This window comes from Fomitopsis serialis, assembly GCF_022376445.1.
Source record: "Fomitopsis serialis strain Sig1Antser10 chromosome Unknown B0H18scaffold_244, whole genome shotgun sequence".
NCBI classification, from domain to species: Eukaryota; Fungi; Basidiomycota; class Agaricomycetes; order Polyporales; family Fomitopsidaceae; genus Fomitopsis; species Fomitopsis serialis.
This window is the reverse complement of record NW_025955204.1, coordinates 1-58466: the sequence shown is the minus strand read 5'-3', so window position 1 is coordinate 58466 and position 58466 is coordinate 1. Positions and strand designations below refer to the sequence as shown.

The 58466-nt window shown below is 55.3% G+C and overlaps 7 protein-coding genes and 1 non-coding gene across 8 annotated transcripts; 6 read left to right on the top strand and 2 right to left on the bottom strand.

Moving 5' to 3' along the window:
* Positions 1 to 14636: 14636 nt before the first annotated feature.
* Positions 14637 to 15004, top strand: B0H18DRAFT_1127294 (uncharacterized protein; the record flags this gene model as incomplete). Its single annotated transcript, XM_048035273.1, has 2 exons — positions 14637 to 14903; positions 14954 to 15004. The coding sequence occupies 2 exons, from the start codon at positions 14637 to 14639 to the stop codon at positions 15002 to 15004; spliced, it is 318 nt and encodes a 105-aa protein (XP_047885399.1).
* A 481-nt stretch (positions 15005 to 15485) lies between these two features.
* B0H18DRAFT_1054488 (uncharacterized protein) lies at positions 15486 to 16193 on the top strand. The gene is made up of 3 exons (XM_048031030.1): positions 15486 to 15533; positions 15597 to 16121; positions 16171 to 16193. Exon 2 carries the CDS (start codon positions 15823 to 15825, stop codon positions 16102 to 16104), a length of 282 nt encoding a protein of 93 aa, XP_047885398.1. The 5' UTR covers positions 15486 to 15533; positions 15597 to 15822; the 3' UTR covers positions 16105 to 16121; positions 16171 to 16193.
* An 8863-nt stretch (positions 16194 to 25056) lies between these two features.
* B0H18DRAFT_t158 lies at positions 25057 to 25137 on the top strand. Its single transcript has one exon. It is a non-coding gene; the product is annotated as a tRNA-Arg (tRNA).
* A 6759-nt stretch (positions 25138 to 31896) lies between these two features.
* B0H18DRAFT_1127286 (uncharacterized protein) lies at positions 31897 to 34324 on the bottom strand (the record flags this gene model as incomplete). Its single annotated transcript, XM_048035272.1, has 9 exons — positions 31897 to 32499; positions 32564 to 32663; positions 32719 to 32933; positions 33662 to 33693; positions 33744 to 33800; positions 33852 to 33921; positions 33980 to 34021; positions 34090 to 34167; positions 34235 to 34324. The coding sequence occupies 9 exons, from the start codon at positions 34322 to 34324 to the stop codon at positions 31897 to 31899; spliced, it is 1287 nt and encodes a 428-aa protein (XP_047885397.1).
* Positions 34325 to 35210: 886 nt separating this feature from the next.
* B0H18DRAFT_1217107 (uncharacterized protein) lies at positions 35211 to 35621 on the top strand (the record flags this gene model as incomplete). The annotated part of the gene is made up of 3 exons (XM_048036686.1): positions 35211 to 35255; positions 35308 to 35442; positions 35517 to 35621. The coding sequence occupies exons 1-3, from the start codon at positions 35247 to 35249 to the stop codon at positions 35619 to 35621; spliced, it is 249 nt and encodes an 82-aa protein (XP_047885396.1). The 5' UTR covers positions 35211 to 35246.
* A 740-nt stretch (positions 35622 to 36361) lies between these two features.
* On the top strand, positions 36362 to 36743 carry B0H18DRAFT_1054430 (uncharacterized protein). Its single transcript, XM_048031029.1, has one exon. The coding sequence runs from the start codon at positions 36390 to 36392 to the stop codon at positions 36654 to 36656; it is 267 nt and encodes an 88-aa protein (XP_047885395.1). The 5' UTR covers positions 36362 to 36389; the 3' UTR covers positions 36657 to 36743.
* A 730-nt stretch (positions 36744 to 37473) lies between these two features.
* Positions 37474 to 39767, bottom strand: B0H18DRAFT_961143 (uncharacterized protein; the record flags this gene model as incomplete). The annotated part of the gene is made up of 3 exons (XM_048043035.1): positions 37474 to 38627; positions 38691 to 39015; positions 39072 to 39767. 3 exons carry the CDS (start codon positions 39765 to 39767, stop codon positions 37474 to 37476), a joined length of 2175 nt encoding a protein of 724 aa, XP_047885394.1.
* Positions 39768 to 40291: 524 nt separating this feature from the next.
* Positions 40292 to 42547, top strand: B0H18DRAFT_890215 (P-loop containing nucleoside triphosphate hydrolase protein; the record flags this gene model as incomplete). The annotated part of the gene is made up of 5 exons (XM_048041298.1): positions 40292 to 40609; positions 40666 to 40749; positions 40809 to 41465; positions 41524 to 42004; positions 42072 to 42547. The coding sequence occupies 5 exons, from the start codon at positions 40292 to 40294 to the stop codon at positions 42545 to 42547; spliced, it is 2016 nt and encodes a 671-aa protein (XP_047885393.1).
* Between the last annotated feature and the right edge of the window lie 15919 nt (positions 42548 to 58466).

The following is a 58466-nucleotide window of genomic DNA, read 5'->3' as shown; positions in this document are numbered from 1 at the left end:
GTCGCGGTGCAGGTGACCGTGTCTCCAGTGTAACTTGCCGATGTCGCCGTCTCTGCTAAATAAACTGAGCGCGTTCCATCCATACAGCTTTACACTCTCGCATGGGTCACTGCAAATTACGCCGGCACGGAAGTTGAAGTACAAGGGAATGTGAAATGAGGACCGTCGAGGCCCAAAGCCTGAGTCCAATGTTGGGCTCGGCAGTTGCCGCACCCGGTCGTATACCGTTTTCTACTGGACCACCGTCACGACCGGACGTTGAGTGCTGCTACTAGTCCCATCCCTCCGCGCAACGCATAGACCTCATATTCTTGCCGCAATCCTTATCGTATAGCCTCTAGGCAGCAGTTCAGTCTACATGCCTGCTGGAACAGTTGACATCCAACTTCTGAGCGATCTACACCTCGAGATTGAACGCGGTTCTCAACCTCTCTATCAGTACGACTTCCCTGCAAGCGCAGAGAATCTAGCACTCCTCGGCGACATTGGGTGGACGAGAGATGAACGATTGTTTCTGTGGTTGGAAGTCCAGCTGTTGCGGTTCAAACACGTCTTCTTCGTGTCTGGGAATCATGAGTCGTACATAAGTACGCTGGTGCGTCGCTCTCTCTCTTCTTCGTGACATATAGAGGTTTACAGGTATCTGGAATAACATAGGAGGAAAGCGCAGGGACCATCGAGGCATTCGCGAAACGCATGACAGACGCGCGCTCTGCAGACCCAAGTAAAGGCGAATTCATCTTTCTGAACCGGACGCGATACGACCTATCGCCTACTCTCACCATTCTGGGCTGCACGCTTTGGTCGCGCTGGATCCGGAGAACATCGACATCCTCGTCTGGGGGCTCACGGATTTCAAGCGCATCGACGACTTCAACCCCGACACGTACTCGGAATGCCACATAGTGGACCTCGCATGGCTACGACAGTCAATCACCGACATTCGTACGAATGAACCCGAGCGACGAATAGTTGTCTTTACCCACCACGCGCCGACCATCGAGGGTACCGGTGACCCCAAGTATATCGGCGGACCGACCAATAGCGCGTTCGCCACCGAACTATCCACGGATGATATATGGACCCCGCCATTGGCTGTGTGGGCGTTCGGGCATACGCACTGGAGCTGTGACTTGAGCGACGCGGTGTCAGGGTTGTAGCAATCAGCGAGGCTATAAGGAGGGAGATCCAGGTTCGACGCTGCGACAGTTCTCCGGCTGTGACAACTGTCGAGTCCACGATGAAGGGTTCAGGGTCAGGAAGCGAAAGCAGTGATCTGGGAGCATTGTATTGTACCAATGAGCGTTATTCCGCAACAGGGGTAAAACTGGTATGTCCACCTACAGTGACCTCCTCCGGCGGGCCGATGGAGAGGGCGACTTACAAGATGATGCTTGACAGATCTGACTTAACATAACTAGACTACGACCAGCTTCACTGCACTACCGAGCCTGCAGTAACCCACCCACACCGGACCTTGATATAGTACGGTGTGGTGTCTCAGGCCGGCCGGCGCTGGCGTCTCATCAATGTCATGCTGTACTCTCATGTTGTTTCAGGGAAATGCTGGAGAGATGTGCAGCAGTGCAATAGGATGTGCTGTTTCATGAATCTCTCCGTTTGGACCACATTCAGTATAAGTATTGCTGTCCCATACTCTGCCGCTGTACGTCGTATTCGTTAACATCCCTGTAGCCGAGGTTGAGCCGAATCTGTTGCACCGAGTCGGTCCGCAATCAGTGGAACTGTCAAGAAGCAGTTGACATAACACACATCGCAGCAACCACTCTTCCCAGGAAGTGGCAACCTGCCAATACGATAAGTCACCATGACTGTGATGATGATATGCAGTGCACACTGACTATGTCAACTTGTATGTAGACGTCCGAGCGTCACCTTCGTCATTATATCCTCCATGACCATCCGTGCCCCCTACGCATGCACGAAAATGTTCTCAATTCTTCCCCGTAACCACTTACGAGTGCAAGGGACCTTATTCATCGGTCTGCTCCTCTCTGGTTTCGTCTCTGCTGGACAGACCAACAGGACGATCGATGATTTCTATGGAGACTTCGTGACCGGTGTGCAAGTCGCTTACACTGGTGCCTGGAATACTGGCCAGAATTGCTCGTCGTGTGCCCTCCGTCCGAATGCGAACGACACATATGCGGGCACATGGCACGACACGACTTCCAACTTTCCGAACGCTTCTATTCTTCACTATCTGACCTTGCGGTTCAACGGTGATTGGTTTGCATCGCAACTTCAGGAGAGATAGACTGACACTATGTCTAGGAACCGCGGTTTGGCTCTATTGTATCGTTGTCAATTCCCAGCCGGTCGTCGAGACTCCAATCTTGACCAACATCAGCATCCACTTGGACGGACACTTAGCGGACGTACCAGCATGCCCCAGATCCGAGTCAAGAGCAATACAGTACAACAGGACCGTCTTCAGTATGACGACCTCAGCAATACGGAACATACCTTGGTGATGACAGCAGTGCAAGGTTCTCAGCCGTCAGTTCTACTGTTGACCGGGCTGTGTACACGTGAGTCCAGCATGCATAGTTACATGATCGTTGGCTTGATGAGGTGGCCCGAATTTCCACGAAGTTTTGATGATGGCGAGCCAAGTTCGTCCAGCAGTGCTACATCCACATCGCAGACCTCAACGACTTCCAGCAGCGAACCACCCAGTAATTCAACTCACCATGGTAGGTTGCCACTGCCCTCTCTTGCCAACGTTTCTCACTCTGAATAAGGTTCTCCCATGGTGCGATTGTTGGCGGTGTACTCGGTAGTGTTGCCTTCGTTGCGCTTTGCCTCTGCTTCGTGATCTATTGGCGGAGGCGGCAAACGGTGCACTACGCACAGACGACATGGATCACACGGCAATCGATCCATTCGTTCCTCTCGTCCGTTGAATTACCAGGTGCGGCTGTCTTTTCCGTGAACAGCACTGTGCGAGTCGTTCATTCAAGACTCCATGCCAGTAGACGATATGACGGTGCTCACTATGGCGCTATCTCGAGACCCTCCTCTTCCGGCACAAGCGACGCCCGCGTGTTTGACGAAAGCGCATCGAAGCGACCTCCACTTACATGGAGACAACCTGACGGCGAGGCTCATGACTTCAGACAGCAGTCACAATCGTACCCGCCGAACGGTCAGTGCTGACACCAGAAAACGTTCGACGCTGTTGGGCAGTGCGTCTACGCCGGCCAGCACGGTTCTGCACCTGCGCATTCCAGCGGTCGAACTCAGACAACGCTGATCTGAGGAGGGAAATGGCATCGCTACGATGGAAATGGCACAGTTGAGGGCGGAAGGAATGCAAGATGTCGTCACCACCTGCATATTAGCTTGAGGTTAGTAATCACTTAGCGTAGGCAACCTCTCGTACGTACGACATTCTTGACGGGAGGGACGCTCGTGTCTGGCCAGTCACTCTAATCTGACCAATGCAGTTCATACGACGAGGTGCCAGTTTAGTCTCGATGCTAGTAGTGGGTAGTAGCGATGCTCCGTGGAGGAATCGAGGACCTGCGCTTATCCTCGTTAACGCTGATACGACCAATGTGAGGAGAATGGTAGTCAGTACAATCCATCAGACTACAGCAAAAAAAAAGACTGAGTCCTTTGCAAGTCCTTCGACTCCGAGCTCAGGCGCAGTTCATCCAGACGCGCTGTGGCGTAGGGCCGCGGTGCAGGTGACCGTGTGTCTCACAATCCGACCGTCACCGTGCTCAAGTCGAGCGCGACGCTGCACACAACCATGTCTCTCGCGAACTCTTTGCCGCGTACCGCACGGCGTTCGATAACATGGCTTCCTAGAGTATCACCAGTCCTAGCCAGCCCAAGCTGAGGGTCTTACATGAACAGACGCGTCCGAAGAGTACGCAACCGGCATACGAGGGACATATCCCGCTGAACACTTTCGAGGCTGGCTTCCTGGCTGTTGGTTCCGCGCTCATGTCGCTAGCGAACCCTAGGAGAGGTGGTGCGTCAATCATGCCGTTGCAATTGACAAGAGTTTCATAACCCCGCACAGACATGGTGGCTGCGTTGGGAGACGTGACCTCCGGACCTGTGCTGCCTCGTCTTCGGGATGCCATGCTGGAGAGCCAGAGGGCAGGAGGATTCTAAAAGAGCGGCCCCGCGTAAACTCGGCGACCGTCGACATGAACAAGCTGGCGTTGCTCCCAGAGGGGTCGTTTGGTCGTGCGTACGTAACTTGGCTCGAGCGGTGCGGTGTGACCCCCGATACGCGTGAGCCGGTACGTATCTGCTCACTTCTTTGGAGACATACGTGCTCACAATTACTACAGGTGCACTACGTCGACGACCCCGAGCTGGCGTACGTCTTGCTGCGCTACCGCGAATGCCACGACTTCTACCACTGCATCTGCAACCTGCCCGTCAACGTCGAGTCCGAGCTCGCGCTCAAGTTCTTCGAGTTCGCCAACCTCGGCCTCCCCATGGCCGGCTTCGCCGCAGCCTTTGGCCACCTCCGCCTCACCTCAGCCAAGCGCCAACGGCTCTTCAGCGAGTTCGTTCCTTGGGCAGTCAAGTGTGGGGGCAGCGCGAAGAGCTTGATTAGTGTGTACTGGGAAGAGCGGTGGAGCCAGAACGTGGATGAGATGAAGAGGGAACTGGGTATCTGGGACCCCCGGAAGCGCGCTGGAGCAGACCTCTCAGCGAGGCGAAGGCTGCAGCGGAGAAGAGGGGGAAGGCTGCTGAAGCGCAACTGACTGGGCAGCCATGACGGCATTGATATATGGCTTTCCTGTGCATGTACATACACTGCTCTCCGAATTCTGACCCTCACCTTGCATTCCGATGCCCTGTGGTTTTCAGCTTACCGATAATGGCCTCAAGAGATCGCAGTCCGTGAACGGCTACATATGTTCCATTCCGTGGGAATACATGCATAGTAAGCCTCAATGACCCTTCCGTTCTAGGATAACCAGTTTCTCGCTCAGGATCATCTCCAACGGGTGGACGAACACATCCAGGTTCTCCATCAACCCCTTGCCTCTACCTTTCACTAACTCTCGCAGCCGAGGGTTGATCTTCCACCCGTCAAAGCCCGGGATACTTGCAACGGGTGTCCAATAGCTCGAAGAGAATCCTGTGGGTAAAGGCGAGCCAGTGCCGTCGCTCTCGGCGATGACATGCGTGACCTCCTTCGACCCACTGAGCATCTGCGGCGTGAGGTTTTCCGTCTTGTCGTACACCCAGTGTTGAGTCGGAGGTGCGAGGTTTATGCTTGTGAGGAAGGGCGGTGCGTAGGCATGGAGGAAGAGGGAGGCCCCGGTCTGTGCAGCTAGGTTGGATATGTGGACGTGTACTGGGATATTCGTAAGCAGCATGAAACGTGGAGATACATAGTAAGGCGACACACCATGAGTCTCGTTGGCATAGTGAGCGTTAAAAGTCGACAATGCTTCGCCCCCTGGGTAGTTGTTCATCGACGCCAGAGTGGAGAGGCTTGTCACGACGAAATTACATGCAATCAGACCGAGAGTAACGAGGATAGACAGGCGAACGAGGAATTTGCTCTTCGGTTTCCTCACGCTACGAGCGCGATCGAGAGTATCAGTAATTGAACCATTCGTTCGTGCGAGATCGACGAATACTCACATCCATGTGACGCCTCTTGCGGCTGCGATATTGAATACTGGAACGACATAGATGATGAACCGCCACTCTTTGTGTCCTAAGCAGCTGAGGAGAGCTATGAAGCCAAGATAAGGCAAGAGGAGTGCGCGGACGCGTGAATCGGCGTGAAAGCCGAGCACGGACAGTGGGAAGCTCCACATGAGGAGCTTGGACAAAGACGACGTGAAGTATGTGTGCCATGGGGAGACCTGATAAGCAGGACAAAAATCAGAGGTGCCACTGCATAAACACAGTTCACGCGTACACCCCATTCTGCACTCTTCCCTTCGATGACGTTGAAGAAGACACCGTGCAACTCTGGCCACAAAGGCCATTGTTGCCAGAAGTAGGAGTCAACTAGGGTTGTCAGGGCTGCGGGCCGTCGTTAGTTCGTACTAGAGCTGGGCATCCGTCTCCCAAGCACGCACCCGCGAAACAAGTGCCACTAATCACTCCAACTCGAAGTAGCGAAGAGAACGTGGTAGAGCCTGCTAGCAGACCTTGCAGAGCAAGCGGAGCGAGGAGTAGGGCAACCTCAGAGCGGAAGATAGCAGCTGTGCATGTCAGGAGTGCCACCATGCGATGAAACGCAGATGACGAAAGGCGACTCGAGTTGGGCGAACGGTTCACCAATTGGTACAGAGCGATATTCACTGAATCTGCCTTCAGCTCAGTGCAGACTCATGAGCGAACTTGCGCACCGGGGAAGAGGGCGAACATATTCGGCAGCGTCCTGCCCATCCAGAATGGCAGATGGAACTGACTGATGGTGAGCGCCACGAATGCCCAGCTCACAAGACGGCCGAACCGACGCGACACGGCGCGCCGCAGGAGGCAAAGTGCGATGGCATTCACGGTCGCGAGAACCAAACGGACTGGTAGGATGTTATATCTGTACGATTCCAAACGCTGCAGAGTTGCACGAACCTAGCACTTGCACATCGGCCTTCTGTGTAAACATTCCCTGAGGGCTAGCCAGGTACGCTACTGCGCTAGTCATCCACGCCAGGAGAGCATTTCCTATGAACGTCCGTGGCACTGCCCCAGGGAAGACACGGTGGTCATACTTCAAACATCAAGCTGTTACCCGCTATTGCTCATGGAGAAAATCGCGTACATTCTGAAGGGCATGTGGCTGCACGCCGTACATGAGCACATCGTGCGTCGCATGGAGGCTGAAGCTCTCTTCGACCTTGGTATAGGGCGCGAGCAGTGCGTGCAGCCACGCTACACCGACAAGGTACAAGTCCAGTATGAAGCTCATAGTGTTGCTGCCTGCTGTCGCAGTTGCATGTAGGACTCGAAGATATAGTGAAGGCCGAGTCTCGTCACAGTTTGTAGTAAGTATCATAGTATGTACGCGCAAGCGATCCTACTGATCGGAGACTGAATGGCTCTATGAATCCCTATAGAATGTTGTTACCTGGTCATTAGAACCCCATACTGGATTATAACGGCCGTCAATGCTTCTGACTCACTCATTCGATCCGAAAGCATTCCACAGTATAATTGCAGAGCGGAGAGTAATCATGCCCAACAGTAGGCAGCTCTAAGATATCGCAACAGAAACACATTATACATCGATGCCGACCTCGTCCTCAAGCACAGGCCTGCCTCATTGTGGCTGGCACTCCGGCTCATGTCCATGCGGGCCCCAATCACCCTCATCGTCCTCGTCCTCGTCTTCATCCTCATCTTCGTCCTCCCACCCATCTTCATCTTCGCCAAACTGCCGGGCAAATCCAGAGCGGTCAAAGAAGGCGGACCCAGAGAAATGCTGGGCACGCACTTCTACGATGTCACTCTCCTCGAATGGCACTTGTTCCACGACCTCCGGACGCGGTTCCATCTCGGGCTTTTTGGGTGGTAAGAGACCCTCAAGTGCCTAGAATAGAGTAGGTGGATGAGCATCAACAGCAAGGTCTCACTGATGGGATAGGGCTCACCGTGCGGTCAACTGTTGAAAGCCATTCCTCGTCCGGCATGTCGATCTCAAGCATGATGTACAGATTGCCCTTGTGATCTGGGCTCTTGTGCACGGGCATGCCCTCGTCGCGCAGAATGATGCTGTCCCCAGGTTTTATGATCTTTCCCCGTGGACTTGTGACTTGAATTCCGCGGCCGTCCAGATGTGTGATGAGGATACGCGAGAAGCCCAATAGCGCCTCTGAGAGGGTGATGTGCACGGTCGTGAGCAAGTCATTTCCCGATCGCTCAATGGATTCGTGCTTCTTCGTTTTGAGTAGGAAGATGACATCTCCCGGCGGCACATCTGGCTACAGAGGAAACGTCAATAAGACGTCGAATCAAGGGGAAGCCACGTACCTCTTCATCGCCAGCTCCAGCTAGCACTATTCGATGTCGATCAGGCATTCCAGGTTCGATGAAGATCTCCCGCCGGTTCTTCTCTTTGACCGTCTTCTTGCCTTTGCACTTCTTACATCTGCCAGGATGCGTTAGACATCACCGTGATGCACAGAAGTTGGTGGTCGTACTGATCCTTCTCTCTTAGCTTTTCTCCATGGCCACTACATTCTGAACATGTCGCTCGGGTTGTCCCAATACGACCAGCAGCAAGCTGTAGCATGACATGAGTGAAGAACAAGGCGGAGTGGCAATCAGCTCACTTACTTGAGTATGGATCATTGTCCAACCCTTACCCTCGCACTTCACACACGGTTTCGGCTTTGCAGACCCCTTAGCTCCTGTCCTGTTCGATGGGTCGTACGAATGTCATGGAGCGGTGGGTAGAGAAACGCACCCCTTGCATGTTCCGCAGATTGCCTCCTTCTCCATGTTCATTTTCACGCTCTTCCCATTATACAGGTCCTCCAACGTGACTTCGTACGGCACCGTCGTATCCCGCCCTCGTGTTCGCCTCCGCATGCCTGGGCCGAAGTCGAAACCGAACATGCCACCAAACATGTCCGCGAACACATCATCTGGGGACATGCCGGGCCCTCTTGCACCTCCTTTGGATAGGCCGTCCATGCCATATTCATCGTAGACCTCCCGAGTCTCTTGCACACTCAAGATCTCATATCTGAGGATCCCGTGTTAAAGAGTAGTGTCAGAAATTAGCCAGCAACGTACGCCGCGGCCATCTCCTGGAACTTCTCCCCAGCTGTCGGGTCATCTGGATTCTATTAAATGGACGTCAGTCTCTCAGGATGCTGGAGAGAGCAGCGAACGTACTTTGTCCTGCATTCGCAGCAGCATCCCCATTTAGTCTCCAGCCCAGACATACTCGACATGCATGACGTACCGGATGGTGTTCTCTAGCCTAACAGACGGGTCAATGTCGATTAGCACGGACTTGACATTGAGTGGACATGACTTACCTTCTTGCGGTATGCTTTCTTGATCTCATCTGCGCATTCAAACAGCCCATGAATCATCAGCGAGGCCGCGGCCACAGTGTGTGCTCACCATCGGAGGCCCCTGGATGTACTCCAAGTAGATCGTATAATCCCGTCTCCACAGGCACTAAGGGGATCTCTGCACTTCACAATTGGACTAAGCAGAGCAGATACTCACTAGTTGAACTGTCTCAGGACGACGGAGGAGGGTATAGTGTGCCTGCTGAACGACACGACCTCGGTGGCGTCTTGCCGTCGACTTCGTGTGATCGCAAATGCTGGATCACCAAACGGTGGCGACTTCAAGTCCAATTGCGCGTCAAGATGTATAACTTAGAAAAAGTAGCGGTGAGCAGATGAAAGTGAACAGCAGAGAGAAGGCAAGAGGTGAGCCAGGTAGCAAGCCGAAATTTGTGGTCGCCCCAGCCAAGCGGCGTATGTCGCGTACTTGACTTACACGCTTCGCGTCCGGGCACGTGCCCCGAGAATGCTCTCTGCTATATCCAGTCAAGTCCAATTATGTGAATCGGGTCGTCAATCTCATGTTCACCGGAGACGGCGAGACAGACGAGCTGAGAGGAAGATGCGAGATGCCAATGATATTACAATGATACAGCCATTACAGTCACTATGCATAGGACAGCTCGTATTCGAGTCTCAACAATCGCATCCGCTATGCCACACAACATGACGCGAACGTTGTTTTTCTACCGCTTCTCCTTGACGTAGAAGTGAAGGATCAGGTAGCTGATGATGGTGAACGAGCCAAAGAAAATGCCGAGAAGGGCAATATCCGGCCACCAGAAGGACTGAAATAATCCGATTAGCACGCCTTGAGAGGAGGAAGCCTGGCTACGAGGACTAACCTGTGATTGCAGTCCGAAGGTCGAGAGAATTGCCGCAGCTGGCACATCGATGTCAACACCGTACTGTGTAGATGATGTCATGAATCAGCGTATGCATGATCGATGTCGCTTTGCATACCTTGGTCTCTCTCAGTTGCAAGTACCTTAGCTCGTTCACGGCCAAAGCTTCGTAAGCTGCATGGAAGAACGACATGACATTGAGCCATTCCCACTTCTTTCCAAGGGTCTGTCGGTTGATAAGCAATCCAGCAAACAGCAGGCTGGCAATTTTGTCAGCATACGGGCGAGCGTTCATAGTACTGAACATACTTGAAGAGCATGATCAAGGTCCCAACAAGGCTCGCCACGCTGGTGCTTGCGAACGCGATCGACAACAGGAGGATCACGCTAGCCGTAGTCAAGTTGAAGAGCACAAGCACCAGGATGAACTTCCAGAATATTGCGACTTCAGGCACAAGACCTATGAGACCGTAGACAATGCCACCGTACACGAGCGGCGGGACAATACGCAATGGTAGGATGTCGAACAGAACCTAGCAAGAGACCTGGTGAGCTGGGCTCCGGCATTAACGCCAACTAAAGACTTGCCTTGGATGCGAAGTAGGTCAGAGGCGAATAGTAACCATTCGCACTGAGTAATGTGTGTATTAGCAACCTGTTGTTCAAAAGCCTTCATACGACGTACCGTTCCCGCATGAACAGAATCCTCTCATTCGCGAACAGACTCAAGCTCGACAAGCAAGAGAAGCCGAAGAGCGCGAGAGTGAAGAAGAAAAATCCAAGTCGGTTTTGGAAGCCTGCAATGTCGTTCCTGAAGTAGAGTCAGTAACCATCCAGCCACGCGAACAGAAAACATCGCTTACGAGAGATTGTGGAAGAAGAATCCACCCATGACTACAAAAACATCAGTGGTTACCGTCGATTCGTCAAAAGCCACACTTACGTGCGACCAGAACAGCGGCAATGTAGTGGGCAGCAAGGAGAGCAGGGTCTCGGTACAAGTTCTTGAATGCCCTCCCGCTCAGGATGCGGAACTGCGTGCCCCAACTTGCCCGCTTACGTCCCCTGGTAATCATCGTCTCGAACGCCGCATCAGGCAATTGGCTCGAGCCACTCTGAGGCGCATTCGTGTTCGCCGATACCTCAGCAATCTCTTCCTTCAGCGATGCCGCGATGTCGCTATTTGCAAACGCATCCACCAATGCCTGCAAACGAGGGGCCAACGGTCCTTCGCCGGGCAACGAGTTGGGCGTGATCGCTTGCAATAGCTGCGACGTCTTCTTTCGCACGTAGCCGGAGGCTGAACCTGCGACGGAGCTCGCGCGGGGCTGCAGCTCTGTCTCTTCCGTTGAACTTGATGTCTTGGAATGTCCCGAGGAGGAGCCACCGTTGAACCCCCTTTCTTCGTCATTGACGTTGGTTGCCTCCGAAGTGGACAGCTCTGTCGGTGGACTTTCCAAGGAGCGAGGCTCAATACCCGCATGCATTGTCAAATCGACTACAGCTCATCGTCAAAACATGCCCAACGACGAAACACTGAGGAAAGACGTACTCAAGAAGTCGGCAATGTTAAAACCTGGTGGGCATGGGTGTCCGATAGCAGCCAGGTACTCCCCGCATTTGTCCGCATCGCCAGAGTAGATCAGCTTGCCTTGCGCGAGAACAAGCAACTGATCGAAGAGGGAGACGATGTTACTGCGCGGTTGATGGATCGTGAACAGCACGGTGCGGTTGTAGTCCTTCGCGAGTGTGACCAAGCTGGAGATGACGCTCAGTGCATTGAAGGCATCCAGACCTGGAAATACATGAGTATAACCCGCCTCCGAAGTGTAAATGACCTACCGCTCGTCGGCTCGTCCAGGAATAGAATCGAAGGGCTGGTGACGAGTTCGCAAGCTATTGAAACGCGGCGCTTCTCACCTCCGGAGATGGATCTGCGGCCTATTATGCGCCAATTTAGCCTCGTGTCCGCGCCACTGGTCAGGACCCAGCTCACCAGAGTCGCCAATGCGTGCATCCTTTATGCCGAGGATTCCCAATTCATGCATCGTTTCCAGCGTCCTGAACTTCTTCGCCTCTAGACTCATCTCGCGCGGCAGCCTCAGCAGCGCAGAGTACAGCACGGTCTCATACACAGTCAGCGTGCTCATCAGCGTGTCCTCCTGGTCCACGAAGCCCATCATCTTCTTGAAATCCTCGTCTGCAACTTCCCGTCCGTTGACGAGCGTTCGCCCATTCACGACGCCACGCTTGTTCTTCCGTGCAAGAATGTCGAGGAACGTCGACTTGCCCGCACCCGAGGCGCCCATGATTGCCATGAGCTGACCAGGCTTGACCGAGCCAGAGACGGAGTCGAGGATTGTGCGGTTTCCGAGCGAGTAGGAGATGTCAGAGAAGTGCAAGGACGTGGCAACATGCTCGGACATGAGCCTCGCGGTCTCGCTCTCGGGCAACCGAATGCGACCAAAGTCACCTGAACGTGTCCTCCCTGCGTACCAGAAGACTGTAAAATGGTGTGAGCTAACATACTTGGATTTTCATAGAGGCTACTCACTTGCTGTTGCAATGATAACAAACAAGCCTGCTCCTGCTGCGCTCAACGCGATGAAGCGACTGCTATCCGGTTTGAGCGGGGGCTTCAAGTGAATCATTAGAATCGGCGAATGTCTATCGACCAATGATGCTCCCTTACCACGTAGCCGGGCACCTGGGAATAGTGCAAGCACTCTCCGCCGTCACACTGCAATGTGATGTAACGATCACCGAACATAGTATCAATCAGTTCGTTCATGGCAGGCTCCTCGAATTTGCAGTCTTGGCCCGTCTTGCAGCTGAAAGAAACAGGGCCCCTGATTTCGTCCTTCAAGAAGTCCGAGATGTCTTCAATGACACGAGCTCAGTGGGCGTACATTCCGGAAGAAGAGATGACATAGCACTCACCGACACTGCCGTTCTCACCGCATATGAATCGACCAGGGACACACTTGCACTTCATGTTTTCACACGCGTAGCGAGTGGTGTTGCTGTCATAGTCCGCCTCCATCCCAAACGAGCACGTGTCCAGTGCGCAGTAGAACGATTCCTCCTGCGCAGTCCAGAACTGGAACTGACAAGTAGCTGCCGGCTTGTCGCAACTGAACGTCACCTCGGGAGGACGATCCGGAAGCATATCGATGATCTTGCGGTCTGTTGGAGGCGCATAAGCGATACGGAGGAGTCCCCGACGCGAGACACGCACTCGTCACTGCGCATATTTGGTGGTTCTCGAAGACAGTTACACCGCCCTTGTAGCATGTCATATTGTTGACCTCCTCTCCGTCCTCCACTGGCTTCCCAGCGAGAGGAAACCCGACACACGCGCTATCCGTCTTGCACACTAGGAGCTATGAGCGCGAGGCGGAACCCAAGGAGGATTTCAAACGTACCGTTACAGTTCGCACCACCCCAACCATCCTTGCAGTCGCATTTTTGACCCGGTTCTCGTTGTCTTCTCCATTCTCCGTCCGCCAGAGAGTCGCATTCTGCCTGAACGGTGAACTCCGGCAATGTTCCATGGAACGACGGGACGTACGTGGTGTCAAGCAGTCAATCCCTGCCCATCCTGGCGGACATTTGCACTGTCCATCATATGTTGAACACTCTCCGAACTGTCCACAATCGAATGCGTCCAATTGACAATTGAAGCACGGTGGGCACTTCTCTGCTAGGAGCTCAGTAGAACGTCCCGAGACACAGCGAGTAGTACATACCTGGCCTCGTATTAGCCACAGCCAATGGCTGGTGTATATCCTGAATGTCAGGACTGATGTTAATTCCACGATATTTAATCACGCACCGACAAGTCGTATTGATATGGAGAGAAGCTACCACGCAATGTCGATCGGTTCTGAGCTGCGTATGCAGGTGAGGTTAGTGAGACCAGCGCAAGCAGAACGGACAGTGCCATCCCGCCACGAGCAAGTGAGACCGTCATAGAGGATGTCGTTCACACCCCTTGGGTGTCGGCGACGCTGCTGTGGAACACGAAGTCGAGGTTGGCGGAGCACCTGGCAAGCACGGTCGTCGCTGCGGTTAAGCCAACCGTGACGCCACCGTAGAAGCTTGACTCCGCTCGTAGGCAAATAGTGACGTAGCCCATTCTGTTTTCATTCTCCGAAAACGGTACGTAACTGTACCCTAAGTTGTATTGTTACTCCGCTGAGACATGGTCGCTCTATTGAATAGAGTCGACGGACCAGCGACGGACTTTGCTAAACTTGGGCTGCTTTGCGGTAGCTCTGACCCCGCACCGCGTCGCGAGCGCGTATGTACCGCTATATTACCTTGCGACTAGCAAGGTCTCTTCGGGGGTCTGAATTCGTCGTGGGAAATTTCCGGTTTTTTTGGCCTTGTTTGTTCCACCTCCAAATCCGGACAGACAGCGCTTAGCCATGCTACCGCCCTCAGGCTGAGGCTCCCCATACCGAACTGTCGACGAAAAAAGGTGTACATGAGCTCTTTACTGCCCTATGAAGACGTAGACCATCGCGTAGACCATCGCGGGAGCCATTGGTCTAGTACCAGAGGAATAAGGTCTGCGTGAGCAGTGAGTAACCTTACATGAGTGTGACTCTCGCGATGGCCTAATATTAGCAACATAATACACTATTTTCATGCACAACGAACGCTGAACGCTACGCGAACAGATGTCCGCAACCACTGCAACACCGCCGCAGGCCCCTATCCCAGTAGAGCAAGAGACACGACCATGGCCCTACGACACGGCGCGCTCAACTGTCGGACCTCATGCACGCCGCTTCTCGCCGCCATCCTCGCCACAGGCACGCTCACCACGGTTGCCAGCGGGCCCGGCTCGAACCTCCGCGGCGTCGAGGAGCACATCCGCGGCGTCGAGAGGTGGCTGGACGCGGAGGACCGCACGCTCAAGAGCCTCGTGTTCTGGGTGTACCCTGAAGGCCTATCGGGGCCATACCACGAGATGGAGGATGGACAGGTGAAGGAGCACAGGCTGTTGGTGACTATTGAGCGGGGGTGAAGGTGGCGGATATGCTGAAGGCAGTGAAGGGCGCGTTTGTGGAGGAGGGCACGGTGCATGTGCACGTCCCTGCTGTTTGAAGAGTTGATGGTACACCGAATCAATACTCTGGGAACCCGATTTTCGAGTGCTGACATGTGCCTCGCTATTCTACAGATATTCAGTATCTTCAGTGCAATGACACCTCACCTAGCAGCTCTCTCTTCATCCTGACAGTGACGGCGAATGGACCTGCACTCATGGTTCGAGCGGAGGGCATGTAGATTGTGCTTGACAATGGAATAGAAGGTGAGCTCGTTAGTGTATGCGTATCCGAGGCCCATCTCAGTCCGTCTTTCATGTCACTTTCGCTGCCATCCTCCATCAATCCGGCGATGTACACAAGACACGAACTTGAGTGTATGCTCCGGTGCAGGCTGCCGTATTCCCTCTTCTCCCTCTCGATGCATTCCTCCACCTTTTGATGATTGACTACTCTCACTTCTCGCGCACCTGATGTTCTCCATACATAATTTGTCATAGCTACTACTCTACTCTATGTGTTGTACACCACGAACATTTGCCCATGCATTTTTTGTCTTGCCTCCTCCTCTCCAACTGTTCGTCCTCCTGTAGTAGGTTACGGTACTCGTCATGAGCGCCTTGGAATACAGCGAGCACGGGAAGACATTCCTTAGTCGCAAGGTACACGACCGGCGCCGGCGCCGGCGCCTATCAGTGACCTTCGGGAAATCTTGCTGTGCACTTCCCTCTGCTGTTGTCTCGTCATCGGTATGTCACTGGGCATCTACTAGCTGGAACCCCATTACCGGTGAGGTCAGGTCGCACATCAAGTTGAGGTCAATTTTGGGCCGAGAATAGTACCAGACAGATACTCCCAATACGTACAATCGTAACAATGCACCTGCGAGTGGGGTGTGAAATCAGGCTGCTACTGTTTTCGAGCGGACTGCAACTTACATTCGCTGCATGCAACCTTGGTTTCCTGTCATTGACTCGACACACCTGGAATTATTGTTGGCGATGTACCACCAATGTACGAGCCTCAAGAACCGTTTCACGCTGCGGTCTCTGTACAGACGGTCTTCTGGAGTCTCGCTGGAGTCTCACGACGACGACGTCGGTCGCGAAACAACGCCAAGGCGCCTATCCTATGCAGGATCGCTGGTCACCACCATGAACCTGGAACCACTCATGCTTAGCGTTGTCGACCGTCGCAGTCAACAGAGGAAGCAGCACAACGTACCCCTCAACTGGCAGAAAGCATTGCATTAATTACGACGCTCTGGTGATACGCGCGGCACCCAATCGCTCAAGCTTCTCTAAGTGAGTAGAAACAATCGCTTGTGGCGCCTGCAGTGGTTTATCTGCCTGAAGCTGCTTCGACTCGTCGCGTTTACCGGGCTACAGAACACGAAAAAGCATCATTACTCTGTTCCAACGCTGTTCCGGTGGCACCGGACTTGTACTTCCGTGGGCAGCGCTGGGGGCCTTTGTTACGCGCGCCGTCCTTGGTAGGTCCCGGTCAATTCCCATGCATATGCGGCCGCGGAGCGCCGCTCTTAAGGCATGTCCTCGACTATCATATTTCTTGACATCGGCAAAGGTGAGTGAGATGAGGTGTTCACGCTGACCCCTCGGCAGCCGGTACGAGCACGTACATGGTCGTTGGAGAGTGGCACGAAAAGGCTGTAAAGGAGACCAGCGTGTGCACCGGGCCCAGCCATTTCAGATACAGTCTTGCCACCATTCCACGATGCGATGCATATGATAGCATGTCCACAATGGAGCCTGTGAATGGTTTATATCTGGATGCGAATGCAGACGTTGGTTGGACATTCTTTGGGAAAAGGTCCGCACGGCGTCGACTGCTCATTGGCTACCGACTGACCACGGTTGCATTCAACAAGAAATGCCAGACGAGTGACCAGTGGCGCACGCTGACGAAGCCGACAAACAGTGAGCACGTTTCGGAAGGGCGAGTAGGGGAAGTGCAGAAGGTTTGTGCGCACCGACGCCTCATAGGTAGTCTGCTATGCCTGACCTCTTCGTAGCTACAGGACACTGCGTCGTACGACGACTGCGGAAACTCCCCATGAAATGGCCTGCCGGGAGCCTAGGTAAAGAGGAGGCTGGGCGAGGCGAGCTGGAGACGGTGGCTTTGACGCCTGCGGATGCACCGACATCGGCCGGCGCCTGAGTAAGCGCCTCTCACGTGCGTGAGTGGAGGAGAAAGTGGTCTGACATTTCCTGCCAATCGCCGCATAAAAGACTTGGACGGGTCGCCGCCGTTTCTACGTCGCCGTCCTCGTCGTCCCTGTCGCCGTCCCCGCCATATACCACCCAAAAGCGACGCGCAGCCATGGATCTCGTGCTCAGCATCTGTGACGACTATGCCCTCGACAAGTTCTGGGCAGCCGTGCTACCTGCATCCGCCTTTGCCTCATCACCCAGTGCGGCGTTCCTCCAGGCATCGCTGAACGGCTCATCACTGCCTGTCATTACCTCGCAACCGGGCAAGTGGTCCCAGCTTCTATCCTACATTCCCCATCCACCACTACCCTCCGCTCACGAGCTCGCACCGATCGCGCCTTCTCTCGCGTCTGCATGGCCACGCGACTACATCCTCCGCCAGTTCACCTCCCTCTTCGTGCTCACCCTGCTCGGAATCCACTTCCTCTACTTCAGTTTCGCGTGGCTGTCGTACAGGTACATCTTCAATCATGAGATGATGAAGCACCCGCGCTTCCTGAAGAACCAGGTCAAGCTCGAGATTCAGCACAGCCTGAAGGCGTTCCCTGGCATGACGCTCCTCACTCTTCCGTGGTTCATAGCGGAGGTCAGGGGCCACTCGAAGTTGTATGACAACGTGGATGAATACGGCTGGGGCTACCTCGCGTTCTCCACCCTGTGGTACGTCCTCGCAGAACCCCTATTCCTGCGCGGCGCTGACGGTCTCGCAGGTTCCTCGTCTTCACCGACTTCGGCATCTACTGGATCCACCGGTGGGAGCACCACCGCCTGTGGTACAAATGGCTGCACAAGCCGCACCACAAGTGGATCGTGCCGACGCCCTTCGCCTCGCACGCATTCCACCCGCTCGACGGCTACCTCCAGTCCATCCCGTACCACGCCTTCATCTACCTCTTCCCGCTCCACCGCCTCCTCTACCTCAGCCTCTTCGTCTTCGTCAACATGTGGTCCATCCTCATCCACGACTCCGACATGATCACCGGGCACCCGCTCGAGACCATCATCAACGGGCCCGCCCACCATACGCTCCACCACCTCTACTTCACCGTCAACTACGGTCAGTACTTCACGTGGGCGGACCGCATGGGCGACTCGTACAGGCAGCCCGTGAGCGAGCTCGACCCGATGAAGGAGGTGCAGGCGCACTTGGCCAAGCAGGAGAAGCAGGCCCTGGGCAAGCAGCAGTGAGCTGAGAGCGAGAGTTGTGTGCTTGTTGTGTGTTTGCTGTATCTATTGCTACTTAGTTGACGTGCCTACTACTGGTTGGCGGGAGGGATAGGGATTTAGATTCGATGTAATGGTCAAGAAGACAAGTTAATGACAGTGCTGTGCCGAGACCGCACCATGACCAAATGACGCCCCTTTTACTTTACTCCGCATGCACGTTTATATACGCTGTTATACCACTGCTCCGGCCTACGATACGTCTCATACAGACAACAGACAGTACATCCGGAGAAGCAAGAAAGATGCAATTGCAGACGTCAAATACTACATACGAGAACACGATGGATGACGCTAATGTGCGTATCACTGATTGCCTTCCTCCGCCCATCACCGACGCCCCTATCGTTCTACCGCTTCGTGGGCTTTCTCTTCACCTCGTCGTCTTTACATGCGTGCAGCATGATCTTGTTCGGATGTCCCTGCGTCATACCGGAGTGTCCCTTCGACCAGTCGTACGAAACCGCATAGGCGAATATAGAGCCCGTCCGGTTAAAGCCAGTCGCAGGCACCGGGCCCGGAGCAGGGTCGAAGGCTAAGGGGGGTCATATTAGATCGTATTCAGAGAACAAAAGTTAAAGCCTACTCTTGAGACGAGTTCGCGCATCCTTGTCCCAGAAGTTGATTGTGCCGTCAGATCCTGCAAGGGTGATGAGTATGCCAGCTCCGAAGGGATATTGAAAATGCTCGGGACGCACCGCATGTAGAGAACGTTCCGTGGACAGGATGGAAGGTGATGTCGTTCACAGCATAGACAAGCGACTGGTCCTTGTTTGCTGGGTTTGCGTCCTTGCGATGACATTTGAACGAGAAGTTGTTCCTGATAAGGACGCCAGAGTAAGCAAGGGAACGCGACCGAGGTTTGATAGCCGACATACGAGGCGTCTTTGTCTTCGACATATCTACCCGCGCGGAATGGGTGAGCTTAGAGGTGTATAAGCTGCATGGAAAGGTATACGCACTGGATCGCCACACGGCCCTCTACACTACCAACAGCAAATCCGTTGGCCGCCGGGAAGCATGATACCACCCTGGTTTGCCACTTCAGTGGCGAGAGCATAGTCTATGACCAGAGCGTCAGCGCTACCCGAGCGGAACAGTTACACACACAACCGAACCTTAAACGGTGTTGTCGGGTTCGTGAGGTTGAAGATTTGGATGTGGCGCTCCGCCGTGCCGACGACCATGAGGGGGTAAGAGACATCAAGCGTGTAGCATCTCTCAGCTAGCTGCACTGTGGTGACAGGGTTCTGGGTCCGAAGGTCCCAGTACTGCATATGCTCGGCATGAGACGCAGGAACTTAAACGGGACTCAGTACTCACCTTCACCGTCTTATCCCAACTGCCAGTGACGAGGACGCCACCTTGTGGCGACTCGATCCAGCGTACACACTTGACGGGCGCGTCGTGTTGCGCCACTTGGGATGACTGGCCCGTCGTAACGTCGAACATGCGCCCTGCATTGTCTGCGCCCCCCGAGAGAATTTTGGTGCCATCCTAGGATGCCGAGCTCACGTCACGATGGTGCACAAAGGGTGCCACAACAGCAACAGCGCACCTTGTTCCAGCAGACACTCAGCACGGGCCCTTGATGCGTGTACATAGCTTTACCCTGCGTTTGTCCACTCGGACCGACTTCGTATATCCGAACCTAGCATCACGAGCGCGGTACGCGTTCAGCGCGCGCAGACATCAATGCCAGTGGCGAGACAACTAACCTCATTGTTCCAGCTTCCAACCGCGAGGTAATCAGCCTGGCTGGAGAAAGAAAGGCAAGAGATCGAGTCCGTGGGCGGGTCGGCGACTTCGATGTCCTTCTCGCCACCCGTCGCGGCGGCGGCGGTCGACGAGCTAGGCGCGCCAAAGAAAGACATGATTTGCGGTTCTCGCTGCGAGAGACGGGAGAGGGAGTAGAGGAGAAGGTGGATGAGGACCAAGCAGTGTGCGCCTTGTTCATAAGACGTTCGAATCTTGTGCCACCGACCCCGATGCGCTTCCTGTTTCGGCAAGTGCGATCATTGCTGCTTCGGCCAAGCGCCCTCGGTGGCTGCTCGATATGCAATAATGAGCTCCTGAGAGTCGAAGTACCGCTCACTTCAAAATCGTAATGTCATTCATGAGGTCTTCAGTTCAGGAGAGGAAGCCAGCTAAAGCAGGCTTTATTCACATTGTGAGGATAGTAGAGTAAGAATGATCTACAGACTATAATAGGACTTATTATTAACTTACAGACAGTCCGAAGGCTGGCGGCTAGTGTTCGGTCCTGTAGACTATCCTCCAGGTCCGCGCCGACTGCGATGAAAACTAGGAAGGTACGACTCCGCACACTCGTCGCCACTCGAATCATTGTCCGATAACTCGGTCAAATCACCTCGTTCGTCCCAGTCGTAGTCATCGTATGCATGCGTTAAACGCGGCTTGGGAGTCGGGCTGAGGATGGGCGAAAGGGGGATAACGTACTCCTATGACGGTGCACAGACGAAGGAATAGGAGTCAGTGGCGACGAAGGCGGAGTGGGCGTAGGAGTAGCCAGTGCAGGCTTCTTGGGCTTCGGGACGGGGGTTGTGATGAGCACGATGGGTCGGGGCGGAATCCGTATCTTCAACCCGCTCGTAGGCTTCGACGACTGCCGCTTCTCTTCCATGGGGACGGGTAAAACGCCCCCACCAACACTCTTCGGTTTCTTCGCCTTGCCAGCAGGCTTCTTCATCGACACCGGTGTAGGCGGCGTCACTTTCTGTTTCTTCGCAGACCCCTCACCCGCCGATGACGACGCCTTGCGCTTCTTCCCGGTCCCGCCACCCGCTCGTGAATCTGGATTGACGTTCATATGTGCCTCGACCTTCGCTGCGAGGGCCGCCTCCTCCCTCCTCCGCTTTCGCTCGGCCGCCTCCTCCTTCGCGCGCACCTCTCGGTCCATCTCCTCCAGCACGAGCCGAGCAAGTTCCTGAGCATCGCCGCGGATCCACACGTCGAATACGCCCTCCCACTCACGTGTCGGCACCGGAAAGTCGAGGTTCAGGTATACTGCGCGTATCGGTGGCTCCTCCTCATCAGCCGGTGACCGGCGGGGCGACGGGGTCGGTGTGGCAAGGCCCATGGCCGACGTGGACTCGTTCGCTGCGGTGTCTCGCGCATGCACGGCCTTCGAAAACTCCCTCACGATCCGCTTCGTCCCCGGTACTCTCAAACTCGTCCCAACGACGAGCAGCAGGTCTGCGCCCGCCCTACCCTTCCCCTTCGAGCTCCCGATCAGGTCGCGCCGCACGACGTCGCCCACCTCCTCGCCGTCCTTGTGCATCTCGTTGTACAGCACCACGCTCGGCCGCAGCTTCCCCACCCCGCGCGACCGCTTCCCGACCAGCTGCCGCGTCTCCTCCAGCGCCGCGCATTCCGGGCAGTACGGTGGCCTACCCTCCGTCAGCGCCGGCAGGTGCTCCCGCAGCGGGAACGAGTGCGTGCAGATCTGGCAGTGCATCTGCTGCAGCGTCCCGTGCAGCGGGATGCACCGCGGCGTCTCCATCGGCGGCGTCGGCAACCGGTTCTGCCCCCGCTCCACGACACTCGAGGGGCCTGCCTCGCTCGCCGCGTCTGTCTTGGGTTTGCATAGCCGCGGTTTGTTCCGCTTCGCATCGGACTCTGGCACGCCAAAGGTGAGCCCGCACTTCTGCTCGAGTGCGTCGATGTTCTGGGTGTATACGCGCAGGAGCCGGCGACGCTCGTCGAGAGCGCGCAGTAGGTGGTGGAACGCGGTCGGGAGCGCGACCTCGGAGAGCTCTGCCAGCTGCGCGATCATCTGACAGAACATGGACGTCGTGCCCTCAGCCTGTTGGAAACTCGTCAGCACATGTCCGTCGACCAGAATAGCCACTTGTGAGAAGGGAACGGAATCAGACCTTACGTACACGGCTCACCTCGTGCAGTCGGATGACCCTGGTGCAAGCCAGGAAGCACACAGAGAGCGAGCGGCGGAAAATCATCGTACCGGCGCAATGATATCTGCACCAATGAGCAGACTGTATCGCGACCGAACTGCACGCTGGCTCAAACAGAATACACAGTCAGACATATCACTGGCAGACCCGGCGCAGAAAGGTTCGCGAAGCTGGAGCACAACTAGTTGCCCCCCTCTGAACACGTCTGGCGAAGCACAGGAGCGATGGTAGCTCACTTCCGAGTAGGATCCATCATTGCAATGAGCAGTGTCCTGCCGCAATTTCACGGCTTGGCTCGCTGCAGCCTCCCCGTGGTGGAGTGCTTGGCCACAAAGAAGTTCGGCCCTCTGCTTTCCCCTGCGTTCGGTTGGTGGTCCCACAGAGCACGGGCAATGGAAGATGGCTACACAGTAGGGCAGATGATACCTGCCGTGGTAGGAACGCTGAACCTCGCGCACGGGGAGTGCGCCATCCAGATTGCGTCGCACGGCCTTGAAGCGTCCGAGGCAAAGGCGTGTCGCAGAGCATTCACTCGCAAGCTCACTGGTCATCGCGCCACAGTGACTTGGGGTCACCACCTCGCGCTGGCAAGACGACCGCACAAGTCCTCGATCGGAACGAAGAATCCCGGCCCCCGAGACAACATGAATAGGGGCGTTGGGCATTCGCGGCACTCACGTTAAACACGGACGCATCAAACAAGTCTCTTCCCGAGCTCAGCGTCGGGTTGTCTTTCTTCAGAGTTTGAAAGAGGCCGTCAGACGACCGAAAGTCAGGTATGCCAGCTTGCACGGAGATGCCGGCCCCTACACGCGAGGCACGCATCAGCAACGACCGTGCGAGCACTCGCGCCCGCTTTACGCACCGCAGACGACGGCGATGCGCCGCGCCTTCATGATCGCCTTGATGACCTTCCCGAGGTGTGCGGCTGGCTGGGGCGTGGGCACGAGGAAGGCGGGGGCCTGCGGAACGGGCGACGACGCCTCCAGCGGGAGGAAGACCGTCATCGGGGTGTGGGGGTGCGCGCGTGCCAGGAGCGAGGACGTGTGGGGAGAACAGGGGCTCGTGGCGGCGCGGTGCAAGGTGGGTGTTGCCTTCGTGCGCTCCGGTGGCGCGGGCCAAATGAGATGAGATCGGTGGCTGAGATGTGCGCCACCAACTTCCACTATGCAGCCTCCTCCTCGGCACCAACATTGTCATCCATATCGCCTGCACTGTGGCGACGTCCTTTCAGCCGGCTGCTTTGCTCGTTTCTCTCCTTCGAACGACCGAAGTATCTATGCTAGAATCGAAATGCTGGACCACAATCACCGACGTCAGCGGCATTGAGTGCACCGCACCTGCCTCGCCACGGTGTCCGTTGAATTCATCGACTTCGAGACGACAGCACGGGCTTCCAATACTCGTCATATCACAGGAACATGTCCAGAGGGAAACGCCCAAGGATGCTAATATCACAACGAGTACAGGTGCGGCTCTAATGTACAATCCCTTTGAACTTATTGCCGGACATTGCTTGCTTGGACCTGGGCGCACTCAGCGTCCAGTAGCCGCGCCGACCTCGATGTCCTGATCAGCGTCAGCGACGCCGCTCTCGTCGAATGCCCTGTCGAGGTCTCTCTCCTGCCTGAATGCGTCGACCTTATTACCGCGCGTGCGTCCCTGGGCGTTGCGCTCGTCGCTAGTGGCGGAATCCAACAGCTCGTTGACTTCGCCTAGTAGAAAGCATCATCATCAGTCCCGACGAAAATCTAGCAACCCGCATACGCACTGCGAGGAATTCTACCCGTCGCATCGGACCTTTCGGTCTCGAGGTCTTCCTTGCCGGCGTCGCGGAAGGAGGGCTGGTTGTCCGCACCGCGGGCGCCGACGGAATGGAAATCGTCATTGGTGCCCTCGTACGCGGCGTTATCGGGGCTGGCGTCTGCCATGGGGTTGTACGTGAGGTTGTCGACGCCGCGCTCACCGGGCGGAAGGTTGTACGGGCCCTTTGCGGATGCCATGGTGTCTGCTGTGTGCGATGTTGAGCTCGAGGGCGAGGGCGTTCGCGATGTCGTGGTCAGGATAGAAAAGGTGGGGAAATTTCAAGGCCGTGGCGGGACTTATATGCATCACGCAGGCAGGTGGGCACCCGTCACGATGCCCAGCGGCGTGCATCGGTCGACGTCAGTCGGTCGTCACCAAATTGACACCAAGCGAACGAAGATGACTGCATATGGTGCGAGCCTTCCCTTATTCAGAATTTGAGAGCAGTGATCCGCCGCCGCTACCCGATGGTGACCGCAGGGGTGACGCAATGCTCTCCTTTCAGTACATACGCGACGCATCTCGCGAGCCCGACGCCAATGTCGCAAGTGGCTGAGCGGCCTGAGCCACTGTTTTAGTCGCATGCGCTTTGGGAGTGTACCCACTTTGAGTTAAGTATCTAATTTTGCTCACTTCAGGTTGGTCAAGGCAAGGTCAAGGTCACTGCTGCTACGTGCTTCCAGTCGTACTGCGCGTTACCTGTGCCGATCATAATCCAACGTCGGCTCCGCCAGTATACTTGAAACTGATACGACCAAACGGCGAATGCCCCAAAAGAGTAGGTAAGCTGCCTTAATAGGCAAGTTGGGCGAATCAACAATGATCTATTATTAGTGAATGTAACACTCAATGACTTATGTAACGAGTTGTGGCCCTGGCACTACGTGGCTGTCTAACTCATGCCACACTGCAACGGCCGACTGGCCTAATGGTTAAGGCGTCAGTTTCCGGCTGGGATTAGCTGAAGATTCTGGGTTCGAATCCCAGGTTGGTCGGCGTATGGTGTGTGTTCGCAAGAACACACACCGTATGCGTTTTTGCCCCTTACACTGTTACAGTACGTGTTTGCAAACTGAGCTGCACAACCAATCATCACCTCGAACGTCACGCAAGCCTGATTTATTGAGCTTCTGTTTCCTTGTGGATCATTGATTGCAGAGTCTGGTACTGTACATTCGCACTCGGTCATGAACATTTGAACGCCGGTCACCGGTACTTACACGGTCGTAAACTTGAACTCCATTCTCGAGTCGAATCATGGCTGTTCCAACTCACTTCTTTGCGCGGGTCTCACACAATTCTATGGACGCACAAGCTATTCAATATCATCAAGCTTCCCGTACTCAACCGAGTACCACATTCGACGATTAGTTTAGTATGTCACTGTCGCTCGAAAACGTTGCACCCTGAGGCCATGCAAGTCCTAGCTCGCGAGCAGTAGGATTTGATTGCGCCACACGAAGCGAGTTTACTTGCTCGACCCACTCATCGCGATGACTGTGTCTTTCTCCGCCAACAGCTTCTCGATCTGTTGGCCCAGAGCATCGCCAATCTTCGCTTTCTCGAGCTTGCGCGCGAGGAGGGACGAGTTGCGCTCGTTGACATGGGCTTGGTGGGCTTGATGCGATGCTGAAAACAGGAGTACGGTCGAGGTCAGCATTGGCGATGGTCGTTTGGGGGTTGGGTATCAAGAACGGTAGCGTACCGATGAGTTCCTCGATTCTTGTGGTTTGAGCGCAGTCGCGTATGGCGGAGGTGTCGAGAAGAAGCGTAGAACGGGCAAATGCACCTTTCGCATGTGCTGCATGGATGCATGGGTGCGTTAGTAAGGTAAGGCATTTTGCGGCACATCGAAAACGACGCACCTTGCTCGATATCGGCCTGGACATCCTGTAGTGCTTGGCGCCAGGACTACAGCGAGCCTAATCAGTGGTGTCCAGCACATTCACCCCAGTCCATCTCACCTTCCCCTCGATGATCGGGTCCTCGTGTGCCCCCTGCATGTCCCCGCTTTGCATGATGGAATGCCTCAGCACGTCGACGTATCCTTCCACGGCCTTCACTTCCTCCTCAAGAGACCGAGACAACTCTGGTCGCGTGAGCTCATCAAAGGCCGATAGCTGCGTCATAATTGTAGACACCCAGAATGTGATTGGGTAATGAGCGGGACGCACGGATTGAATGATTTTAGCACATGCTCTCTCAAGATCTGCGATCTCGTTGAGGAGGTGTTGCAGCTTCTCCTCCTTCTCACTCTACTCGCCAACGTTACTTCATACCGTGAGGATGAGGTGGGGAACGTACGATGCGGGCGTGCATATCGTCTAGAAGCGTGTCATCTAATTCGTCCGACGCTCGCGCAGGGACCGGCGACTCATACCGGAGACTCCGTTCTGCTCGTGTTCGAGCGATTCTCTGGCACTTCTCACTATTTCGTCGACGTGGTGATCAGCATTCAGCCCAGGACGAGGGATGCATAGGCAGCGACACTAACACCAGATCCTCTTCAGTCCTCTTGCCTAAGGCCTCACGGAGACGTGCTTCACTGGCTTTCCGTCGTGCTTCGGCGCCATGTCGATGGTCATTAGACGAGGTGTTTGAGCCCGCAAGGCGGATGTGGTATGCCTGTAGAGCCTTATTCGATGCGTAAATGGTGCGTCATGGCGATTCTATTGGAGTCGACTTACGGCCAGAACGTCCTGCGTGTGCTCCGCCCGTATCCGTTTCGTTGGTCGTCCCTGTGTTGCGGTGTTCGTGACAGGTACATCGCCTGTCTAATCAAATCTGGACGTGTAAAAAATCCGCGCTCAAGAGCAGCCGAGGCACTAACGAGCTTTACTGCTTCTGTCCTGGGTAGCCAATTGTGAGTCAATGGTGATGCATCTGGTGAGCTGCTCACTGAAGCTGACCCATCAGCCGGTCTACCTCCTTGATCCTTGAACTTCGGATAGTTTCCTTTTTCTCGAGAACTTGCAATAAGAAAAGAGACCTCCGCTTGGCGTCCAGGAGAACCTGCAATCGTTCCAATTCGCGCTCTATGGGGGTGATGAATCAACTGCCTCGGGACCCCAAAGGCTTATACTTTACGTACGGGACTTGGAAACCAACTCAAGCCGGCTGTCTAGTTGACTACGAGCTTCCTTGAACTCGTTCTTCGCCCCGATCAATCTCGCTGTTGCATGTTTGGCCTTCATGAAATCGGTTTGCTGCCCTTCGGAGGATACCCCGCTAGAAGGGCCTGCTTCCCGCATCCTTATATACACGCTTCAGCTACATAGCGGCATCTATGCTGTCTCCTGCGCAGACGTACTGTTGGATGGTCTGCCGCGCTTGGTTAACTTTGGCTCGCCCCTTCATGTGTTCGGCCATGAATAGAAGAGCATCGGCGAGTGGTCCCTTGCATAACCTGCGCATGTCATCTGCAGAAACGCTTGGTGCGCCGAGAGCGTGGAATGCCTGGCGAATGTACTCGATCCTGCCGCCTCCCAAGCCATCCGAGGTGGCAACCTGCGGAGGTGACGATGAATGAGAGGTGCCAACGACGGCTCTCGGGAGATGCGAAGATGCTTGTGCCTTCGCGCGAGCCCTCCGTGTCTCGTCTGTCTCTTTGACCATATTTGTATACTAGGGTGTGACTGGTGGCGTGGTCGCGAGGTAGGGAAAAGCAGAGACAGCACTGGGACTGAGTAAGTATGTACTGGTCGCAGCGCTGAGTGGCAGCCACAGACGCGTCGCGGTCACCGATCGTGTCTCCGCACATGATCAAGTTCCCACGACCGAGTCTGACGCGTCCCCGTCCTCGATCCACGCGTCGAACTGTGCACATCCGTTTGCTCCGGTCGACAGCCCATCTTTCCTTCACCTACACAGCGACCATGTCTACAGCAGCATCTTCGTCAAAAGCCCCAGAAGCAAAGGAGGGAGAGCCCAAGGGCGAGCAGTCCGTGCCCCACCTGGGCATGCTCGAGGAGGACGATGAGTTCGAGGAGTTCACTGTTGCAGGTGCGTCAAGCAACTCGCCATAGGTATCCCGGTACATGGGTGCTCACCGCATGCATGATAGACTGGGATGATTCGCAGACCGACTTGGCACATCTCGGCGGTGCGCCACCGGGGGCGGCGAAGAGTGGTGGGGATAAGCTCTGGGAGGATAACTGGGACGACGATGATATCGAGGACGATTTCAGCGTGCAGCTAAGGTGCGTCCAACGTTGGCTTCCGCTCTAGGATACTTACTGAAATCGCGTAGAAACGAGCTGGCGAAGAAGAGTAACGGAGGGAAAGGCCCTGAGCCAATGCAACACTAGCATCATACGTTCGTCGGACCTCTGAAGACCTTTTTGCTATTCAACTTTTGCTATAAGCTCACAAGTGAATGTATGTCGTTGACTGCTTCCTCTGGGAGAAAGATATTGCTGGATGATCTGGGCTCCGCACTGTCAAGCATTCGCATAGCTCATCACTACCGTAGGCATTCTCAATGCCATCTCACTTTGCAGCATGTGCAGAAAAATCTTTGATGCGTTACTCGGTCACTAACTGAACAGCATCGTCTTGTTCCATTGTCCCAGCAGCCTTGGTTCCATATACAGACCCAAGATTCAAATGACACCCGGACTGGCCATCATCCTCAACCCCGTCTCACCGAAACTCTTCTCCTTCGTCCTTCTGTCAGTCTCAAGGAACAAGAACGAGCACACCACCAATTCGCGAAGCTCGTCCGCGCGTGGTGTGAGTCGTAACGTCGCCGGGGTCAATCTCGGGGGCTCACCCTCCGGTCTGTGATGGACTTGTGGAATCCCGCGATGGGCTGGTTGAAGCCGTCATCTTCGGTGTAGAGCTGTATACAGTAAGGACTCTTTATGGAAGATGGGGTAAAGCGCCAGTGGTTTGACTGACCTCCAATGCTCGCCCAGGTGAGAGTCCCTTCCACTTATACCGCCTCCCACTCTCGTCTTTGAATGCCACACTGCTATATTTCCTCGTTCATCTCCCCCAGCCATTCGAAAGACGGCACGACTCACTCATTGAACGGTATTTTGCTCTTGTTCATCCATTCGCGCATCGGCACCGTCTTTCCTTCTCGAAGCGTGACCTTCCCGAGAACTAGGCCCGTGTCCGACCACTTCAGCTCCGCGACGATGGTGTCGGAGTTGCCCTCAAAAACACGCGTCGTGGAAGCGTTCTTGCCATTTTCGGTGTACACGACGTAGAGCACCTTCCCGGATGCGTCGGTGACAGTCGTGTCACAGGGATTGTCCGGGGTGAGTGTGAGCATGATGATCTCAGGGTGGTCGGCCATCGTGCAGTGCTATGGTGGGGGTTGCGTGGCGAACGTCCGGCGCGGACTCGGGTGCGAGGCTTGTTCTATAAGTGGTTGTCTCAGGGGCAGCATTTATCGGGCGACGCAGACTGCAGGCGCGCCTTTGCTGTTATGCACTGACTAGTTGATAGGTTCGAACCCTTGGATGAGCGCAAGGTCCGGGGCCAGAACGGAGATCGCGAGACGATTAACATCGCTGGTAATAGGTCACATGGGACGCTCGTCGTTCCCCGCATTTTGCCCCTGACCGGCCGACCGTACAGTGCCATGCATGCGCATTGCGCATATATTTGTGCTTGGCAGTCGTTTTTCGTGGTCTTGCGGCTCGTCGGAGTGCACTCATGCTGCGGTCTGTCTCCTTCGCAGAGATGCCGCGAGTGACTTGTACGGCTGTCTCAGGCTCGCGGCACAGCCTTAAATACGGCGGGCTCCGAGTCCGCTATGCAAAATGACCTGTTGGTCCGACTTCGAGCACACATCTCAGTAGCGCAGTAGATCATTCTGATTGCATGGTGAAGCCGACACATTGAGGCCAGCTACCATGGACGCGCCCGTACTGACCCTCACTCTCCACTCAACACCACTCTCCTCTCTCCGGACGGTGAACCTCTCTACACAGTCAGCGCGACGCGCACTGCACGAGGCTCTGCCATCCGCGTGAGCGACACATCCGGCGCGAACGTAGCCACTCTCGAGACGTCCGACCTCGGTTGGGGCTCGTCCAAGGTGAGGATCGGCGAGGATGAGTCTGTGGCGTATGGCAAGTGGCTGAGCAAGGGCATCATGCCGTTCGAACGGTGTGTACTTTGAGTCGGCGTCTGCATCGATGTCGTGCAGTATGGGAGCAGTGACATGCTGATGGTGGGTGACATGGACGTGACGATGAAGGACAAGAGAGGGCGCAAGTACAAATGGCGGGAGAACCGCGCTCGCGGGACCCTGGCGGTTAGGACTAGGCCTTTTGCTCAAGCTATGTCGTGTTTCGCAGCTGACCGGAAGGAACTTGCCCCTAGCTCTACACGGCAGAACAGACCGCGTTTCCTATTGCAAGCTTCCGCCGGACCCTCACCGATGAGGGAGGCTTGGTCGCGACCCTCTCATTGGAAGGCCAGGCGCAAGAGATCCGCGATCAGGTTGTCGCGTCGTTCGTATTTCTCGAGCGCGAGCGCAGGGCACGCGAACGTGCGATAGAGAACAAAGCCGCGAGCGAGACGAGGGCGCAGGTGTCGTTTGGGGTATCGTAGGACGCGGTGTCCCAGCCGCAGTTATGGGGAGGAAGTTTGGTCGGGACATGAACCAGTCGGAGGCGGGACAGCGGTGGTATTGTATGAGCTTTGCGCGACAGTTGGTAAACACCACGGTCTGAGGAGCATGATTTGGCGCATCGCCTCAAACAACTCGAGGTGCAAACAACGACAATTCGGTGTGCCAAAGGCTGAGGCAAATGCGAAACGGCGACACGCAACTCTAGTGGGGCACATTTGAGAAGGGGCCAGTCCCTGGGCTGCCTCCGAGGGCGAATCCACATGGAAGTCCAGGGTGATGGAAAGAGGGTGTATAAACAATGTCTCACGGGGGTCTTCAAGTTGACGGCATGCATGCTGATCCACATGTGCCCTGGTCTTGTCCAACGAGTCCGAGAATTCGAAGGGATCTGAGGTTGAGACGAGGGACTACGGGGACTATACTGGCCGTGATGACCAGTCGAAAGCAAGTTTTCTATGAAGGCCTGTGAGAGTTGTTTCAAAATCCTTGCTGAGTCCGAGGCCACAGGTTTCACCAACCCGACTCACCCGCCATGACGCCGACGCCCATGTGCACCCGTGTTCGCGGGCGACTGAGTTGACCGCACCCAGAGCAGGCGGAACTACGGCTGCAGCCTGAGTTCTACGTGCACCGAATAGAAGCGAGAATGTCAAGCCCTATGTATGGGCAGTCATTGCCCAAGCGAGCGGTTGGATATTGAGAGGTACCACATGCTGTACAGTGTACACCTGCTGCCGGTGGCCAGTCCCATGGGTTCATTCTCCTCGTCAGAGAAGCACTCACGCAGAACTCTGGCGAGTCGCCAGTGTCGTATGGCGGGTACCACACTCGACGAACGTGCGCGCAAACCTACCCGCACGCGCCAGGCGCGCAAATACAGTTAGACATCTAGGCTCGTGACCAGCCGTTAGAATGCACGTGCTCGTTGTCGGGGTTTGAAGGGCGAGCAGGCATTCTAACGGCTGGGACAATCGGAAGGCCTTTGCGGGGGTCCCTAAGGCGCTGCCGTATTTGGGCCCCCGTGAGAATCGACACTTAGTGAAAACGCGTGTATCGCGTTCTGGCTCATGGGCGTCCTTGGGCAAGTTTGGCAATGGACGCATACTACGGTCTCTAGGTACATTGAATCATATATATATCTATTGCGTAAATCATGCAAGCTCGACTAGTCAAGATAAGGATCTACATCGGCCTCCTCGTCCAATGTAAACCACGGTTCGTGCTCCAGCCAGTACTCCGTCTCGTTGACGTCTGCGTCCTCCTCCTCGCCGTCTGACACCCCGTCGTCGATATCCATCATGTCTTCGTCGCCGGACGAGTTCGCATCAGTGTTTGCATGGTCCGAGTCGGTTGTTACATCACTGCCCGGTGAGTCGTCTCGCGCCGTCGCCGTTCCGGGCGCGTCAATCGTACCGCCGACAAGAGGCGATGTTCGCGCGCGACGCTTCCTCAAACGGGCGAACATTGCGTTGTACTCTCCAAGCGGTCCCAAAAGCTGTGACACTCCAACCGCAACGACGTTCGGTGTGACTGCCTTTTCGCCATCAATCACCCGTCCTGGCTCCACTCTGTAAACATTAGCATCTGCGAGCGAGCGTCGAAGTTCTTCAATGTCGCGTCGAAGGTCAGGTTCCGCGTGCTTGATGCCTTGCCGTGACCCTAACGCATCATTCATTGATGTCACTAGGTGCCGCAAGGCCCCAATGCAAGGCGAGGTAATCTCAAGCCAGTCCCACGAAGCGCCGCTTCCCTGCGCGCTGTATATCCTCTGCAACATAGATATTTTTCGGTGTGAGCGACGACGAAGCAGCGCAATTGAGAGTCGCACTCACCTTGGTCCAGAATATGTTGTGCTCTTGCAGCAGGTCCACAGGGTACCAATGATTGGGCTTTCCGGTGGTATTCACGAGCCAGTTATTGATCACTATGGTGCTGTGCCGCATTAGAGTGAGCAAGCATCATCATGATTGGACGAGAGGAACCATACCGCAGAGGCTTCGGCCAAATATGTGTCAGGTTGTGAATGACATGTAGGGTTTCCTGCGCGTATTTCGTACGACCACTCCCTCGATAGCTGAGTGCTAATACCTTCAGCACCAGTATGATTCGACCCGAGTCGCCGGCCTTGATGGCATCGCTGAACTCTCGAAGCACCAGGGCATCTCGAAGGAACAGGCATGCGTTTTCAAAGACCATGTCCCCCTGTGTCACAGCTGGTATGGCCCCGGAGTCCGGATTGTTTGATTGCGCTCTGGCAAGCTCTCGTGAACATCAGGAAAATCTGGATTCCCTGATTTTGACTATCTTAGACCAAATTAGTCTCATCAGCCTAATGACACTCTAACTGAGTAAAACTAGGACTAATCAGAATAATATGCATATTTTAGTTCATACTCTGAAGGTCTTATTCATGTTAGCCATACTTGTTGATAATAGTTCATAATTCTCAGCACATTGTGATGCAAATACAAATACTGTACAGCCACAACTTGGTTTTCACTATGCTCTTTGGGTTACCTGGGTATGCAGACATATTCATCATTACAATAAGACAGTATGTACAACAGCTACCTATCATCTAATCTATGAAGACTGGAACTCTCATTTGCCCCGAGAACAGCAGACTGAGCTCGTGCCCATGTGCATCTTCCGGCTGACTTGTCCACTCAGCAGATGGGCATGCGGGCTGTTGTCGTTCAAACTGTGATTCTGTTTTGAAATGAAAGCAGGTCAGCACTGTAATTATCGTGGTGGAGTCAGAAGTAGGGCGCATAGTGAGCACATACTAGATTTGATTCACACATGCGGACCAGTTGTCTGAGCCACGCCGGCCTTCCTAAGTCATTTGTTGTGCTCGCTGTGAGCCGGGATGCGCCATCAGACTCGTCGACGGTACGCAGGTCGCATAAGACAGCTGAAGATGAACGTACCGTGCACCCATGCAGGACGACGCGAACAAGCCCTGGATGGCTCGGTCAGCAAGGTGAGACGAGGAGGAGACACGAGTTGTACCGATGGAGTCGCGATCCCGAACATCGAAGAAGTCACGCCCTGAGTACCGCAGGACGACTGTTGCGAAGGTCGATCAGTGACGTCGGATGTGCGGGACAAGACACGTACCGGAGGGCTGCAAGATGTACGGCTGACGTGTCCGCACGGCTGTGTACCCCTGGGGCGGGGTAGTCGTGCTCTGGAGAGACCACCAGCCGCCTTGACGCACGGCTACGACAAGGCCGGGACACACGTACCTGGGTGCAACTCGACTCGACAGGACCCGGGCCGTTCTGTGGCTACGACAGCGACGTGGGGAGAGGACGAAAGTTAGCAGAGTAGTGGACGGCGCTTGTGCAAGATGTACCTGGAATACGAGCGTAATGAGCTCGGGCGTGTAGCTCGCGTGTGCAGCTGACGTGTCAGCGAGCAGGGCGAAGATCTGCTGGATGGGAGACGGTGAGTTGGAGTGATAAACTGATCACGATGGACGTGACGTGGTTACCACGTACCGGAGACCGACGTCCTAGGCGTGTGTCATTGTAATATGCGTCCAGCGTGCGCGAATGCGTGGACTGCAGTAGGTCTTCCGCGCTGGTCATTCCCGTGCGTTCGGCATTGCTGACACACGGTCCCTCCTTCCGACATGCTCGTCCAGCGGAGCGTCGCCAATGGGCGAACAAGCGAGAACAGGGGGGGTGGGCGAGCTGGCGAAGACGTGAGAGTGGACATGCAAACGAGGCAGCGATGGAAAAGGTAGGCAGACGAGCAGAGCGAGCAAGTGTGCGAGCAGGCGGGCGGGTGAGACGGACGAGACGGACGAGAGCAGACGGAGGGAGCGGGCGGGCGCAAGAGGACGGGCGCAAGAGGGCGGCGCGTGGACAAGCATAGAGGCGCGCGGGCGGACGTGTGAGCCAACGAGCACACACAACGAGCTACCCGCCGATGCGCGTGCATGAGCATGTACTGACAACAGATTCAGCGATTAGTAAATGCATTAAACGGGGCGTACCTCTGGGTCCCGGGCCTCTGCGCTCGCTATAATCTCCCTCTTCCCCGAGTCGCCCTTGACGTTCCACCCATCTTCTATCTCCTCCTTCCGTGTTTGTTTCTGTATGACTAGGAGATGGCGCTGGAGCTTTGATGCGTGGGGGTCGGCATGGTGGTTGGTAATAGCAGTCCGAGTCGTGGGTGAGTCGCGAGTTGAATACGACGGTCCAGTGAGTGGGCAGATAACCACGCGGATCGCCGCGGCGGCGGATGGCGCAGAGACGGGCAGACGAGCGAGTGTGAATGGATGGTCAAGACAGCGTGCGAGTATGTAGGCAGATGGGTCGACGCGTGCGGCGAGTAGTGAGCGGGCGAGATTGGACTTGCAAGTTGTTGACTAACTTAAGTCGAGAGCCGGGCTTCGGCGCTAAAGACTTGGCTCGCGTCTCCCAAGTGCCACGTTGCCACTTGTCCTCCCTCTCGCGATGACTGGCAGTACCTTCCCGCACCCACCCCTCGACCTCATCGCCACTCATGGACATCGTGAGTCCGTCTGACGTGCGGCAACTGGACTTTCTGACCCGCTCGCTATCAGGACACTCAGGATGAAGCCGTGGGCCTCGCGCTCTTCGACACCACACCAGAGTCGTTTGCGACCCTCCTGCGCATGCCCATCCTCTCGCGCCCGTTCATCCTCTCGTTTACGCCCGCTCACACCCGTCCGCCCGCTGTTGCCTACTGCTCCCGCCGCCCGCTTACCCGTTCTCGCCGCCTGCTCACCAGCCCCCGCTGTCTGCTCACCAGCCCTCGCCGCCTGCTCGTGCACTTCCATCGCCCGTCTCGCCCACTGGGACCCACCTGTCTGACGCTCCTCCCCGTTCTCGGCCGCTCCCCGTTCTCGACCGCTAGCTTGCCCGTAGGCTGTCTACTACTCGTTCTCCCACTCGTCCCCTCTTCTTGCCCACCCGCCTGCTCGCTCGACGACTCGGGCTCTCCCTCTCTCCCCTAGTTCACCCGTCTGCTCGCGCACACGCCGTCTCACTCTGTAATAATGTACTGGAGTAGGTGTGTCGACGAGCAATGAGCTCGTCGTGCCTACTTGCCCAGCAGTTCGCGTATCCGGTTTCGATGGAGTCTACGTGTCCATCCTACTCTCTCGCGCTCTCCCTTTCGCACCCGCCCGCTCTCACCGCCCACTCTCACCGCCCGCTTTCACCCGTCTCGCCGCCGTCTGCCTACCTACACCCTCGGTAGGTTGTTCGCCTGCCCACTCTTTCCTCTTCGCCGGCTTGCCCACCCTCCCACTCTCGCTCCACCGCTCGTTCTTGCCCACTCGCCCCTCTTGCTAGCTCACGCACTTGTCTGCTCGCTTGCCCGTTCTTGTCTGCCCGCGATTGCTTTCTCGCTCGCTTGCTCGTTCACCTGTCTTGCCTGTCTGCACTCTCGCCCTCCTGCCAGCTCATCTGGACGCCCATTTGCCCTCGCCTTGTTTTGCTGTGATCTGCACGCCCTCGCGGTTGCCTACGAGGAGGCCGATGGCGATAATTTCGCAGCTAATGGCAACGTTTCCGAACTCATTGGCGTTTGCATTTCGACTCGGACAGCAAGCAGACTATGCGCGATGCGGAGGCTCTCGGTGTGCGGATGCTGCTGCGCGACCACTGGTGTCTCTTTGCGATGTCGAGGTACGTATGCCAAAGTTGCCCTATATCGATATTAATCCACCCACTCTGCATGCTTCCGCTACGGTGCACGCGTTCGAGCGTGCACTACCACTTGCACAGTGATAGCTCGAATGAGAATGTGGTTTGTAGTCGATGTATGGGTGGCGGTGAGTACAAACGCAGACAAATGAACGAGCTGACCGCCTGCACAGGGAGTGGCGCCGTGCAGTACAATGTGCTCGTCGACCGCGAGCATGCAGGGCAAACGACCTGCGTGTAGACATGGCTGATGGGTGGTTGGTGGGTAGGCAGGTGAGCCGTCGGATGGCGGATGAGCAGGTGGAGGAGTGGGGAAGTTGACAAGTGGGTCAGTGGGTGCGCGAGCGGACGCGCAAATGAGTAGGCAAGTGGGCGGGTGGGTACAGGGTGCAGAGAAGTACTACACAAGCTGACCGCGAGTGCGCTGTGCGAACGCCCAGTACATAGACACGGCCGACGAACGGGTGCACAACCGAGCGGGCAGACAGACGAGTGGACGGACAAGCAAATTGACGGGTTGACGGGAGAACTCGCGGAGGGGCAGGCAAACGGGCACGGCAACCGTGAGCGTGCTGGGCAATGCCTAACGCACAAATAGGGCTACCGAATGTACACGTAGGCGGGGTGGGCACGGAGGCGGGCGAGCAGGTAATCGAGTGGGAGCGCGTGTGCAGGTGAGCAAGCGGGTGCGCGTACAGGTAAGCGGGCAGGCGACCTGTCTTAGGCTGCGGGTTTGATAGATTACTACGTGCACTGGTGTTTCTCAGTAGATATGTATCTAGAATACAGTCTTTGAATCAGATATTGTTATCATGCGAGATGGCCAGGCATGCGCTCACTCTCCTCTCTCGATGTATTGAGGACTCATGGTGAAGGATCATAGCTAATGTATACGGGATTGTCAGAGGATTACACCTCAGATAGCTCTCATTGGAACTCATTAGGACATCATTAGGGACTAATTAGTACTAATCATTTTCGGGGTAAAGGAATGTTGGCTAATAGCTAAAGCTTCTAATTTGTACTCATTGTATCAAAATATGTCTCATATACTCCTATTACGTCTCATTAGGGAATTCAGGTTTTCCTGATGAACGTGCGCCCCGCAGCTTAGACACGGTGTTTGAGATTGCGAATTGCGACACGATGTCCGCGACGTGCCGCTGCAGATCTTCGAACGTCACAGTCTCCGCGTATTCGTCCAAGCTGTCGCATGAGCTGACAAGCTCGAGGCAGTGTATCAAGCGGCCGTATAAGGAATGGAAGATGAGATCGCGGGCAACACGATACGGCGGGCGATTTGTTATGACAAAGGGCTTACGGTCTAGCACGGTGTTGTGCCAGGAGAGGCACGCAGGGTCATGCTGGCCCAGGTGAGGGTTGCCCCAGTGCGTCTCGAGAAAACCGAACGTCGCAGCCATTTGATAGTGGAAGAAGCCCGGTGCGAAGGTGGCGAAGAGCATCGATCGGGATAGGGTATCATGGCCTGCACGATTGCTCATGACAGCACGAAGGCGGGCAACTGAGAGCTGGTCGCCAAACACAATCTTGACGGTGTCGGTGAAGTTAGTTGAGTCCAGATCATGACCAAGCTCACTAAACATAGCCTCCATGACCTCCGCATTCCCCTTGATACTCGCTTCCTCGATGTTCATGGCACGAAGAGGGTATACCTCTGTCTTGTGTAGCGGGATGCACTCCGAGGTACGAGGCAGTGTTCGGTCAACATCGGGCTCAAAGCGAGCAAATGCGGGGCCTCCATACGACACAATGACGCGTAGGACAGCGTGTTCGAGCAGACTGGTGAATAGCTGTGTCTCGGGTGCGTTGAGGAGGATGTCATCCCGCGAAAGAGCCGGGGCTACGTCGAAAGCGTGGAGAAGGTCGACAGTGAGCATGTCGCTGCGAGAGGCATGGAAGAGTGGAAATACTGTGGCACAGGTGCCGTTTTCGATGGAGTCCTTGTTGCTCATGGTCTGCTCGGGGGCGTGCAGAATCCAGTTGATGTTGTCATAGACGTGGGCGAGTTCGTGAACGCGTGCCTTTGCACGGGTATTGAGGCGGCAGGCTTCGGAAAGGCGCCGGAGTATACCCCCGCCGAGTCGCTCGGTGAGAGCGCCGTGGACACCTTCGTCTGGATGGTCTTCGTCTATGGTCTCAAGGCTGTTGGGCTCCTCAGGCTGTTCCTCTGCACGGTTTTGTCTCGGATATTCTGGTGGGTTTCCGACTCGTCAACTCTAGGCCTCGGCTGCAGCAAATGGATGCACCTGCTCACCTTCATCGATCGAGGAGAGTTCAGACTGGGACGAGTCATCAGACTCCGTCTCCTCATTGTCATCTCGCTCAGATTCATCGTTGTCACTTGAAGGCGGTGACTGCGCAGGGCTTCGAGTGTCGTCGGAGGTGTTAGTCGGATGGTACCCAGGCCCTGATGTTCCTGCGATGGCCGTATAGCTGCTGCATATTCCGATATGTGACAGGATGCTGATGCACTGGCGCTGCGCACCGGTCGCATAGAGGTACAGGCCCAGTACATGCCGTCCATAGCTGTTTTGCTGACTACGTTCGGCTAGGAGGCCCATCAAAGCTGTACCAACACGCTAGTGACCGAAGTCGGTCAGTGCGGCTCGCTGTAGACTCCATGAGAGTGGCATACCAGCTCGTTCTGTCGAATGGAATTGATTGTAAGTGTCTTCTTCTGCCGCCGAGTCATTGAAAACTCTCTCATCAGAGCCGTGGTAACTGGACAGAGCGCTGCGAGTTGATCATGAATCTTCGTCAGGCTGAAGTTCACGAAGAAACCCTCGTCCACAGCCTTGGTACGTGATTGAAGCATCTTGTTCTTGGTTGCTCGGGTACCTTCACGGCTAATGGTTTTCTTGATATAGTCCATCACCCACGAATGTACCGCTCGCCGGCCAGTTGGGCTGTTGCGTGATGAAGTCCAGTAGGTGAGTACTTGGTCAATTCGACCTGGAATGTCAAACATCCCCTGCCACCGTTCCTCTCCTCTCTTTGATGCAGGGTCGGAGAGGTACAGCACGAGATCGCCCCAGCTGTATCCATGGGACTTGAGAACAGCGAGAACTTGGTCAAAGACCTCTTCTCGCGGCATGCGCGGTATAGGTAGTTCCGCATCAGGACTGTCTTCACGAGCCCTGGGTTCACTGTGCATGGCATTCTCGAAGGTCAGCATTGACCCGCTAGGTATATTGCCTGTGACGGCCGCTTGATAGTTTGCATTTGCAGCTGAAATCTCTCCTGCAAGTCGATGTTCGCGATCTATGCGCCGCTGTCGGAGCGTGTTGATACGCTGCTTCTGGCCTTTGGCTTGTCGTTGAAGCTTGCGCATCTTTCGATTCCCCCGGATGGGCGATGAACTGTCGGGGCCACGGCTACTCGGGTGAGCATTGTTGTTGGAGTGAGAGCGGATCGGGGTCTGCGGGTCATGGAGACTGACACTTGCTGGAACAGGATATGTGGGTAGGACTCTAGATGGACCTGCAACAGACGGGTGGGCCTCGACGGATGGCCGGTCTAGCACAGACGTGCTCAGAGTTTCATGGGCAGAGAACAATGCGGAAGGCAGCAGTATGGGTGACGGAGGCAGCGGGGAAAGGGGTGAAGACGGTGGGAGCGGGGACATAACCCACAAGCCTTGTAGTTTCAGTGGCGAGTCATCGAAAGGATTTGCAGAATCCTCCATATCATTATGAAAAGAAGCGAGTGTACGCGATATGCAGAGAGCAGTACAGAAGAAAAAAGATTCGGTGTACTTCACCATTATGCTTGCCGGAACGCCACCGCCACCGCCACTGCTAGGCTCATTCGCAAGTTCAACTGCACTCACTCATACACCAACCAACCACTGCAACCATGGCTCGTTTGAGGAAACGGTCGTTCAGTCAGCGCTGGGCTCGTCGTCGTGACGCGGCTGGTGGGTTCAAGTGGCAGCAACTGTCTGAAGACGATGTCAGCAAATTGCACGACCTCATTCACAAGACGTACGGGTGGCCTGCACGCAATTTTCAGCTGGAAGGTATCCGGGCACAGCTGGAAGGGGTAGACATGATGATTCAGGCCCCAACCGGGTCGGGCAAGACGGCTGTAGTAGCTGGTGCACACCTTTGGCCACAGGACAGAGCGAAGGTGACGATCATGGTATCGCCGTTATTATCCCTCGAAGACGAGATGGTATGTCAGTTACGTGCATGCCCATTCAGCACTCTGAGATTACTTACTTTCCGTAGGTCAAGACATTCAAAGAGCAATTTGGGCTCGATGCCATTGCTGTCAGTAGTAAAAACGGTTCATGCTCACCGCTTGTCGTGAAGGTGCAGTAATGACAGTCTTGTCGTCTTCGGAACATCATGGTTGAGTTCAGGCCCTCCAGCGCATCCTCGCACTCAAATACCAGGTCATTCTCGCATCGCCAGAGATGCTTCAGTCACGTACCTTTGTGAAGAAAATTCTCCGCAACTCCAAATTTACGAGGCACGTTCTTTCCTTGGTTATTGACGAAGCACACTGTGTCTCGCACTGGGGAGCAGACTTCCGCAAGAAGTATGCATCCCTGGGTGTTATCCGCGCATTCCTTCCACGCGGGACACCGGTCATTGCTTTGACAGCCACCTTGACCGGACGTGTGCGCCGAGACATTCACAGCAAACTCCACTTCCCCAAGGGTGGCAGCCGGTTTGTCAACATCGGGAATGACCGCCCGAACATCGCTCTCGTCGTACGCGCCAATCAGCATGCTCTGAACTCGTTTGAAGACTTGGATTTCGTCATCCCACAGTCAGCCAGCTGTCCTCAGGACATCCCGAAAACTTGGATCTATGTCGACAACATCAATACGGGGGCGGAAATCATTGACTTCCTCGCAGACCGACTCGAAAGACGCACTGCACATCGACCAGAAGGTCCCCTGTCTGCAGACTTGATCCGCCCATTCAACGCGACTCTGTCTTCTGAGTACCGCACCGCTGCGATGGCTGCATTCCGGGATGGTGACATTCGCATCCTTGTGTGCACAGAAGCCGCTGGAATGGTACGTTTATCAGTTCATGCATCTCATCAAACACCGCTTAGTGACTTACCTGCCCTAGGGATGTGATATACCTGATATAGACATCGTCGTCCAGTGGAAGCTCCCATCGACATTCTCCAACTTCATCCAGCGTGCGGGGCGCGTTGCAAGAGGCCGAGGTCGAACAGGGCTGGCCGTGCTGATTGTCGAACGGTCTGCATATTCAATCGACTTGACGCCATCCAATGCGCCACCCGCTGGTCACGGACAGGCCAACACAGTGGCAGGACAGGACGGACTGGGGCGAGGCAAGGTCAAACCGGCAGTGAGGGGGAGGAAGAAGAAGAATATGAGCAGCGCACCGCAAGCAAAAGCTCCGAAGCAATATGCCGAAGCGCACAGCGTCAACCACGGAGGCAACACATGCAAAGACGATGTCCCGGCGGGCGAACAGCCTCGACTGGACACGGAGGCGCTTGATGAGGGACTACTGGTTTTCGTGCAGAGCGTCCGCTGTCGCCGCCGTATCTGGGCAGACGCATTTGAGAGTCCCTTGTCAGGTTTGTGTATAGGCCTCTAACCTGGTTTTCGTATCAGCTAACGATCTAGTACGGACCTCGTATGCAGCGCCTACAGGATCCTCAAGTTGCTGTGACATATGTGATCCAGCTCTGCTTGATCGCACGCGCCCTGGTGCTGTTTTGCCGGCGAAGAAGATTAAACGCGTTGCGCGTGGACACCCAGATGTCGAAGCCCAGCTGAAACTGTGCGACTGGCGAGACATGGTGTACGAACGCGATCACCCGGGAAGCCTATACGACTCGACGGCCATCCTGGACGACAGCTCGATTGAACGCCTCGTCACTGCGGGAAATCTCCCCCACAACATCCTCACCTCAATTCTCAAGCCATCATGGGTCTGGTGGGACAAATACGGAGATGAGCTGATCACTTACATTGCCGCGCTCAACATCAAATTCATACCCAAGCCCGGGAAGAAAACGACGAAGCAAACAAACGCACCGGCTAGCATCGCTGCGTCTTCCAACCTATCCAGCCATCCTGCTCGCTTGGAGCCCAGTGGAACGGCTGCATCAAAATGAGTAGCAGACGTCGACCCGGGCAGCTCGTCGTCCACTGAGACTAGCCATGAGGCGAGTGCAGTGGCCAGACCAACCAAGCGAGCCCGTGTCGAACATACCCCTGGTCCTGTTGCGACATCATCCGCTGCGAGCTCAGGCCCGGGCCCCGAGTTATCTCACCCGGCACTTCCCACCTCCTACGACTCGTTTTGGACCACATATACATCGCTTGCGCGAGCAACAGCAAGTTCCGATTCACAATCATAAATATTTTTCTACATACGTAGTACAGCATCTGAATGGTATTCGAACATCTGACCGGCGTAGTGCGAGCGAGTGGTGAGGCAGTCATTGAATATGAATCCTTGACGGAGTCGGACTGCTCGTCCACTGAGAGCTACAAGGAGGACACACGCGATTTCACTAAGTGTCGATTCACACGGGGGCCCAAATCCGGCAGCGCCTAAGGCCCCCTCGTAAAGGGCTTCCGATTGTACCAGCCGTTCTTCGAACGCTCATCGGAGTTCGAAACGGCTGGTCACGAGCCTATTAGACATCCTCTGAGCGCGGTCGGCAGATTGCTGGCAGCGGAAGCCCGTGCATAAATGAAAGAAGACAAACTTAGGAACGGAACAGGCTGACAGACACTGGCAGATCCTACGAGTCCGCAACGTGTACCGCGGCGGTTGTAAGCTTAAGCAAAGGGCGAGGAAGCTGCCCTGGTCGATGCAAGAAGCATGGGCTGAAGTCAAAATGATCTAGGTCCCACCGCATCCGGATCTCTGTGGGCGAGTGCCGCGGGCGAGTCGCTCGCTGGTCGATGACGTCGGCTTACTGCGCGCGAAGGGAGGCCCGGGACTTCCAGATTTTGCATAGAAAGTGTGCGCCGAGCTCGAGTGTTTCGGTCGGTGGTGGAATCATAGGAGAGCATAAAAGGAAGGACTGTACATGCGCACGGACCCCTGAGCGTCGGGACCAGGTCAAGCTCGATCGCGTCGATCGGCAGTGCGATCTCATAAACAAAGTCGATGAGTACCACCTGCGCCATGTTGGTCCAGGCACCACATACACGATAAAAACACAGCCTTTTTTCAGCCATGTACGTGGATGCTGCCTGCGCCAGGAGGAGCTCAGATGAACTTATTGACCATCTCGGAAACTTGCTCAAAAATGAGTCGGCGAGATCACCGATCTGGATCGTACATGGGCGCCCATCTGCCCCCAGATCCGACTATCAGGTCCACTTTGCGTTCCACATGGACGACGCCAGCCGGACTGCCACAGCACAGCAGTCCGCATCCAGCAAGACCCAGCACGTCGTCGTCGACCACCAGCTGAGCGCACGAACGTTGGCGCACCGGGGCGAGAGAAGGCTATGCAGGGCAGACTTGCCGGCAGGGATTCGGTGGGCGGTGATGTGGCCGGACAGAGTTCTGTCTGGAGCGGGGCCACGATTTGGGAGGAGGACGAACGTGCGCCGGGAGATAAGCCGAATATGGACATAACCCAGGGCCATCAGGGAGAAAAAGATAGCAGAATTCGCCGGAGCATGGTGCTCGCTCTCCCCGCAAACTGTATATCAGCGCGATGATGCTCGTCCCGCACGCCCTACCGTCCCCGTCTCGTCTACCTCCCTTCACTGTGAGCGTCGACTCGAGCAATGGCTTCCACCGGCAAGAAACGCGTCGGCCTCAGCCAGGTCTCCCTCATCTTTGCGTACGTGCTCGCTCTTCGCAGCCACATACAACGACATTGACATCGTATGCCAGTTGCGGGACCGCCTTGTTCTCTGACGGTACTTTGTTTGTCCATGTCTGACGATGCAGGAAATTGACGGGGCTCATTGGCAGGTTATGCTAACAACATCATTGGGAGCGGTGCGTGTACCCGTCCTCCTTTCTCGCGCATATACTCAGTCTCTTCGCGATTTACAGTGAATACCCTCCTCAAGCGGATCTATGGCCCGGACCAGATCGATACCACGTACAGTAACACCCTCACGTCGCTTGCCTTCGCGGGCACCGTCGTTGGCATGCTCATATTCGGCTACATCTCGGACAAGATTAGTCGGAAGTCCGGTATGGTGAGTGTTTTGCTCTCCACCTTCTACGACGTGCAGAGGCCCGAGGCATATAAGGACAGTTCTTGACTTTCGGAAGCCACATCTACGCGTCTCGTCCTGCTTACCGCATCGCTCGGAAATTCAGTGTCTGCTTGCCGGCATCTGGGAGGAGAGGCGTGTTTGCAGCGTCATTGCCTGCTGACCTACCTCTCCTGCTGACCCGTCAAATGGAGCGGAATTCCGTATCTGCGGGGACGTTTGGCGAGGCGCCTTGCCTGCAACTGTCACCGCGAAGCTCGCGTCGCGAGCCGGCGCGTCTCCGTAACATGAGTCTCATTAATCCGAGCCGCGCATCTAACGCCTTCGCTTGAATATTTCGTTGTGCCCTGGCTAATCACACTGCCTGTAGATGCTCGCAACGGGTATCGTGGCCCTCTTCTCCGGCCTTTCCGCAGCATCAAGTGGAGCGAACCATAGCGTGCGGGGGATGCTCGACATGCTTTGCGCGATGCGGTTCCTCATTGGTATAGGTGTTGGCGCGGAATACCCCTGCGGGTCCGTCGCCGCCTCAGAGCAGTCGGAAGAGCCAGGTATCAGCAAAAATGCCCAGCATCGGTGGTTTGCGCTCGCGACCAGTACGTCTGCTCCCTCTTCCCTATCAAACACAAAGGTTGGATGGCTATATGCGCCTTCACAGACTCCATGATCGATGTTGGCTTCGTCGTCTCCGCGTTCGTCCCCCTCGTGCTCTACTGGATCTTTGGCGACAACCATCTACGCGCCGTATGGCGTATCTCGGTCGGTCTCGGTCTCATACCGGCCGTTGCGGTCTTCATCTGGCGGCTGCAAATGGAGGAGCCGACCCGGTTCAAGAAGGACTCGATGAAGCGCACGAAGACGCCGTACCTCCTTATTATCCGTAGGTACTGGGTCCAATTCTTGGGCATCTGCATCGCGTGGTTCATCTACGACTTCATCGTGTATCCAGTGAGTCACACTTGGCACACTGCTGTCGATCTTTGGGATTCATGACGTGTACAGTTCGGTCTCTTCTCCTCGACGGTCGTGGATAACATCACGAACAACTCCAGCGCGCTTAGCGTTGTGTTCGGCTGGAACGTCGTGATCAAGTCCGTGTTGTGATTTACTCATGTGTACCAGTAACTGATGGGACCCTTCAGCTTATTCTACATCCCGGGCACGATCGGCGGTGCATTCGTCGTCGACTACCTCGGTCCAAAGTACACCCAAATCACAGGCCTTCTGTGCCAGGCCGTCATCGGCTTCATCATGAGCGGTCTCTACGACCAGCTCACGAAGCACATCGCCGCCTTCGCCGTCGTCTATGGCATCTTCCTCAGCTTCGGCGAGCTCGGGCCCGGGAACTGCCTCGGCATGCTCGCCGCGAAGACCGGTCCGACCGCGGTGCGCGGGCAGTTCTACGGGATCGCGGCCGCGGTAGGCAAGGTCGGCGCATTCATCGGCACGTGGGTCTGGCATGACATCGTGAACGACTTTGGCGGCGCGACCAGCAAGCGCGGGAACACGGGCCCGTTCTGGATCGCGTCGGGCCTCGCGATCCTCAGCGCGCTCGTGACGTTCTTCCTCATCAAGCCGCTCTCGCACGACGGCATGGAGGAGGAGGACCGCCTGTTCCGCGAGTACCTCGAGGCGCACGGCTTCGACACGTCGATGATGGGCCTCGAGGGCGAGTCGACGCCGACGATCGCGTCGCGCGAGTCGAATGACCCGAACAGCATCGACGAGAAGCTCGCGTGAGGTGCTGGATGGGCGGTGGTGTTTGACTGACCAGGTAGCGTATTTAACTAGTGTAATCTTGGGTGCTGCTGCTTGTGTATAAGCTCGCTGAGGGATATTGGGCTGTGGTGGTGGCCATGTTGTAACGACCTGTCATGTACGAGAGGATACCGATGATACTGCTAGTCCGCTATAGACACCTCTGTTTCTTGTCTGGTGTCGGGTGTGTAGGCTTCTATGTGGTACTGGCACGGAGCGTCAAGTGAGCATCTCCTTCAAGCTTCAGCCCGTCGCTGATGGCACTAAATCGACAGAAAGCAACAGCAACGAAAGCTTGACGAGTACATAGCACGTACGCCGGCCCTCGTGTGAGATGGTCTTCTTACATCGAGTACTACATAACAGTGCTGTGATGCCACTTTCATTGGGTCATTGTTTACTCAGTGCTGCGAGGCAGTGCAACTACAAGTCATGAGGCACGGCACTTCGCCGGCGCCACACTTCGTCGGTTCGGCGTGTCCCAGAATGGACGTACGTAGTTTCCGACCGTGACGTTGGACAGATGCTGTGTACGACGTTGGCAGCTCCATATCGTTGGGGGGGGCATGTGCGTTGCGAGTCCGACTGCGCGGCGTCCGGGCACTTCATACTTATAGGCCTACTTCGAGGTGAAGATTCAAATTCGAGAACGCCGTGTCCTTGAACCTACCTCAATCACCCACCATGCAACGTCAACACCAGCCCGAGTCTGAGGGGCTGACTCTCTATCTGTCCACGGACAGTCCCCGCGACACGACCCTCACCGATTCCTCCGGTCAAGTCTTGTACGACGTTCATACGGAATGTGACAACGGTACATTCACGACACACGTGTCCGAGGGTGATACCGACCTGAAGGCCGTCGAGATTGCACAGCTGCGATGGACCGGCGTGAATCTGCACGCAGGGAGCGTGACGGTCGCTTTTCGGGAGGGACAGACTCTCCCGGTACGCGAGTGGTTGTGTAAAAGTAAGGTGCCGTTCAAAGAGTATGTCCCTCTTCGATCGAAGAGATGCAATCAAGTATTTACCGAGAGTGCAGCAGCGTAATAACCTTCGTGGACGGGGAAGGGCGGAAGTATAAGTGGAAGAGATACGAGGTGAGTTTAGTCGTATATACCGTCGTACAATCCAATCATTGACAACCACTGCGAAGCTATACTGCGAAGATGACGACTACAAGCAGTCCATAGCCACATTCCACAAGTCAAGCGTGGACGAGGGTGCAAAGCCTCCCGCTTCAAAGGAGATCTGCGCTATACTCAAATTGAGTCCCCGGGCAGAGCAAGTCGACGACCAAGTGGTCTGCTCCTTCCTGTTCACGGAGATCGAGAGAAGGATGAAGGAAGGATACTTGAGGGACGGGGATGTACGAGCAAGAGTCAGTGCATCCAGTGGGTACATGAATTCAGGGGGATCATTCGGACTGTTGACCGCAACTTCCACCGTAATGTGAAAGACGAAGAAAGGGGCGTGGCCATGTATACCGTGTATATCTTCTTATATCGCACCCCTACATGTAGCATCGAATGCAAGAACACCAGGACAGCAATCATGGGGGGCTCGCTTCGATGTCGCTTCTGATGACCAGTCCTCCCTCGTAGAACCACTTGTGGGGATCGAGGTAGATGTCGTGCTTAGGCTGGGCACTCTTGATCTCCGACACACGGATGATCACGTACACATCTTGGGGTACGCCGTGACTCGCCCGCGCAGCGATGCTGCATTGTCTCGCCTTCAAGTTCGCACAACGGCCGGGACTGCGTCACTACACGACCATTTCTGATGCGAAATCGGACCACGTACCGCTTGCAACTGCGCATAGCTCATGTGGAACGGCTCGCTGGCAGCGCCGGACGTTGTCTTCACTTCGAAGTGGTAGGTTGGCCAGCGGCCTTGCCATGATTTCCTTTGCTTCTTTCCGTGCCACAGGTCGGTCAGGACGCCGTCCTTGTCCTTGTATTGGAAGTCTGCGATCGACGGTCCATTAAATGGAGAGAAGCCAGGCACTTGACCTCGCAACTCGCTCGTCCAATTATTCTCAGTGAAGCCGGGTCCTAGTATGCGCTGTAGCATGTGGAATACCTGATGTTTGTGCGCAGGTATGTAAACAGCGCGATTCGGTCCGAGCATGCACACTTACGTATACTTCGCCAAGGACGCCGTTCGCGCGATCGCGTTCACTTTCTTGATACGGGGTGCCTCCAGTACTCTCTCCTTTCCCTGCGCTTTGCTCCCTTCTCTGCGGAGGAACAGCAGGCGCGAAGGGTACCGATGTTGTACTTGATACCGTTTCCAGCTGCTGCAAGATGTGCTGGTCAAGCGTAGACGCCCGTCTGCGGTGAGCATTGTTCTGAGCTGGAGCAAGAGCCGGAGTTGGATACGATGCAGGCTGTGTACGCCAGGCTTGATTCTGAACCTCCGGCTCTCTTGCAGGCACTCGACTGGGGCTCGCATGGAATGCTGACGGCTTCTCGGTATTCTTATCCCGAACGTCTGCAGACCGCCGCTGTCTTTCGGCAGGTGCGTTTGTCGAGTTGGATGGCACAAAAGGCGGTGCTGCCGGATTCGGAGAGTATTGTGGCTCTGAGGGTTGAGACCGTTGGGATACTGTCGGCTCTGGGGACTGTTGTGGTTCTGGTGGCACAGGATACGATACCGTCGGTTCAACCTTGACCTGCTCTTGCTCGTACGTTGATTCCTGCGTTGTCTGTGGGATGCACGTGCTGATGTCAACACCTTCATCCTCCAGGTAAAGCAGCAAGTCGTCCCACGGCATGGAAACGAACTGCAGAAGGGCAAGCTTGTCAATCGCCACACGGTCGCCGAGGAGACTGCAAATCTCGCGATCTCGGGTGCGCGGCATGGCTGCGCACGCCTTCGAAACATAGAAGATCACCGAGTCCTCTGTCTCAACGATGGCCACCTTGACGTCGCTCTGAACATTGACTGTGTTCCCAGCCAAGGACCACATGACGATGACTGTGTCGACGACGTAGATGGAGGTGCTCCTCATCTTCGCTAGAAACTCCATCTGCCCGGCCGATGGACAGTATTGAGTGATGTGTTGTACGTATCTGTGAGAGCGTCAGATCTGCTGAAAGCCCAGATGTGCTCAAATCTTACTTTTCCATGTACTCAGATCTGCCGCTGTACAGGTCGGTATTCTCTTGGTCGAGAGTCTTCGGGCCGAGCGGGATCGATTTCGCTGTGAGAGACGTTTCGAGCACTCGCAGAGGACTCGGCCAGATATTGCTCTCCAGCATTGGCCGCAGTTGACTCAGCGTTTGTGCACTAGAGAACGCCAGTATGGGGACGGAGTTCCGGAACCGCTCCACGCTCTTGCTGCCCTTCTCCGAGACGAAGAACTCATCAATCCTTTGAAGTCGAATTTCCCCACGGATGTGCACGGGGAAGATCGCTCTATCGGCCAGGCCGAGGAGAGCGAATTGCGCTGCAGGCTTCCACGCGATGTACTGGCTTATGTCCACGAGCATCTGTTCTAGTATTTGAACCGTGTCCCCCGCTATAGGACGTCCCTCGTATTCGGCAGCGAATGTGCCGAGTTCATCGACGAGTACTTCAAGGGGAGCGTTCTGCAGCCCCAGCTTCCGACAGAAGAAGTCTTCCAGGGCGGCATACCTCGACTTCACGATGAACTTGGAGCGGAGAGTGGACGGTCCATCCCAGTATGCGTCACAACAGCTCGTCCACGACGCGACTGGACGGTTCTGTCCGTCTGATGGTACGAGTATGAGTGGATACTGGTAGAAGGACCCGCTGGAATGCTATGGATGAGGCAAAGCCGCGTAGCCAAGCATCAGATCCACGCACCGGATAAAATCGGCCGCTTCGTTGAACCTAGCATCAAGCTGCTGGTACACACTGACGACCGTCTTCTCATCTGCGCTGTTCATCTCCTGGAGTCGGAAGAGCATACCGATCCACGCGGCCGCGTTTGCTTCCATAGTGACGCCGACCCTAGTTAAGAAGCTCCAGCTCAAATCATCGGGATCAGGGAGTGGCAGGAAGTGAAGGCAAGATGAGAGTGTGGCTGGTAGCCAGGCTAGGTTCTGTCGTTTCAGGGAAGTGGTTGCCAGAGGGTATGCTACGCCATCTTCGCAGACGACTTCAATGTTGGACATGTCAATTATGCCGGCGGGAGAGATGCTCGCCGAAAGCTGCGGCCAGAACGCGCGGAGAGCAGCGAGGAACTTCGATGTTTCGAGGTTGCGTGCCATGGAGTAGATCTCGGGCGATAGTCGTCCTAATACGATCCGCGGCGAAGTATGGAGGCCGAGGCAATCTTGCAGCCATGAGAGCCAGTAACGGTCTTCAGGATACAGCTCGACGTAGTCCTGGTGCAAGAACCGCACGTCAGAGGGCAGGACATTACGAAGCTTGACCTCGTGGCCGGGCATGCCCTCCAGTGGCACGTCTAGGTAGAGCTCATCACTCATCGCGACATGTCCGGTTTCGTCCATCACTTTGAAGCTTGTTGAGGGGCGAGGCAATCCGACTTGGTTACGATTGTCGTAGAAAAACCGTGCGTAGCGTATCAGCGTCGGCACTGATGAGGACAATCTGACTTGCAAGAGGATCTTGGTCGCGATGAGGTTTGTGTCAGCGCGACGCACACCTAGCAACTGGAAGAAAGCGTATCTTGCGGAATGCTCTTTCACATCATTTGCGATGCACTTGAACTCCATGTCCTGCAGCATATCCATCTCGGACATGAACACGTACTGTTCGGCCTCTCGCGCTGGCCGCCAGGAGCCGTCATTGAGGGGAAGCAGGCGTAGATCGAGAATCTGCTGGCTGAACTTCCCCTTGATCCGCGGCATATCACTCAAATGAGCGCAGACGATGTTGTGCCATTGTTCGGTCTGTGCGCCAATGACGTTCGCGCGATCCATCGCAGTGAGACCATCGAGGAAGTGCTGGTCAGACAACGCCTTGACGCCGAGCTTCGTCAAGTACTGTTGGTCGTGGGAGGCATCATACGAGTCGCTGATGTAGTAAACCGAAAGGAGATATTGAGGAGGAATGAGCGGCTCGGTGCGGTTGATGCGGAGGCCCTTGGGGATGGTGATGACGTCCTCCGGTCGTCGGTAACGTCCGTCTACGGAGAGCAACACTTCTCGGGTCTGCAGCCTCGCTATCATACCCTCGGCCACTGCGGAGAATGCTGATTGCGCGTGGATAGGTATGAACCGCATCCAAGAGTAACGCAATACTGGATCCTGCTGAAACTGCTCGACTGCGTGCAGGAAGGTTTCAGTAACGCCGTCGAAAAGCGACAAGTTCCACTTCGAGTCGATGACGATGCCCTCTCGACTGGCTGGCGTCAGGAAATCCGCTTGCACGACGAACTGTAACGCGCAAACGTCAGAGGTATGAAGGTCACAGTCGTCGACCCAGGCTTACATTGAGGCCATATTTAGCCACTGGTAGAAAGGCATGCACGAATTGGTTGCCCATCTCAGGCTCTCCGTCAGCCGTGACAGGAAAGGCGAGGACAACTTCGCTTTCCCCTATGCCCCGTCGCTTCTCTTCGCCTGTGTAAGTCCGCGTGGTCTGCTTGAACACGATATACTTTGCACTAGATGTAACGCATCCGTTTTCGTGGCACTCAAGCCTGACGACATTGCCCGTTCGTCTATCCTAGAGATGGTGATCTTAGTGTTTCCGTCAGTTGGTTGGTTGGTCGTGGCAACGTCGATGTCAATGGCACGTAGCCTCCGCAGGAATAGAAGCAGTGATGGATGAATGATCCGGATTTGTTCACGTAGGTCGTTGATGTCAATGGTGTGGAGGATGTTCAGGCGAAAGGTCGTCCACCCAGGGTCGCTAGGATACGACGCATCCCAAATTGGATTAATCATACCTAGCGGCCCATCGCGGTCGAATCGGAAGGTGAACTCCCTCGATGCGACGTGGACTCGTTCGGCCACGACGAAGACAGCCTTGAATCCTGCCGGCCCTGCTCAACTTACGAGCATGCGAAGGTAGACATATACATACCTATTCCCTTCTCGCCGATATAGCCTTCCGACCTTGTCTCTCTCCTCTTGGTGCTACTGCCTATGTCGCAGATCGCCTCCACATTGTCCACCCGGAAGCCCTTCTCGTTGCACCTAATGGTCAATTCACGGCCGCGGAGGTGCAAATGCAGGCTGGGAACGACGTGCGGATCATACTCATTGTCGTCAGCATTCTGGATGAACTCGAGGAGGAAGTGGGTCTTGGTGTTGTACAAGTCTCGCGATAGCCTGTACCAAGCGACCTCGAAAGTCAGTTGCGGCAGGAAGACTGTAAGCTCGCCTAATTGACGTACCTCTCGCATGCTCTTTCCAACTTGCCTCTCAACACTACCACTGGATCGTTGCCAGAACGCTGTATGTCACGGTCGCCCAAACCATGATTCCTATTAATCTTTCGGATGAGGTCCATGCTAGTAATAGTCGCGACGGTTCAATGGAGCAGAAGACGGGGCTAAGGCACTGGACAACACTCGGTGTGGTACAACATGCGTGTCCTGGCACACACACTGCCGCTGAAATCGAGTTAAAGTTCACACAAGTGATGTTGCCGCGCATGATGCTTGCGGTCCAGACACAAACAGGAGATGAGGCCTCCTAAAGCTCCGAGTCGCGCGCCACAGGCGCGTCTCTCGCGCGTGTCGGGCCTCTTCCAGGTCAGTCATGGTGCTACAAGCACGATACCTGCATGTAATACACGTCGCATAGCTGGCTGCTCTTTGACTATCACCTTAACAGAAATTTGTTACAGCTTGACTGGCTTTTTGCTCACGAAAAGTCCCATCGATGACCGACCGGAATCGGTGCTGCGCATGCACTTACTTTCGACGTTCGATCGAGCTCAGGATACCTCGACCGTTGCTGTATGGGCCCATAGCATTTTATGTACTCTTCGCAGTCTATAACACTGCAGTACTGAACCCAAGATGTATACCCGGCGAGTAGTCGCTTATCTTGGTTATAGCTCTTGCTTATGGCCTTGCTTCCTTTCAGTTCAATAGATGCACCTACGTTCATCACCAGTCAGCGAGGTACGGTACATAGCACTTTAAAAAGGGCGATTTACCGTGCTAACAAAGATGATTGGTAACGTGCATATTCCGACTCCATGCACTGACACCGTGTTCTGACAATGATCTATGTATGATTCGAACTTTCAACCAAAAACTGGAGCCAAAGGCGGCCCGGGCGCGCTCATGATCTTCGCTGCGTTCTCAACTGCACTGAGGCAGCTGAGCGATCTCAACAAGGGAGCGTATAAGTGGTCTGATTGCTGACGATGCGGAACAATGCAGGGCGTCCTTCAGGCTGGAGAGACAACCTCGTGCAGTGTGCCCTCCGGGTTCTTGTACCCTGGGTCTGCGATCGACGTGGTCTCACTGGGTCGATTGACTTCGCGCCTACATCATCTAGCCCGAGCTGTAGCTCTAAATACGTGCCTCTAATTGAATCTCGGAAGATCAAGGCAGAATGACACGCAAGGTTACGTATATAGTGTTTTCGATCCTGATATATTCAGTGTATACAAGTACAAGTACAATCGCATCATTTGTGTTATGGAAGAAATCCCGACACAGTACCATCATATGCTCACGTCTGTCGCCCAAGCCGGATACACGGAGTGCAATGTCACTCTAAGTGGTAGGCAGCGCGTTCACATCCACAGAGACCTCGATGTCGCTCTCGATGACCAATGCTCCTTTGTAGATCCAACGGTGCGGATCTATGAAGACCATGTGCGTAGGCCTGCCGCTGCGTATGCCTGACACACGCATAAGGATATAGACATGCTTTGGAGGCGACTCCAAGCTCTCGGACTGGGCCGTCAATTGTAAAGCCTGTAAATATAGTGCATGTAAGTACCCGAGCTCGAAATCATTTGACGAGAGACTCACCGTGCGGAGCTGCGCACGCTTCATGTGAAATGGCTCCTCGCGGGACCTGGACGTCGCCTTGACTTCGACGTGGTACGTCGGCCATTCGGGCTCCCAGCGCTTCTTCACTTCTTCTCCGTACCAACGCCCGGTCAGGACGCCGTTGTCGTCTGGACAGCGGAAGTCGGCAAGGGGGTTGCCTTCATAGTACGTGAAGCCCGGTACCTGACCACGCAGCTCACTTGTCCAGTTGTCTGGCCCAAAGCTTGGCCCTAACAGCTTGCTCAAGACCGCGTAAGCCTACCAGCCATCGGACGTTAGAGCATTCGGTATGTGAGTTTCGATGTAAGGATGGCTCACATAACGCTCGCCTAGGATTCCGTTGACTATCTGATAATCGCTCACATCGTCGATGGCTGCCACTGATGTAGCGAGAGAAGTAAAAATGCTAGCGATTGTCGACGTCGTCCCCGTGTTGAGAGCCCGAGAGCCGCTGAGTGTACCATCTGGTGCATCTGCCGAGGCTGTCTCTAAGGCCCAATCACTCGGTGTCGAAGTTATCGCCGACAGTCCTGATGTGTCTCTGCGAGTCTGCGTGCTCCCCGCGGCAGCTGTCACCAGCGCGCTTGACCTGGGCTTCGAAAGCGAAGTGACCAGGGAGGAGAGGTCGATCTCCAACGGGGAGTTCTCCAGTGAGTCGGTCGCATACACAGCGCCTGTGTCAAGTGAGATGGAGCCGAGGCATTCCTCGAGATTGCGCATTGCGTCGTGTACCTGGCCGGCCAAAGATTGGCGCTCTTGCGTTTCTGTTGCATCGGAACGAGAGCGTCGCTCGGACACCGTAAGTTGACTGGTGAAAGAGTTCTCCAGGCGCGTACCACCCCGCGACAAGTCAGATGCCCGACTGCGAGCAATGCTTGCGCTTGGAGCGCTGCTCGGAGTCGATTGCCATTCTTGATATTGGTCCCAGGGAAACGAGTCATTGTCCTCGACATAGTCCGCAGAGGTGATGTCGATCCCCTCGAGCTTCAGGATGCGGAGGACGTCCTTGCGAGGGGACTTCATGTACATGAACATCCTGCATAGATCAATACCGAGGCGTTGACTGAGCTGGCCAATGATTTTCTCGTCTGCGTCTTCGATAGTTGTCCTTGCTACGAGGATCCTGAGACCTTCGTCTGTTTCTTCCAGATGCGACGCCAATTGAGTCACATGCGAGACGTCTTCGGCGGGTAATGATATAGTTTCAACAATTGCGCCGACAGTACCTATCGTCATGGAAGACAGCTTGCCCGCGAAGATCAGTTCCTTGGAATCTCGTTGGCGAGCTCGAGAGCCCAGTGTATGGCATATGGTGCTGCAGTACTTGCGTCAACTCTGTGTCAAGATACGAATACATCTCAGAACCTACCTTCGAATGCATTGCAACCGGAATGGCTCGGTGTATCGCTCTCTGAGAGCCATGCTTAGTTCCAGATCGCCCTCGGGTTTGTGCTGGATCTCAATGACCGGCGGCTCCAAATACTTGACCGGAGTTGACCATATCTCGCTGTCCAGTAGCGGTTCGATATCGGGGATGCGTAGGCGAGGTGTAGTGACCAACAGAGGTATCCGACCTTCCAGTTTCTCCAGTTGTGCGAGGCTGCTTCGACGGACATAGAACCGATCCACGCTTCGAAGCATGATCGTGCCTTCCGTCGTGAGAACAGGGAATATGGCTTTGTTTTGAAGTCTCTTCAGCTCGGAGGTAACCTGCATATTGCGTGGTGGCTTGGCACACCACTCCGCTACGTCCAAGAGGATGCGCTCGACGACGTCATGGACACTCTTCTGCAGCTCCATGTCCACGTAGGTTTGCGTGATCTGCAAGAGTCGGTCAATGACGGCACGCGGAGGGGCGCCGGTGGGCAGTCCCAGCTTGTCGACGAAGAAATCTCGCAAATATGGATACGAGTGTTTGATCAGGACGTCACTGAGGTAGGATGGCCCCTCCCAATACGCGCTGCTCATGCCCGTCCAAGTCACAGACATGTTGTCTCTGTCACCCGATATGAGAAGGAGAAGAGGGTGATCGCGGAAGGTTTGACTATACATCGCTCATCAGTACACTGGGCACAGACACGGACTCCGCGCTCACCGTATCTCATCGGAGGCCTCGTTAAACCTGGCATTGAGCTGCTTGTATGCTTCCTCGACTGCGCTAATCATTGCTGCCGGTAGCAGTTCTGTCGCCTGCAATCGCTTGAGGACTTCCAACCAGGCAATAGCGTTAGGTTCCACCATGACACCGAGTGTCTGCAGGAAGTCCCATCTGGGATCATCTGGGTTCGAAACGTCGATGAAGTGAAGACTCTGAGGGGGATCTGTGCCATTCGGAGAGCGCGCCTGTGGAGGGCTGTCTCAGCCAGCTTGCGCCGCACGCCATCCACACAGGTCACAGCCGTTGCGGACAGCTCGCCCAAGCCATCTCGAGAAAGCTCCTGCGAGATAAAAGGCCAGTACTCCTGCAACACACCAAGGAGCCTGCGAGGGGTCTCCAACTCGGAAAGCGTCTGTGTCATCATCCGAAACTCCGGTGACAGCTTGCCATATATGACACGCGGGCGAATATGAACACCGAGGTGTTCCCGGAGCCATTTCCGCCAGCTTGATGCCTGGTATACCGACGGCGGAGCATAAGCAGCGTGAATAAACCGGGCGTTGGGGAGGATTGAGCGCAGACTACCTCCATCCGCCATCGTCGCATCAAGGTATAGCTCATTGCCCGTGGTCTTGTTCTCGTTTGCATCCATGACAGCGAGACCTGACGGACTGGGAAAGCCACGATCGTCTTGGTGGCTATAGAAGAAGTGTGCGAATCGGACCATGTCCGATAAAGCGTACATCTTGTTCGACTGGAGTATGTGATTGGCCACGACAACCGCGTTTGCTGGGCGGACTCCCAGTGCCTCGAGGAACGCATACCTCAATGTACCTGGCCTGACCTTGGGACTGATGAATTTGAGACCGACAAGATGTGAGAGGTCGAGTTCAGTGGGGAAGCAGCATTCGGATGCCGATGCGGCACGTCCCCAAGTCCCGTCTGCCAAAGGAAGGATACAAAGGTCTAGTATGTCCCAATCAAACCGTCCGTACGGCCTTGGGATGTTGATATTCAGGTATCGGCAGACTGTCTCGTGCCACTCGTCGGAGCGATCTGTAAATCCACCTCGTTTATCCATGACACGCAGACCACCCAAGAATTGCTGGTTTGACATCGCTGTCACACCGAGCCTGGATAGATGATCTTGGTCACGGCTGGTGTCGTATGAGGATGATATGTAGTACTGGGACGATGGTAAGTCCGAAGTACCGATGAGGGGATCCCCGCCGCGGGGGAGCCGGAAGTGGCTAGGGATGGTGATGAGTGTCGTCGGTAGCTGATACCGATCAAAAATGTCGCGCAAGATAGGCCGCGAGCGAAGGGCCTTGACGATGGAATCCTCGACCGCGCTGAAAGGCACTCGAGCATTCCTGGGGATGTATCGCATCCAGCAGTCTCGAAGGATGTGGTGCTGTCGAAAACGCTCTATAGCGGCAAGGAACGTGTCCGTAACGCCTTGTAGTAGCACACGATTCCATTGCGAGTCCGCGATGATATCTTCTCTGCTGGAGGACGTCAAGAAGTCTGCCTGAACGACGAACTGATACAGAATGGAGTTAACTTTACATACGCGCACACGTATAGCCCGCACTCACATTCAACCCATACGTAGCCACAGGCAGGAAGGCATGCACGTCCTGTTTGCCGATTGCAGGGCGACCGTCGCCGTCGATAGGGAATGCCAGAACGATCTCGCTCTGCTCGATACCTTCCCTCTTCTCTTCGTGCGCGTACGCCTTGACAGTTTGCTTCGACACGATGTATCTACATTTCGATACACAGGTGCTGTTTTCGTGACGCTCGAGTCTGATGACATCATTCGGTTCGTCAATGCGACGGACTGAAATCGTCGAGTGTTGACCCATGGCTACGTCGATGTCGATCGCACGTAGCTTGCGGAGAAACAGCAATAACGAGGACTGGATGCCCTTAATCTGCTCCTTCAGATCGCTCCGGGCCACCGCTTGTGTCATGGTCAGACGGAAGGTCGTCCAGCCAGGAACGCTAGGGTACGACGCATCCC

Coding starts and splice junctions, on each gene's coding strand:
- B0H18DRAFT_1054488 (XM_048031030.1), top strand. CDS start 15,823: ATGCACCTGCGAGTGGGGTGTGAAATCAGGCTGCTACTGTTTTCGAGC.
- B0H18DRAFT_1054430 (XM_048031029.1), top strand. CDS start 36,390: ATGTCGAGGTACGTATGCCAAAGTTGCCCTATATCGATATTAATCCAC.